Genomic DNA, 72,089 nt, shown 5'->3' with positions numbered 1-72,089 from the left:
ATTTCAAAATTTAATTTAAACTCTTCAGCTGTTTTTTTTTCGTGATACTAGTACAAACGACATGTAAGTTCATTTGTAATGTGGCAAAAACTATATAAAATTAGAATTTTGGAAACGCTGGGTCCCTACTAAGTTCAATTTTAACGAGCAATTTATATATGAGGATTCAAATTCCAAATTTGACGATCTTATGAAACATTCATATTTTCCAGAAATATTACTGAACGGCAAATCATTTGTATATGTATTACAGAAGTTGAATTTATATTCTTCGCATGAAGAGAATATATTTAAGGGAATGTTGGAACTCCTTTTTCTTTTTAGAAAAGGCAATGTGATAATAGTGGAGGAATCACAACTCAGGAGATAGTTTATTTCTAGCAGCAAAGTTCAATTCATAAAAGATTCATCTTTACATCAAGAACAATTGATAAAACTCAGCTTGACATATGTTTAGAAATTCATATCAAACGCCTCAGCTGTACTTCCATGATGTAATCGAAACAACGGGCAACATTATTTCAACGAAACAAAGATAAAACTATTATACAGAGTGGCCCAAATGTAAATATACACCTTTTTATTGATCAAGTATAGCATTCTAGCCTATAGGTTTATTTCCTTCTGCTGTTCTGAGCTTAAGATATCAGTAAAAATACATTAAGAACAAATAATAAAGAAACTAAGTCTACCTGATAGATAACAATGCGAAATGGTAGAAAAATCAATGAGTGTATCACTACGGGACTGTATATCTACTTTTGGTCACCCTGTTCTATAACATTCCCTTATATTATAAAAGGAAAATTGTATCTTCCTTCTTTACCTTTGCTGTATATCCTAAAGCTGCAATTATGTATTCATGCTTCAGATATGTTTATCTCTGAATCATAAAATGTAAATCCAATTATCTTTAAGGGTAATAAAATTTGCATACCCTCTTGGAGTTTATGTATCTTGTAAAAAATGTTCGCACAAAATCCTATCGTGCGGGTATTCATTAAAGCAAAAAGTGTTATTAGATGTCGAACGTTAATTGTATGAAAGGCCCTATGTTTATGCATAAGTTATATTTTCGGTTTAAACCAAATGGAAATATTACTAAAACATTAAATTATAGATGATAATAATCATTTTTCCATGTAATATTCCTGGCAGTAAAAACATTTTTGTCAAAGTGTCATTAGTTTCGTAATAGTGTTATTTTAAATGGTTCATGGAAAAGATGGATCCACAACCTAATTTCCTGTTTAACTACATTGACAGAATCAAAGTAATGTATTGTTAGATTTCTTTAAGCTTTAGAGAAAGATAAAACATCGATGCACACAGGTATGGTCTTTATACTGTATAAACTATGTCAATGAAAAATAAAACATACCGATTCTTTTCCGTTGTATACGACTAGTGCCAGGGAAAACTGAATGATTAGCTGAATTTTGGACAAAAACAACGAGTCCGTGCTTTTAGGTTTGTTAGAAGGTTACAGAATTAATAAGCATTGATGCTAGTGCTACTAGGCAGGAATTCAAAGAGTAGAATACGAAGAAGCTACCAAAAGACTATCAGCACGACTTGCCTGCGAATCGAACAATTTACAGAAATTAGTGCCTACTTGTAAGACTTCGTGGAGCTCCTATTATTTTCAGAGTTAAAATGGTATAGTGAACCTTCGTCACTTGTTGCAATGTTATTCAATGTTGACCAACTGTTCTTCATTTCATGGTGTTTCAATATCTCTCTGCTAATGCCTATTTCGTACAATTTCATTTCTGAAGAGTGTTTGCGGCATTAGTCATGCACAAACTTTCTGGTGTCCCACATCTGCAACTATAACTTGCACCCACTCCTTCTGTGTGGCACACTTAATAGCCAATTTTACCTGTGTGATGTACTGACTCTGTTGCACTCTTCATAAATAGAATTGCAATGTAGTTTCTTCTTTGTGGCACGTGGCTTTAAACCTCAATCTTTGTCTAGGAAGGCTAGGTCTAGGGGAATATCAAATATGCAATGTACACGGTGCATTCAATAAGTTACGGGTTATCCTCAAAACGACATACATCATAATGCCAGAAAAAATATCAGATTAGTTTTCTACATTCATTATTTCCTGCAACATACACTTCTTAGATAATCCATTAATGTTCCAGAAATACCTGGGAAAGTCGTCTGCTGAAATGCTGTTCCGCGCCGTTGTCACATTTGCTAGAATCAATGAAACGTTCTCAACAGGTTAATCATTGATGGCAAATTTGAGTTTAGAGAAGAGCATAAACTCCTCTAGGACAAACTAAGGCGAATACAGGAATGCCCAAGATCGGTTTCATTCTTTTGGATAAAAAGACTAGTATGACCAGCGCTAAATTATGACTAATACCTTTCTGCATCCTCGATCGACGTACCTATACGGTGGTAAAATCGTATTTATCATAAATCTTGATTACAATATGTCGCTATCTTCCCTCTAGAGTGATAACGAGTAACGAAACGTCGTTACCTCTTAAAGAGACAATAGTAACACGTAATGAGAGAGAGGTATTGAACATCATCCCAAATAACTACTCTTCTTCCAGACGACTCTAGGGCTGATTTCGCGAGCGCATTAAGGGATGTATGTAAAATACAAAAGTATTAATACATAATTTTGATATCTATATCTTACTTTGAGGTTATACCGTAAATTATTGATTGGACAATCTACCGTTGGAAAAGTGTTACTAATACAAGTCATTCTTACTCACAATCAGCTGTCTGTTTACATCCTAGACAAAGAATATGATATACTACCTTTAAGCATTACTTAAGAATGAATTGAAAAACAGTTCAACACATTCTTTTAAAAATCTTTTTAAGTTTATAATATTGAATTATAGTAGGTTCTATTGGAGAACCTACATGCAGAAACACATACACTGTGAACTTAAAAATATCTATCAACGATGCAGTGTTTAAACGCTATCCTAATTGGGAACAAAATGAATTTTAAACTTTCATGTCAAATTCTGAAATTAAATACTTCCTTCACATTTAACTTAGTTATTTTGTCTAAATTCTATTTTGACTCAAAATATTATTTTTCTTCTTTTCAAGATTATTTTTGCTCTCGTTGCTCTTGCATCATCTGCTTATGCAGTTGGAGTTCTTGGAGGAATTGGTGGAGGACTTGATTATTACGTAAGTATAATGAGAATTTGTTTTATAAATAGCTACTAGGCACTACAACTATTGCTAATATTGAACATTTTTGTGCGTGCATGATTTTCAATTTTTCTAAATCAATTATGCTAAGTTTACAGTGTATTCAAATGCTAATCAAATAGTAACAATATGCTTATATTAACGTTATTTCTTTTCCATTTTTTCACATACTTTATTATTTAAGCCTTTACTGTTTTTTTTTTTTTTTTTTTTTGGTTCTATGGCAATAAACAAGAATTTTAGGAAAACGAAGAATGAATGAAAAGATTGCGATCTTGGGCAATAATTGGTTTTTGTTCAAGACCCACAACACTTTTGAAAGACCTATAAATCGAGTTTCCGTATTTTTAATGGAATACGCATACCATACTGACAAGGGACATGTTTCGGTTCGAACGCGAGGATCAACATAAAATTTGGTAGACATATACAGGACTAAGTACTGACCACTGTAGGGGGAGTCATTCCCGTGTAAAATTCGTTTTCTGCCGACAGCGCCCCCTATGCTTCGAAACACTAGCAGTTAGATTCTGCGTTATAGGCGCTGAGTGAAGAGCAGTTAGATGTGTCAGTGTGTGGTAGTAAGCTCCAATTAGTATTAGGTGTGGTAGTCAGTATGGAAAAATGGGGTGGGCTGTTGACATTAACTCCTTTCCTGTAGTTAAACTATTAAAAAGGCAAACTAAGGCGCAACATTATGGGTCAAACGTCAGTTGGAGCGGATGATGAGTCATTTGAGACATTTTGTGCACTTTAAGTGTCAGTGAGTACGAAAATGTATTAGAAATGATACACAAATCGACACACTAGAGATATTATGAAGAAAATGGCAGGGCACAGCAAGACATCTATGATAACAGTTTAGAACGGGAATAAGACAGTATTCCATATCGGGAACAAGATAGTAGTCAAACCGAATACGACGTATCTACAGCACGAAAACTGAAAAGTACAGATGTTTTTCGCAGTTTATGGAAGAGAGAAAATCCGGAGTATCTACAAAGATTATCACGAAGGAGGATACACTCGTATAGGAAGCTTCTGGAACGACATAAGAAACTTATTTAGTTAAACAACTGAAAACATATTTGGATAATGGATATGCGCTGTCTACGAACTTTGCTTCATTCAAAGGGAATCGGGAAATGAAACTCCAAACAGTGAAATGTGAAGTCATCAGAGAGCATGGTGTATCAGTACATAACTGTCTTTTACAGTGCTGGGCTTTCCAAGCGGCAAAAGAAGTTGGCTTATCGGAGTTCAAAATGTTACCGACTTTCATTGAAAATCTTTAGAAACAAGCAAGAATTACATCACGAACAATTCATAATATCTGTAGAGTGTCGATGTGTGTATCATTTCTAATTCATTTTCGTACTCACTGATAAATACATTGCACAAGAATGTCGCAAATGACTCATCTTCCACTCCAATTGACGTCTGAAACTTAAATTTGCGCGTTAGTTTGCCTTTTAACAGTTTGACTACATGAAGGCGGTTAATGCCAACAGTCCGTCCCATTTTTGCACACAGTCTACAACACCTAACACTAATTGGAGCTTGCTACCACACACTAACGCACATAACTGATCTTCACACAGTGCCTACAACGCGGAATCTAACTGTTAGTGTTTCAAGGGATAGGTGGTGCTGGCGGCGGAAAACGAATTTTACACGGGAACGACTCCCCTACAGTAGTCAGTAATCCTGTATATGTCTACCAAGTTTTATGTTGATCTTCGCGTTCGAACCGAAACATGTCCCTTGTGAATTACGTGATGGTTTGGGTTTGGTTACACTGTATGTAATTCTCCAGATGTAACGCATATAAAAATTTGTTTAGTGAAATTTATTAGATCTTTCGATCCAATGATGCAAAAAAGATATTTATTTCAACCACTTCCAATTTGAGTGGAGTTAAGAAAGAAAGAAAGAAGACCATATTTATCTTAACTGTAATTCTAAAATCAGTGGTACCAGTAAGTTCAAGCACTTCCGATTTATATATAGTTTACGGTTTGTGATCGTATATATACTTGAGACGCCGTATCGATTGAAAGAATAATTTGCTTCTATGTAATGCCATTTCTTACCTATGTCGATAAATTTTGAAACTGGAAATTGTTAATCAGATCCAATTCTAACGAAATCAGTATTAAAACTGACGTGGTAGTGAATTCGAATTCCTTCCGGTTTTGTAAGAGTGCTGTTGGTTGTGATAATATGTTATCTTGAGAACCTGAATCTATTGCAGAATTCTTTTACACTACCCATTGTTTTCTTTTGTCATCCTTTCTTTTTCTTTTTTGGTGTATAGCGATAAATGTTGAAACCAAAAATTGTTACTTCAACCAAGTCTAGATTGAGTAGAGGCTTTATGAAAATGAAAGGTATCCTTAGGACACTGAAACAATTGGAAAACTCTGATTCTTGATATCGTTTATTGTAATTGCTTTATTCAAATCAATATTGAAACCGAAATAAATAGTAAATGTAATTCAGTCTTGTTAGAGAGTTGGGTATAGTCGGTATATGTTGTACGAGGGAACGTTCGTTTCAAAGGCTATGACATAAGGTCAGTAGGATAAGTGTGAATTGAGTAATTTAATTAAGCTTTCTATTTAAAAGTATAAAAATGTATTATTGTTCGGAGTAATTAATATTACATTAAGTACATTAAAAATATAATTTGCGGGCAATTGCTCTCAGTTTAGTTATTCATATATCAAGTGGCAACAATCAGTACCATACTAGCATAATTTCGTTATACCATACTATCATTAGAATAACCACTTTAAATTCGCACCTTCTTCTTAAACATATAAACTTTGTTTTCATTATTAAAATTCCATATATCATATATCAATGCCATGATAACTCAACCTTGCAACTCGTCGACGGATTGAATATTATAAGGAACTAGATTAGATCTACATTTGAATCGTCCAAACCTTTCTGGAAATGTTTTTACTGTATTGTATTAGTTCTATTTTATGTGGACGCACTATTGAAAATGAAATTAATGAAAGTACAAAATTGGTTTTCAATAACAAAATGTAAATTCGTTGGTTCCATCTCTGTAACACAAAACATAACATTTTAGATAATTGGTTTAAATTACATACTCTAATTAAAATACTTTCTCTATTCAAGAAGTTACAAATAAGTATACACATAAGTAAAGATCTTTAAATGCTACAGGTCTTGACAGTATGTAATAATTTAAGAAAATAAAGTCATTTGTTTTTATTTAAGGCCTACCCACGATACCAATTTGGCTACGCAGTGAGTGATCACCTCACAGGAGACAACAAACAACAGACTGAAGTTCGTGATGGTCCAATTGTAAAAGGGCAATACAGCCTTATTGAACCAGATGGCAGTCGTAGAATTGTTACATACGGAGCTGATGACATCAATGGATTTAATGCCATTGTGAGAAGAGTTGGTGGCAATCTTCACGCTGGAGTTGGAGGTTATGGATACCTGGGTTAATTGTCATAAACATAATTAAATGTATACTTCAATGAAATAAATATATAGTTGAACATTATAGATATTAGTTATATATCTAGAAGTTAGATATCGCAGGGATATCTCGCAGAAATTATCCCCAACGACAGACATCTAGCGACTGAGACTGAAACTGAAATTGTGCGCCTTTTGCTTTACGTTATTAATTGTCATGTGAACCTTTTCATGATATGAATGTTTAAACCTTTACAAATAATTATCGCTATGACTAGAATCAACCATAAATACTGGCCTGCTTTTTCCATAAGTAATCCAACCTTTGATCTTTATCTCTGACACAAACGTGTTTCTTTTCTTTAGGAGCTTCACGGAAAAATATATTAGTAGTGAAACATATGTTTCTAACAAGTTTATAAACATATCTCTATCTGGCGTTGTTGTAAGACTTTAAGATTTGGTTCTCAATAAAGGAAAAAGAATGCAACTAATACTGAAAGCATTTCAGTGAAATAAGTGAAATCATAATTCTAAATTTTAACTAACAGAGAGGAATAAAGCTGTTTATTTCCTATATCTAGTTTTTTTCTTTTTTGAGAAAATTGTTTCATAGGCAAGTTTACACGTTAAGAAAATTAAGATTGATTAAGTATGTAAAATGTATTGGCACTGGAATTTTATTAAGTTTGATAAAATTAGTGAGGTTTTGTTAAATAGAAATTTTGGAACTTCACAAATTACAGGTAATAAAATACAAAAGAAACATTCATTAGATAGCCAGCAAGTACTTCGTCAAATCGAATCTTCTTGTATCTTTTGTTGACCCCATCAAACATGATGCCTTTACTTTGAGTTAATTTGAATTAACACGTTGGCTGCCATGTGAATGAATTTCCATACACACGGCTCCTCATGCAGCGCCTCGTGTATGGTTTTCCATACACACAAATATATATTGCACTTTTCCACGTTCGCTTTATAGGTGTGTATGCTATTACATACATATGGCGTGGAAGTCAAAAATTAATATCTACGCCCCGTGTGTGCAAAGCCATACACAAAGAAAATTATACATTTATGGTGTTAAAAGAAAGGCGAAAACAAAGTATTAGTCGCGCACAGATGAGAAAGGTCAAAATATATAGTGGTGGTAATTAACACACAAGCTACAATTTTCTTGGATTAGTTTCAAATCCAAATTTAACGTGAACTTAATTTCCTTCCCAACACTTGGTTCATTTTAATTTCTTTCTTTATTTCCCATTGTTCACTTCAGGTTTTCCAACAATGAGTGATTTGTCTTTAAAGGGCAAATGTCAAGCTTACAAAGAATAAGGCCCAATTGACATTGGACTTACTGAGGCAGGCCTGAAACTACACTAGTTGACACTTCAACAGACAATTGTGTAATAAGATTACTTTTCACAAAAGAAGAAAGAAACGTCACTTACTATTATTGAGACTTCAAGGCAGCTGGCAACTAGGAAAATACCGAAGTCTTAGCATGAAAATTTACTGCACTTATTTTCCTACATCTAGTATAACCAAAGAGATAATAGGATTCTATTAGTTACATTGCTATTATATCCTTATTTTCTTTTACAGTATATCTGCTAATAGATCTTAGACTCTTGTTTCAATTTACGAAAACTAATTAACAAAACTCTTCATTATTATTTCTTTGTAATATACCCTGTTTTAAAGTCCGAAACGGATTTTGGACTTACTTTCCAAATAGGAGTAAAAAATAAAAAAAAGTAATTTTTAAAAATGCGTTTATTTTTTATTTTACTATTCATTTAAGTTGAATTTCAAAACCTTAACCAAGATAACCGATTCCATGGAGCCCTTGTGCACCATAACCCCAGGCTTCGTATCCACCACGTCCATAAGCTCCAAGACCGTATCCACCAAGGCCGTATCCTGCCAGACCATATCCGCCACTAAGTCCATATCCACCAAGACCGTATCCGCCACCAAGTCCATAGCCATCATAAGCTCCGATTACGGGAATTGTAGCGAGTGAGATACGGTTATTATTCTGGCTGCTGACTCCAGTGCTCAGGTGAACGGCTACAGAAATTACAAATATTAGACTTTTATCAACGTACAAATAACATACAAAGTAAAGTAATTCCTACTATCAAAACAAATTTATAGTGATAAGTTAATGCTAATGAGTCCCTAAATTGTCGAAGTTCTCTAAAAAATTCATTCATTCTAGATACCATACGAACTCATAACAGTCGTATACTTTGTCGCTTTTTCCGAGATATGTTTTCTAGTTATTGGAGTAAGCTAATTCTGAAATAAATCACAGGCATATCCTCCAAAAATGCTCTGATTTAAGTTTGCTAAAAATTTGACTATGTGGCCTTCTACTTTTTTATTTCCCTTTAATTATATTTAAATAATAGAAGAAATAGTTAGATGATTTTCTGTTTCTCTCTATAAAATTTATTTGCTTCATATATACTATTCCTTGCAAGGCTCATGAGCTTGTGTTATTATCAGAAACAAATTAATATTCCATAATTAGCAAGAAACTACGAAATCAAAACAATCACATATGGGATAGAAATAAATAGGATAAGGTAACAATGAAAGAAAGTTGGTTGCGTTCTCCAAACTAAATTGAAGTAAACTATCTATTTACTTATCTATACATTTTGCATTATGTTGGGAATAAATCATTTTTATTGTTTGTAAGTAACACCTGAACAAGTCAGCAAACCAACTACTTACAAATACAAAATAACTGCGTTGTTTAATGTAATAATAGCGTAAGTTAGTTTACGCAGTTTTTGCATCAAACGCATTTGTGGTTTTTAGCATGCTTGTTTAGCCTCCTGGTAACATTTCAATTCAATATCGGAATAAAATGCAGCATATTACATTGTTTGATGTAAGAAAAAATATTACTTACATTTTTAACATCGTTTTTCTCCAATTGCATGTTTCAAACTAACGCCCTTATTTCATCAAACTCCTCAATTAACGTATGCAAACTTAGAAACGAATTATCATGATGACAATGAGATTGAATTAATACATATATAAAAATTATGTATGTAAGCCATTGTTAACAAATTGAATTAATGCATACCGTAAGAATTTCCGAAGAACAAAGCAAGGCACAACAAGAGAGTAGAAGACATCTGTGGATAACATATGTAAATTAGTAACATTTAAAGCAATATTAAAAGTACACATATATTATTAAAAGCAGACAAACAGAAAAGAGAACAAACCCCAGCATTTTGTATTGATGAGTTTTTTTTATCTTTATTCACACTTTCTGAGAATAGCAAAACTACAAAATTAATTATGTCAAAAATAGATACATGCATTTCAAAATCTTGTCATGTGAGGCTTATGTAAACTATCACTTCCTTGGTTAACAAGGAATCGTACAAAGTTAGAAAGTTATATTAAACATTATGTACGGATTAGCCTCGTATAAATAAAAATGTAATAGAAATGTTTTATATGTGTTTTGTTCTGAAATGATTTAACTGGAAATATCTAACTAAAATTAGTTTTATAAAGGACAAACACACTTTAAAATGTTATGCGTAATTCCTTTATAATTAACCAAATATGTTGCAAAGTGTAGAAGCGAAGGTTATTGTTATTATTATTATTAAAAATGGTAATGTTACTGCATTACCAACCAGAACGAATATGTAGAAAAATTGAAAGAAAAACTCCTATCACAACCCTTAGTTTAAACTCTCTTATCGTGGACAAATTGTATACTGTTGGTAGTTTGAAATATAGTGTTGTTATTGTATATAATCATGAGAAGTAGCAACATAGTTCTCTGTTAGAATATTCTTTGGTAGAAATAGTGAAAAGTCACGAAAAGAGGTAACTTCTGTTCACAGCTGGACACATCAATGTTAAGAAGCTATATATAAGGAAATATGTCTTCACAATTAAATACATAGATTGTGATTGTATATAAATTACCATTATGTTAAAGTTTTGTTTTTCTTTTGTAGCTGAAACTGAACTGTAGAAGGTATTTACTTTGCTCTCTTTATATACCACTGACTGTGGAAATGGCGAAAGGAAGTCCTTATATATTAGATCTATATAAAATATATAGGAAATCATTTTCATTCATCATCATTTTCTCCTATATAACAGCAAATAGGATAACAATATCTTCAACTCGTTAGGCTTGTTTCTATTTTTTTTATATTTCCTCTATATTATTTTAAATGTCGTTATATGATGAAAATTCGTTATGTTATAATTTTATTACTATTACTCTTAAGTGAAAATATTTTAAATATTAGACACTATTGAAATTAAACATATCTGAAAGCCAATTAGTGGACTTCCTTTAAAAACGGCGCTTAGTAAACTTTCTTTCCGTTCGTTATTGAATAAAGCAGGTGGAGTTTTTTCACTTAATCACAGTTGGAGATAGTCTTGTCTGATCAACAGTAGAAATGAATACATTTACTGTAAGTCTTCTGATTTTCTTACTGATTTTCTTTTAACTTATATCATATCGTTACATATACACTGAGTATAAGCTTATGAACTCGTGTGTAGAAGAAAGTTATAATGTAACAAGTAGAGTATGTTTTGATCAACCAAAGATAACCTAAAATTAGTATAATAATGTGTGAAGTAATTCTATTTCATCACTTTTCGTCATCAATTAATTACAATTAGTCGGTTTTATTAATTGTGGCTTTTCCTGGCATTAAAATAATAATATAAAACACTTCTAGTATGAGTTACATTTAAACTTTAGTGTTAAGTGGCTAAAATGTCCACATTGTTTACAAGGGAAATACATGCTTATGCAAAATAAATATAGTCCCTCCCATCCCTTAGTACACGTAATTTTACGACAGAGTAGTTAAGAAACATTCATATGGTACTGTGTTTTACTAGAAATTTAAACACCCAGCTTCAATTATTATGCATGATTTTAATCTAAAGCACTGGATAAAATCCCAATGAAAAGTATTCCTTCTGCTTTGAGAAATTGAATCAACGGACATTGCTGCAGAGACAAAATATTGACTTATATCACAGTGTTTCTTCTTTAAGTTCTTGAGTTTAAGTGGTGACCGGTCTGAAATCTGCAACATATAGTGTGAACTCGGTAAATTCATGATTAACTTTGTAATAAAATATGTTGATGCTAGAAAAAAAAATACATTATCAATTACAATTATGTGATTTCCTGTACCATTCTCTCGCTGGTATGGCCGTAGAGATGCTGGAAGGATCTAAGAAATAAGCCTACTATATTACAGGTCACCAACGCTATCACATTCTCTATAACAAGTGAAACATCCTCAACACGATCTTCCTTATAGGTAGATTTGAGCTTAGCAGATATCAAAAAATACTCTTGTAACAAATGGGGTATTTTCAAGATCTTATAATTTATCTTTGAATAAATAGATAGATAGATGTACTTGCGTTGCTAGCGCTAAATTATTGTTGGGAGTGAAAAGTGCTAAAGGTTAGTATATAGATAGTGTAAACAAAAGAAGAACGTAATTAGTTTAGAAAATAAAAAGAGTAACTAGGTGATTGTTTATATGGGCATTTAGTTGATGACTGCAATGAGCCAGATGTGGCTGAAGTTGTTTGTATGTTCAAGAGGTATTATAGCCTAGTGTGGCTATTGATATTTTAAGTGTATTGTATAGCCAGGTGTGGCTTACATTACTGAAATGGTTTTCAGAATACAGGAAGGTTCCTGTTTAGTGGATGTAGTGATATAAGTGAAGTAAAGATAGATCGGGAAAGAAAGTTGTATAGTCATTCATTTGTAAAGCCTATTAGTTTAAGAAGTTAATTAAAGTAAATACCTTTGCACTAACTAATTGTAGACGACCTAACAAATGGCGCAGTCGAACGGCAAAGAATCTACGGCTAAAGATATGTTACAGCAAATGAAAAGTCGAAGTCAAAAAGAGCTTTATGTATGGCTGCTGAACGAGTTCAGGAAACGGGACCTAATAATTTGTCAATTACAGTCAGAAATTAAGTAGTTGAAAGCTAATCAAAATCAACTTAGCTACACATTGAGAGGCCTAGGTAAGCCAAGAGGGTTGAATCAACGTACTAAAGATTCGTCGTCGTTTCGCTCTCCTAGTCAGACAAACGAAGGTCCAATTAGGTGCAAAAAGATGTAGGAAATCACATATAACAGGACAGTGTCCAGCTTATGGAAAGCGTTGTTTCAGCTGCACTGGGTTACACCATTTTGCAACAGCTTGCATATTAAGATCTGGACGGACAGAAAAGAAATATTTGAAAGTGGAAGACTTCCTAGAAAGTAACAGCAAGTCAAGAAGTGAAAATACTAAAACAGCTGATGTTAGAACAGAAGGTTTAGAATTAAAATGAGTGGATGACGCTAATCAGGTTTTAAATATAGGGACAATGTTTCTGCAATCGGCTGAAGACAGTCAAGAATGTAGTCAAACAAGAGAAAATGGTTCACAAAATTCAAACATAGCAGCAGACCATGCCGTAGGAAGGTTTATTAGGGCAGAAAATGGAGGAGTCAGTAGCAGAAACTTAAATAAGGCTGACAGATCTAGAATATATAGACAAACGGAAGGAGGACAAAAAGCTCAAAATACCAGACAGTGTAAACCAAACGAGAAGAAAGAGATGGAAAGCTTGAACCCAAAGCAGGAAGTGTTACAGTGTATGTTTATGGAGTTCATGTCTAGGGATCAGGAAATGCAGGCGGTGAGTAACAAGATTTTGGAAATGGAACAACGGTTGAGAAGATTGGAGAGAAAAAGAAGAAGAAAGAAATCTAATGAGGGATAGTAACACAAAATCTTGTTTGTGATCTTGGTTATCATCTTTTGTTATGATTAAATAAGACTTTATTTTTTTCGGTAATGCACGGAAGGATGTTAGGTTAGGCTTTTTCAGTCGGCGCAATTCATTTTTATGTGTACCCGGGAGGATGTTGGGAGTCTGGTGGCGCAGTTCGTTTTTAGGTGATACCAAGGAAGATGTTGGGAGTGAAAAGTGCTAAAGGTTAGTATATAGATAGTGTAAACAAAAGAAGAACGTAATTAGTTTAGAAAATAAAAAGAGTAACTAGGTGATTGTTTATATGGGCATTTAGTTGATGACTGCAATGAGCCAGACGTGGCTGAAGTTGTTTGTATGTTCAAGAGGTATTATAACCTAGTGTGGCTATTGATATTTTAAGTGTATTGTATAGCCAGGTGTGGCTTACATTACTGAAATGGTTTTCAGAATACAGGAAGGTTCCTGTTTAGTGGATGTAGTGATATAAGTGAAGTAAAGATAGATCGGGAAAGAAAGTGGTATAGTCATTCATTTGTAAAGCCTATTAGTTTAAGAAGTTAATTAAAGTAAATACCTTTGCACTAACTAATTGTAGACGACCTAACAATTATGAATATATGTTTTGTGCTTCGACGACAGGCATGTCTATATGCAGTTTTAACGTATTTAACATATCGCTTTATTGCAGCACGTTGATCTGTTTCTTAACACTGACAACTAATATATAAATACTGCTAACGTATAAAGAAATAGAACAAATGCTTAATTAGACGAAGACCCTGAACAGCATTCCAGTGAATGAGTTTTGTCAGAGATTTCAGACGCCTCTACGACTGATGTCGCGAAAGCATGGCATAGGAATGAATATATGTAATAAATATTGCGATTTTGTTTCAAGGTTATCGCGAAAATTATTTATTGTATTGTGTATTAGAAGGAAAGTATTTTTATTTCAATGTTATCCACAATCTTTTTTTAGTTTTTGTTTAATCACAAATAACAACCTAGGAGTATTAGAATTCAATCTGAAAATTTAAAACTACTCAGCATATTCTTTAAAATACATTAGCTCTTTTAGGAAAGATTATTTCCGAAATACATACACTATGAATTTAAAGTTGCCTAGCAACTATGCAGTGTTCATACTCCATGCTAATCGTAAGCAACAATGACTTTACAATAAAATGTAGAATTCTTTAGTGACTATCTACTTCTTTCACATGTTATTTAATTATGTTTTCTAAATTCAATTTCAACTTAAAATTATATTTTTCTATTTTCAAGATTGTCTTCGCTCTTATTGCTCTTGCATCCTCTGCTTATGCAGTAGGTGTTCTTGGCGGAATTGGTGGAGGTCTTGATTATTATGTAAGTAATATGAGAAATTATGTTATTAATATTTATTAGAAACTATAAAAATTGTTGGCATTACGCAATGATATACGTTCTGATTTAAATTGAATTAAGATAACACTTTCCCTACGTCATTCTTACATATATTTTATTATTTCAAGCATATTAAAAGTTTATATACTTTACGTAATAGCACTAGTAGTATCTACGAAATTATATTTTAAGAGCAAATGAGTTCCGTCTCACAGAGTGAAACTAAGACTTCCAATACTCAAACTTCAATTAGCGTATTTATAACTTCTGGTTGCAATACATCAAATATAGATGTTGAAACCAAAGATGATCAATATAAACTATTTTCCGTTTAGATACAAGCTTTAGGCAGGAGACGAAATATTTCTTGGGACACTGAATCGATAGCAAATATCCACTTCTTGAACCATTTTACTGTTTCTGCTTTCTGCAAATCTGTATTCAAACTGGAAGTAATAGTAAATTTGAACTATTTCCTGTTTTGGTAGAAACATATGAATAATCATGAAATGTTATATTAAGACGCTGAACCACTTTCAAGAAAATGGTCCTTCTATCGGTTACCGTTTTCGCCTTGAGAAAGATAGTATTTAAACCGTAAGTAAGCTAAATTTTAACCAATTCAGTTCTTGTTATACCGTTGTGAGTGGTCATGACTTATATGATTGAGTGTTCTTTGCCAAAGGGATAGCATTAGGCCAAGAGGATAAGTGTGAAAAAGGAATTTAGTTCAGCTCCTGCTATATTTCAAAGTACGTACAAGAAGTATGATACCACTAACGATAAATTGAAAGTATTAAAAGATTAAATTGTGGACAACCGTCACAAGAAATGGGAAATGATAGTTTAATTATTCACACATCAACCTACGGTAATCAGTACTCTATTACTATCACTTCGTTATAAAGCTTTGATAAGTTTCTTATTGCAGAAGCTAAGTCCAATGAACTTATTTTATACGCAATGCTCACTCTAACACATGGAGAATCTTTTTTTTTCAAAATAATGGTTTTATTTATAACGATAATGATCGGTTTAAGTATTCGTGCTTTCTGTTTTAATAAGTGAGCTCTGTTTTCTTTATTAAATTACGATCCATTTCAAAAGTACGGGGTACAACATTGAAATTCGTTGACAGATTGAATTGAAATACTATACGAACAAAGATCAGATCTGGAATTGAGTCTCTCAAACCACTTCCGAACATATTATACAGTACTTTACTAGTATTATACAAGGGCAAAAGTGATTCTGAAAAGGTAGGGGGACGGTAGGTAGCGGACAACGTCCCTCTGCCTATCTTTCCCTATTGTATTTTTATGAATTGGAGGAACGCCATACGTTTTTTTTTTGGAGATGAGGGAACGGCGTCCTCCCGCGTTCTTCCTTACTTTTACCCCTGATTCTATGTGGATGCAATAAAGGAAATAAAAATAATGTAACTTCAAAATTCGATTTTAGCATAATTTAAATCCGTTGACTAGATCTTTGAAACACAGAACAGAATTTTTGGTAGGTCTCATAGATTGCATTCAAAATCATACAAATATATACTTGCTCTATACAATATTTAATAAGTAACATAATCATAAGTAGGAAAATTTCTGTTACTAATATAGAAAGCAACTAATAATTTCAGAATCTAATAAAGTCAATTGTTTCCTTGAAGGCCTACCCACGATACCAGTTTGGTTATGCAGTGAGTGATCACCTCACAGGAGACAACAAACAACAAACTGAAATTCGTGATGGTCCAGTTGTAAAAGGACAATACAGCCTTATTGAACCTGATGGCAGTCGTAGAATTGTTACATATGGAGCCGATGACATCAATGGTTTCAATGCCATTGTGAGAAGAGTTGGTGGTAACCTTCACGCTGGAGTCGGTGGTTATGGATACCTTGGTTGATTCTCATAGTGTCAACAAATACGTTTCTAAGAAAATAAAATAAAAACAGTGTTGTACATTATGGCTATCAATTTTGTGTTCCCAAAGATATTCAGATTTGGCAGAACAGAAATAATAACGTAAGTGCCGTTGACATACTTTTTAATATTGTTGTCCGATGTATGAAGTAGTTGTCCTGAATTTTAGCAGTATTCTTGATATTTTCCTCCTGTTTATCTCGTCACTCTACTATAGTTATTTGTCAGCCAACTTAGTATAGTTACTGACAATACAGGTTATTCTACCTTCGAAAATATGAAAACATGCTAGTATTACGCTCTACATTCTGAATATGATAAGAGGTTTTGTGCAGCGTTATCTATAAAATCGTGATATATATATATATATATATATATATATATATATATATATATATATATATATATATGATCCTACCATGTTGAAGATAAGGTCTTTGGTGATCTGTATTTGGCTCGTTGCTACTTTTCAAAAATATAGTTTCTACGATGTTCTTTCATAATATTAATTAACATCAGTAATGAGCGAAATAAAAAACATTTAAATAAATTAAAGATATAAATAACTTAAAATTTACAAAACGGCTATTTAATTAGAGGTGCAGTCTCTACAAGACGAGTGTAAACTGTAAAGAGCCTTCGTCATATCTTCCAGTTTAAATCGTCGTTCTGATTTCGATATAATCTCGATTTACAAATAATAACCTTTATCTTTTCTTTCTCGAGTCTCGAAACTCTATAACTGGGTTTGGGAGTCGTTTTGACATGCAGATGCTTACCTTGGACTCATCTCGATAGTCTTCAATCTGTTTCATAGTTTAAAATGCATAAATCTAATAACCTTACATCGTGACGTTTTCAAAATTATTCATGAAGAATTACACATATGTAAGGTGTCAGTTTTTTTTAGTTCCCTCGTTCGCTGACTACTCTTGAGAGACAAACACGTCATGGAATGTGGAGGTACTTGAGTCTTTTAGAGGAAGAAGAAAATTTCTTTGGTCCATTTGAAACCTTTCAACGAATGTTGGATTTATCCTTATTATTTTGAGGGAAAAGATAAGATCAATTACTCGAAGTGCGAGCGAAGTAGTTGACGTTCACTGAAATAACCAAAAATGTAAAATTTTGCCAAGAACTTCACGGTTTCGGAAGCAATCATTCCACTATCCTACACATAACTTCAACAATCAACAGATTTCGACCAAAATTAATTTCAGTAATTTTTTTTATTGCTACTACTTGAAACATGACCTAGACTTTTCAGACTAAGGTTTTCTTCGTGTCGCTTTTGTTTCGAGCTACAAGTTTCTCTTCGGGTGTTGATTTCAACTTAAAAAGGTATCAGTGTTGCTTCGGATCATAAACGACAACAAACGAGGACATTTCTCAAAATTGATGGAACGAGATAGGTGTTGTTTTGTGCTGTGAATGGGAAGAAGAATAGAAATGAAATGAAAAATTGAAATCCTTCAGTTTAATGTTTTACGATTTTGTCGTTTAGGTTAAGGGAGACGATAATTAAGGCAATCGAAAGATGATGAAAGAATTGGTGAAATGAGAATCTGGGAGGAAACGAGAGGAGAACGAGAAACGCACAGGCACGATGTTGTTTACTACAACATTACTGGGACGGGAATTGAAGAAGAATCGAGAGGATTAGCTTCCTCTAAAGGAAATTTCCTTTCAGTAGGCCATATAATATTTCCTAATTAACAACTATTAAGAATCGTTTAAAGTGTGGAGTCGATTTTGAGTTTAACGTCTCTTCCAGCAAGCGAGCATTTATGAGAGGAGACCTACTGATTAACGTTGAATCGGAACCACACGATCTCCATCCTGTAAACCACGTTAAAGGTGAGTACGATAACCGCATAGCCATGAAGAATCTCTCGTTTGAAGTGAATGCAAGTATTAGAACAATATGTAGTTGTTTATAATTACCAACAACTTATTGAACAACTAATTGAAAAATGCAATCCTAAAGTAAACTGTCTAATACTTAATTATAGTTCAATATTGAATTAGACGCTTGGCAGGACCTAAATGAGCAGACATTTAGAAATATTTCAAGAGACAGTAGGGGCAATCGACCAACGATGGTTACTGAAAAATATTAGAGTTTTTTGTTAATTTTTAACCGAAGTGCTACATTCAGGGAGTTGAAAACGGGTATTCATTTATTATTTTTTTTTAGCCGCGCAGGTTTCGTAATAGCGGCCATTTTATATAGGCGCCTGAGCTTATTTTGAACTGTTTAGTGCATTCCATTAAACGCTGTAAATTTTTAGGTTTTAAGGATGATGAGCTCAAACCAAACCATATAAAAGATAATGGAATGGCCAATATTCTGTGTTCTGTTCGCATTCATACAAATGTCAGAACATTGAGAAAAGAAGCTCTGAAAATTGAGATTGACTCACCTTCAAGTTTTTGTCTAAATAGAGACTAGATAACAGACAACTTTCCAAACAAGTTTCTAATCTGGGAGCTTGCTTTTTGGGAATTTTTAAACATTTCAAATTTTCAAAAAAAAAAAATCGAGTATTTTTATCATCAAGTATCTCAGGAAGGTCACAAGTGAAAAATCTCAAGTTTGCACAAAATAGACAATAGTAAGGGGTAGGTAAAATTGCATTACTGAATCTCGAGTAGTTTCTGAGTTACAAGGTTTTCTTCACTGGGACTTTATATTATGAAGCGCCATGAGGAGTGGATATAAACCTTGTAGCAAAAGTCGAAATAAGACGACAATGATACTAAATGAGTAAAGTTCGCATAATTTATGAATCATATCTCGTACAAAAAAAAAAAAAAAAAAAAGATCAAAAAGTGTCCGTTATTTCTTCTTTGCTTATAACAGTGCTGTTAAGACATGAGCGAGGTAAATAGTTGACTAATTTGTGTACAGAGTTTGACACTGGTATTGAAAGTTACGAACTGTAGGAATTGTGTTGTGTGCTCTGTGGGTGTTAGTTTCCGGCAAACCTTAATGATTGGCACCCTCAGTTTGCCATTCGTTCATAGTTTAAAAGAGGTTCTTGGACCATGCAGATGGAAAAAGTGATAAAAAAGATCGTTATTTTCCTTACCAACATCTCCAGTTCCCCATATCCACCATTTCTCGTCATAAATACAGGCTTAGGTACAAATGACAACATGCTATGTTCTGGAAGTACTAAAGTACTGAATGAGTACGTTCATCTGATTTGAGTATTCATAACATCTGATTTGTGTTTTAGTCAGAGGTACAAATCTATGATAGGCCTATGACCTGGTATTGATAATTCTTTTACAAGTAGCAAATCATAAATTTCTTTCTGTTTGACTGCACCTCTTCTGATGAAACATAGATAAATTGTATGAATGAGATACTATATCAACAAAACGGAACATTTGTTGAGCTCTTAAAATCGCGAATTTGACATCCATACAGCAATTTGTAGCTCAGGAACTACTCAAATCTCAGCAATGCAACTTTACTTACTTGTTACTGCACAACAATAATCTATTTTGTGTAAATTTGAGATTTTTCACTTGTGACCTTCCTGAGATATTTGGTGGTGAAAATACAAGATTTTACAAACTTCGCAATGTTTAAAATTTTCCAAAAATCAACTATATGATTCTCAGATCTGAAACTTGCTTGGAACGTTGTTTACTATCTAGTTTCTATGTAGACAAAGAATTAAAGGTGAGTCTTTTTTTGTTTCGTTTCAAAATGCACATTCCAAAATGGGAATTTTAGGTTTCCGACGTCAATGTTCAGTGCTTCTTTTCCCGACGTACTAAAGTACAACTCAATGTACACAGGACACAGAGTTTTCCCCATTCCATTTCCTTTCATATAGCTTTGGTTTGAACTCATTACCTTTAAAGCCTAAAAAGTTACAGAGCTTAACAGAATCCTCTGAAATGTACCAAATACGTACACGCGCCTATACAAAATGGCCGCTACTACGAAACCTGTGCGGCTAAAAAATAAATGAATACGTGTTTTCAACTCCCTGAATATGTACAATCTTAGGTTTAAAAAAATAATAAATAAATAATTTTTGTCAGCAAACTTTGATCTGGAATTGGTCGATTTGTTTTCTATTGCCCCAGTACAATGTTCATGCAAATGCTAATTAAATTAAAATAATTTTAAAAATATAATACCAACTTGTATTTTATTGTAAAGAATCCTTTCTGTTTCCCCTATGTAAGTCGAGATAAATTTCGTGTTTAATATTTAAAATACGTTTTTTTTTTCTTTGAAATTATATCGATTATTCCAAGCAACTGAATAATGTAAGTGCTCGGATAATAGAGGTTTCGGATAACTGATTATTTACGAAGAAAAGAAAAGAGTTGCAGTAGGGGCAATATTGAAAAGAAACATTGGTAATATAATACAATCGCTCGAGCTTAATAAATTTGTTATTCGCATTGTGTTATTATCAAGCTCATGAATATCCTGTACCGTAGTCATTATTGTCAATAATTCTTAGTAGTTGTCAGTAGTTTATTATCAGTCTTAGAAAATTTAGAAAATTGATTACAGACAAGAGTTTCTCAACCTATTTATCGCGACCTCTACCGGGGTCGTGAAGATAAGCTGAAGAAAAAAAATATAATTAGAATCTCACACAGGGAAATATTTTAAAATATTATTTTGAATTTTGTTCAGATAGGCTCATTTTTATGTTTATACATACTGTTAAGAACACCAAAAAATAGATCTACTAAACATTTTCAAGAGATGTAAAGTTATTTAAGGATCAATAGCCTATAAATTAAAGAGGTATGATATGAAATTAATGAGAACTACATATTGAAATACCAGAAAAACACAAATGCAACAAAACCTGCATATTGAAATACAATTAAAATTGAAAACACTAATCCGCAATAGCTGTGTTGCGTTTGTTGATGAATAAAAATAGACAAATTATTCTGTCTTCAGTAAAAGGGATTTCTGTTTAGAATCTTTTGTTGTTCTTTGCAGACTTCTACATCTATGTGTGTAAGCAAATCACTGGTCGGCAAAATGAAACATTTTTCCGCTTGCACGAACGAAAATAGGTGATTCCTATAGGTTTCAAGCTCCTGAGTTCTACTTCGTAACTAGTTTTTCTCCAGGACGTACCAGTTTTCAGGAAGTAGGGGGGTGTTTCAATATCCGACCAAAGATGCTATTCTCTACCCATAATAATTTGCACGTTATAAATTAAATATCAATATAAATTATGCATATAAAATCGCATAAAAAGTTAAAGTTTAACACTTACGTGTCTATTGGTTTTTCTACTCCTCTTGTAATCACTACAAGGTGTCTCGCGTGTCACAATCCAACAGAAGTCTGCCAACATATTCACACTCCATTTAGCACTGTAGCGCCTCTCCATGGTAGCTATTTGCTGGTGAAACCTTTCCCCGTGTTCGTCAGAAGCTGTACATTTCAGGGAAGAAGTCCAGGTGGCAATGCAAGAAGTGTAACTTTAGGGACATATTACCTCCCATGTTAAAATGAAGTAATTAACCTGCCCAAAACGTCTTTGTAATCAGGTGTCTTATGATTACCTGTACAAAGTTACTGCACACTTCTTGAAAGACCTCCCAAGCCTCATTTTTCACTTCATTAAGCTTAGAAGAAACTGAAATGAAAGTTTTGAGTTTAACGTCCCACGGTTATGCCGGTTAGGTTAAAGGAGACGGTGATGATGAGAGATGAATGAAATGGTGGAATGAAGAAAGTGGGAGGAAACGGGAGAACCCCGAGAAAACCCGCGCACATGGAGTTTGTCCACCACAAAGTTCACTTGGCGGGAGCAGTGTTTGAACCCGAGACCCCAAGCACCATTGGGTGAGTTAGGTGGAATGGTAGCTGTGATAGAGCGCTTAGCTTTGGTCCGTGAGATCCTTCGTTCGGCTCTTTGTGATTTTTTGGTGGCCAACATTATGTCTTCCCGGTCCGTATGCTCTCCGGTCCGTATCTGACAGGATTGTCTTTCAACCATTGTTGTGCTTTATAGACGTCGTTTCCCCATGAATTGCGTATGTCCTCGTGACATTGGACAAAGTGCTTTTAGATACTCGCACAATTTTCGCCACTGTTGCCATTGAAGTTCCAAGCAGACGATCACCAACGATCGTGCCTCTTTGGAAGTTTGTCAGGTCACCCATTTTACCCCGCACCACATTCACACCACGACGCTCGCAGGTGAACTGGTTACTGCTGACGGAAGAGGAAGGTTCACATAACATATTAAAAAAAAAAGATCGGCAAACGCGACACCTGTTGTACAGTGGAGAGCCAACCTTACGTGTCCTGTATAAAGTATTTTTAGATTTTCTCTGTCTCTCTCTCTCTCTCTCTCTCTCTCTCTCTCTCTCTCTCTCTATATATATATATATATATATATATATATATATATATATATATATATATATATATATATATACAGGGTATTCCATAAGTCCCCTACCACCCCTTGTAAAATCCGTGTTCGTGGAAGATTGTGAACAACAACCATGTAGTAACACAGTAGGCAGAGGGTTAAGTCGGATTGTGATGGTTACCAAGATGGCAGCCATCTTCAATGCAGCCATCTTGGATTCACGTCATGAATTGTAAATGAGAATACGGCCATCCTACACATCATTTTAGGCTAGAATTTAAAGGCAAAGAAAACTGTGAAATCTATTTGTTGATATATTAATATGTTAAAACTTACAGGCATTTCAAATTGCTAATTTTACGGTACTGTTTCTGTTGTTGCAGGTGAATAATTATGCCGCTAACGACAGCAGAGAAGAAGGAGTTGATCAGGTCATGGGGAGGAAGGAGTGCAAGGGCTGTAGCAGCTGAATTCAATGCCAGGCACCGAGATCGATATCCTGTGTCCCATGTTAGTGTCACGCAACTATTCCAGAAGTTCATGGATACTGGTTCCATAGCAGATAAACCCAGGTGTGGAAGACCCACGACCGAAACTGATGAAGCCACATCAGCAGCAGTGCTTGCATCATTTGCTACATCACCACACCGCATTACCCGTTGTCTGTTCATGGAATGTGTTGGCAGCCGTATATCCATCAGACGTATCTTACAGAAAAGCAAGTGGCATCCGTTGAAATTGCAACCTCAACATCATCTATCTGAAGACGACCCTGATCGTCGTATGGAATTTTGCGACTGGACCCTTGCACAGTTGCAAACGGATCCCACATTTCAGACGCAAGTTTCATTTTCCGATTAGGCCAATTTTTCTGTCACTGGGGAATTGAATAAGCAAATCTGTGGCTATGTCCCCGACAAATCCTCAGTGGGTTGACCCTTGCAAAATGGTAGGTACAGGCAAATTAATGGTGTGGTGTTTTCTATGGGGGTGTGGTGTTTTCTACCAAGTTAATTGGTCCATTCATCATTCCTGGTACCCTCACTGCTGAACGGTATTTGGATATATTGCGGGATCTCATCCTCCCTTCCATATTGTCCGAGGACGGCAAATTTCCACTCTTTTCCCAGCAGGATTGTGCCCCTCGGCACTACGCATTGCAGGTCCGTACCTATCTGGATTAACAATTTCCTAGACGTTGGATTGTGCGCCGTGGTCTCATTGAATGGCCAGCAATATCACCAGATCTGACGTCCTTGGATTTTTATCAGTGGGGACAAAAGAATGCAAAGAGTGCCGGACTTAGGCAGCTGGCAACTAAGAAAATATCACATTTCCGACATAAAAATTTTCGCAAGAGCAAAAATCTGTGACGTTCTGCATGAAATAAGGTATTAGAATTCTAGGAATATACAAAAAAATATTAGTTTAACTATATAATATTATTTCTTTGTAATTAACAGTATTTTAAAGCAATTTCTAAAACCAATTACGGATTTAGTTTCCAAAACGGAATAAAGAAAACTGAAAAGGCCTATTTTCTGAATTGCGTTTATTTTGGATTTTATTATTCACATAACATGAACTTCAAATTGTTAACCAAGATAACCGATTCCACGGAGACCTTGTGCACCATATCCCCAGGCGCCGTATCCACCACGTCCATAAACTCCAAGACCATATCCACCAAGGCCGTATCCTCCAACACCATATCCGCCAGCAAGTCCATATCCACCAAGACCGTATCCGGCACCAAGTCCGTAGCCACCATAAGCACCGACTACGGGAATTGTGGCGAGGGAAAGTCGGTTATTATTCTGGCTGCTGATTCCAGTGCTGAGGAGAACGGCTGCAGAAGTTACAAACATGACAATTTTATCAAAGTACTAAATAATATACAAACTTAAGTTTTCTTACTGTTGAACAAATTTATAATGATAGGTTAATTAATACGTACGTTTTCAAAGTTAATTTATAAATGCATTGATTTTAGATCTCTCACTAATTTTAATTGCAGAATAGTTTGTCGTTTTTTCCCAGATATACTTTTGATGTGTTGACGTAAAGGAACTCACAAACGAATCACAGAACTATCCTCCAACAATTGCTTAGATATAGTTTTGATCCGAATTCTATTATTTTTAAATTTATACTATAACTTTTCATTGGTTAAATTAAATCATAGAAAAATAGAGAGTTGTTCTTGTATCTCTTTCTAATTAAATTTCTTTGTTTTCTATTTATATCCTTTGCTATTCATGAATTCGGGTTATTTCGAAGAAGCGATTAATCAATCGACAATCGCAACCTATGGAATCACAATAGATACACTCTATGTAAGATACCAATAAGGAAATTACGGTAATAAACAGGTAAGTTTGTCGTTCTAGTTGATGGCTCAATTACGACATCCAAAACAAATTAACCCTTATCCGGGCAACCGGGGCCTTCCAGGCCCAGTAGCTTCATTTTCCTAAAATTTCTCAATAACCATACATATTTCGAAGAGATAAAATACTGAATTCTTCTATCTTTCGTCGAAGTTAAAATCATGAACATATAGAGTTGGTAAAGCTAATGTTTTTTTTTTTTAATTTGAAAATCTTTTCCTGACGTAACTGGGCAACCGGGGCCTAGGGGGCCCCGTATAACTTTAGTGTAATTCCTGTCAAATATTAGATCAAATTGTCACATAACTATATATATTGAATACGTGACTATTGTAACCTTTACTCGGAACAGTATGCGGCAACAAACATTGAATTTTGAGTGTTCTGCACTTAAAATATATACTGAGCCTAACAGGCCCCGGTTGCCCGTTTACGTTACAAAAATGTCTAGACCGAATTTGCTATTTTGCTTGACTTACAAAAGCGTGACACGAAGTTTCGCTACTTGACAAAAATATATACCGGTACATTCTAGACTACATTCTAGACTAGTCTAAACAGTAAGTGACAATAGGCATTGCTTTTGTGTATTCTGCACTTAAAATATATACTGGGCCTCACAGGCCCCGCTTGCCCGTTTACGTTACAAAAATGTCTTGCGCGGATAAGGGTTAAAGTAAAATATTTTTCAGTTATTTATATCTTTGCATTGTTATACTGAAAAAGTAATCCATCTTATTTAAATTATTAAGTAACACCCCAGCAACGCAACGTACTAACCAGTTACAAATTTCACATAGTTTTAATATGAGAAGTTTAGTCAAAATCTAATGAGCACATTAATAAAACTAGAGCATGACGTACCATTATTTCCCTCTAATTGCGCTAAACGTCGGTAGTACCTATACTGAATATGAAACTAATACATACGTAAATTTGTTGGTAGTCTGTTGTTAATCAATTGAATTAATACATACCGTAAGATGTTCCGAAGAACAAGGCGAGGCACAAAACTAGAGTAGAAGACATCTGTGGACGATAAAAGTAAATTATTAATCTTTAAAGTTACGTTAAGAGTTTACATTTTTTAATAAAAGTGAACAGATATAAAACGAAACAAATCTTGAAATTTTGTATTGATCACTTTTTCATACATATACAACTTTCTGATAATGACAAATTTTCATGATTTCTAAAAAAATGGTTACATCAACTTCAAAATGTTGCACGTGGCTGATGCAAATTAACAGATATGTCATTGGTGAAATAGCATATAAAGTTAGAAAATTGTGTTACGCATTCTATAATTATCATCCTCGTAGCAAATATGGGTCTAAGAGAAAAATACGAAAGTGTGTTTTGTCCTGAATCGATTTAACTAGAAGTGTTTGACAGAGAGTTAGTTATACAAGAAACAGACATACTTGAAGATGATGTTGGTAATTCACTATAATTAACTAGATATAATGTAGACTGTGGAATCTAGGAAAGAATTACATATTATTATTATTATTATTATTATTATTATTATTATTATTATTATTATTATTATTATTATTATTATTATTATTATTATTATTGTTGTTATTATTATTATTATTATTATTATTATTATTATTATTATTATTATTATTATTATTATTATTATTATTATTATTATTGTTGTTGTTGTTGTTGCTGCTGATGAAGATCTTGGAGTCGATGTTACTGCTTCAAAACAAATCATGAGAATGTAAAGAAATTAGAATGAACAATTATCTCTTTTTGTTAAAAAAAACTTTTTCATATCTTCCTTATGATGGACAAATTATCAGTTATTGGTCATTTGAGGAAACACTTTTATTTTTCTAGAATGTACTGAGGAAAAACAATAGTATTTTCTATTAAATAATTGTTTCGTAAAGCTAGTGAAAATTCAATAAAAAATACAACCTGGAATCATAAATAATGACATGGAGAACAAAAGAAAATTTAAAAGAACAAAATGGGAATTCTAGTGTTAAGTATCTATGTAAGAAAATAAATGTTTTACAGCTATGTGCTTCGACTGTTATCTGCCATATACATTACCATTTTGTTAATGTTAAATTTTCCTTTTGTAGCTCAAACTGAACTGTAAATTGTAATTATTTTGCTCCCTTTATATACCAGTGAGTAAGGAAATTACAAAAGGAAATCCTTTATTTAGTAAATCTATACAAAACATATGAAAATCAGTTTCCTACATCAATATTTTCTCTTATATTGCAACAAATAGGATTACGATATTTTCAACCGTCAAGTTTGTTTTAATTATTTTTAAAATTATTTCTTATTTATTAATTTAAATACCTTCATACGATTACAATTTTTAAGGTTATGCTCTCACTTTCATTATTATTATTAAGTGAAAGTCTTTTAAATATTAGACGTTCTTGAGATCAAACAAAAATATTTTTAAGTCAATTAGCAAACTTCCTCTAAAAGAAACGCTTATTACAACTTTCTTTTCGTTCGTTACTATATAAAATGGGTAGAATTGCTTCATTTAGTTATAGTTCGAGACAATCTTGTCTAATCAAAAACGAAAATGAACACATTTACTATAAGTCTCTTAATATGTGTAAATATTAACATTATATTATATATTTGCACGTAAATCATTTTACACAGATTATATCTAAACTCAAATATAGAAGTACGTTATGGAGTATCAGTATGGCAAGTTTTCACCAACCAAACACATACTGGAAGATATAAATCAATATGAGAAGTACTTCCTTCCTATAGATTTTTATTTTTCGTCAGCATTTTGTTCCAATTTAGATTTTCTAATTTTCTCATTTCCAGTCATTAAAACTCAGCATCCGTTACGAAAATATATTTTTAGGAAGTATTTTCAGTCATGTAATTTCCATAGCAATAGAGTAATTAATAAGAATCTATCCAATACTATTTGTTAGCAAAAAGTTAAATTTGCAACTTTCCGTTAGTATAGGTACTTTTAATATAAATGGCGTTACAAAATCCTGGAATAGTTTTCACAAGTAATGTAGATTATATTTTTCCAAGTAATATTCAATATAAAAAGAAAATCCACCAATATCAATCCAATGATATTAGTTTTCAGAAACGTTACTACACGTTTGAAATTGCCTTCAATTAGGCGTTCTTGTTCTATATATATATATATATATATATATATATATATATATATATATATATATATATATATATACTACTTCAGACAGTTTAGCAGCACTACCGTAATGCAATAGAAAACAACAGACAACGTGGTTTCAACACTTTCTTCGTTTTAAAAGGAAATCTTTTATCCATCTTTGCTTTCACTTTAAATATTAAGGCTAGAATATGTGTCTTTATGCTTCAGATAAGCTTATATCTCGTTCATAGAATTCAATTATAACAAGCCACAATATCATGTAAGAAATTAATTTTAAGGATAATAATACTTCCATAATTTGGTTCCTCTCTTGTAGCATATATACTTTGTATTAACATATTCCCACTAAAGCGTAACGAATAAGTATATGTTAAAGCCATCATATTTTTTGTCTGAAAAATTATTATATTAAAGACACTATATTTATGTAAAAACCCATTTGATTTTCGATACAGAGCAAATTCATGTATTACTGAAACTTTTGATTACATAGCATAATAATTATTCTCAAGTATAACAGCATTGTTATTCAACGCACTTCTGCCATGTTTCATGAATTCCATAATACATCCTTCTTCGTGGCGAGAAAAATACAGAATAACTTCCTGTTTGACTGCCTTGTTAGACACCAAACAATGCCCTTTTACATTTCCTTAAGATTCAGACAAAGATAGAGATCTCATGGAGCCTCTTCTAGACTCTAATCTGAATAAAGTATGAAGGTGAAAACAGGACACTTTTTCTGCACTGTTGTCATTCCATCAATGTAACGGAAACTTGAATGAGAAACTCAATTTTAGACAAACACAACTAATCTATGTTTCCAGTTTCGTAGGAAGGTTCCAGAATTAATAAGAATTGATGATTGTGCTTCTACGCAGGAATTCCAAGGACAGTATACCATGAACATATCATAACGCTATCAGTATAATTTGTCTATAATAGGAACTTTGTGGTCCACGCATTATTTAGTTTCTACTCATCCTCCGTAGAGAGATTTTGCGCATATCACTTGCCGCAATGTTGTGCAAAACTCGCCACCCTCACGTACATTGTACTTACGTGCCTCTCTGCAAATGTAAATTTGTTTCCATTTCATGTTTGAAGTAATTATGCTGCTATATCGATAAAACACTTTCAGGTATCCCGTGGTATGCCTTTTTTTTATTTACAGCAGTTTCTATCTGTGCGATGTACCTATTAGCTCGAATTGTTCGTCAGCATAATTAAAAGATATTGCATCCGTTGTTGTACTTGGTCTTATACCTAATTGTTTGCTTAGCAATGTTAGGTTAGCTCCAGTGTTGTTTCCTGTACGAACATAACCAGTAGCACGACTGTGAGAGTCTACAGAGTTCATTTCGTAAATCGTAATGGTTTGTTGCATACCAACTGAAGGTATAAAATTTCCTGTAAGAAATTAAATCATTGGACAAAATATGGTTATGGGTTGCTATGTTTCTTGCTATAGCTCTTGGCTCCAGTGGTGACAAGTTTAAAATCTGCAACATATACGGTGAACTCAATAAGTTACAGAGAATATCGAACTAATATGCATCATCAAGCTAGAGAAAAATACTACGAGATTAATTTTCTGATTATTTCCTTTCTTGTATGGCCTTTATACTGTGAAACTCTCCTACTGGTATGGTCTAGGAAATTCGTTCACTGTATTACCTTATACCATCGCCGCCACATTTCCTAGATCAATGAGATATTCGCAACACTCTCATCTTTAAAGATTAGTTTGACATTACGAGAGAGCATAAAGTCCTATGCGACCAAATCAGGTGAATACAAGAATGTTCAACATCCAGTTCTATCTTTTCCCAAAAACAGACCTACAAAAGATAAACAACTCTTGCGGGCTGGGCTAAATTCTTTCATTACGTGTTCTGCCTCGGAGATATGTAGTGTATATGCGGTTTTACTGTATCTAACGTAAACAAGTTGCTCCATTCCCTTAACACTGACAACGTATAAAGAAGCACTACTAAATCATAAAGCGGTAAAGCATGCATACAATGAGAAGAAGATGTAGAAAAGCATTGCAATGAACAACTTTTCCCTTGGAGCTAAAGACGCCTCTATGACTAATTTTATAAATATGTGACACAGAAAGGGATGTATATAGAAAATAATGTAATAATAAATATTTGTAGTATAAACATTTGAAGTATGGTACTTTATTTCCGTGTTATCTCGGGTATGTTCAAATGTGTTGTGCATTAGTGCATTATTTTTTACAGAAGTGTTACCATTACAAAGAGGTATTACTCAAAATTAAATTTTATTTACATTCTAGATAACAAATTGGAGACATTACAATTGAAGGAAGAAATTAACCAACAAATCAACATATTCTTTTTTTAATACTCGTCTAATATAATTTTAATAGTGTCTAATATTGAGTATATTAGGTTTTTGGAAACGCTCTTCCTAGAAATACATATATAGTGAACTTAAAATTACCTACAACCATCTATTATTCATCAACATACTAATTGTTAAAAACAATGAATTTTAAAATTAAATGTTAAATTTTACATTGACTGTCTATTTCTTTCGTACGTAATTAAATTATCTTGTCTATATTCCATTTCGTCTCATAATATTATATTTCTTCTTTTCAAGATTGTTTTCGCTCTCATTGCTCTTGCATCCTCTGCTTTTGCAGTTGGTGTTCTTGGAGGAATTGGTGGAAGTTTTGATTATTATGTAAGTAGAATGAGAGTTTATTTTTTAAATATATAATAGATAACATATTATTGTTGATATTCCCATTGATGTAAGTGTATGATTTTAAATTATCCATCTTGTATATTAAGTTTACAGTGTTTTGCAACCTCAATCGAAAGGAAACAATATGTTGAAGTTTATCCTGTTCCTTTCTCATTCTTCCACATATTTTATTATTTTAGGCACACTTCAAAGTTTTAATTTATACGCTTTTCTTAATAGCTGTAACGTATGAAATTATGCTTTTAGAACAATGAATTTCGTTTTATAGTGTGGAACTAAGGCTTATAAACTATACCAATTTAATACTTAAACTTCAGGTAGTACATCTAGATAACTTATATCTGCAACTAAGGAATAGGATCAAAGATAAAAACTGGACCATAGCAAGATGCTATAACCACTATCATTTAGTGTTTCTCTTCTATGAGAATTGGGATTAAAACATTTTTTATTTCAATCACGTCCGGATTGAATAGAGGGTTAAAATATACATTTTACCTGTTCTTGCAACGGTGAGTCAGCTTTAGGGAAAGGCTTCTTAACTTATCTTACATTATATTTGTTTATCAACATTTGAAGCCGGAAAAACTAGTAATTAAACCACTTCCGGTTATGATATAGGGTTGCATTGTACGATGATATATATACTCTTAAAATATTGTTTTATTTACAAGAATCGTTTGCTGCCATCTGTTGTTGTTTCTGTTCTATGTCGATGTTCAAACATTTTTTAGTTTGAAACACTTTCGGTTGTAGAAAATGGATAATTAAAAAGACGGAACCTAGTTTTAGCAAGCTAAATTAGTGCATGTAATCGCATCTCAATATCTCTTACAATTTTTGCTTTCTAGAAATCTATATTGAAACAGGAAGATTTTCGGGTCTAGTAGAAATCGGTGGGTTGTAAGGATATTTTCCCTTCAAACGCTGAACCAACTGCAGTAAACTGTTTGTCGTGATGAAAATCTATTTTTGTTGAATGATGATTTGAACTGAAACCAGAAATTGTTAGTATGAATCATTTATGGTTGAAGTTAAGCTTTCATGGAATACAGAAAACATTCTTGGAACGCTGAATCGATTGCAAAAAGCCAATTCCTGATTTATTCAACAGTTCTTGCTGTACAGATAAAAGTATTGAAATAGGAAGTAACACTAAATTTGAAGCATCTTTCGTTTCGGTAGGGTGTTGTGGATAGTCAGTATATGTTTAATGTTGATATGCTATTTTCGAAGGCGATGGTATTAGGCCAGTAAAATAAGTGTAAATTGAGCATTTCAGTTAAGCTCTCTTTTTGTTTAAGTGTTTGAAAGTGATAAATTGAACGCATCGTACTGATAACGTGGGCAACTGTTCTCAGGAAATGAGTAATGATATTTTAATTATTCATACAATAAGTTATAGTAATCAGTCCTGTATTACTATTATTTGATAGGAAGTTTTGCTATATGTCTTACTCGGGAAGCAAGTAGAATTACACTTCTCTTGTAGATAATCTTTAATCTTAAATAGCAAAACCTTTCATCAGAATAGATGTTGTTCATGAAAAGAATAAAAAGTATACATCAGTGCCTTCTATTTAAACTATTTTGCTTTGTTCTCATTGTGAAATTATCAGATATATCAAAGCTACTGTGGCAAAACTTAGAACTTCGTCGACAGATTAACTAGATACATTATAAGAATAAAGCTTAGATCTACACATAATTTTTTCAATCCAGACATGAAAATATTTCTAGCTGAATTTTATAAGTATTGTTCTACGTGGATGCAATATTAAAAATGAAATTAATGCAGCTATAAAAGTCGTAATTAATGAAAATGGGTAATTCCACGGGAATGTACACCAAAAGTGTATTTTCTAAACTTATGTGTTTCGCTTGTTTTTGTCACCCATATCTTCGATTGAGGTCTAAAATTATGAATGCTATATAATTTGCTGCAGTTTGTAAAGTGCTGAACTGACAACAGTGCTGATTCAATATGGCCGCTCTGTGGGACAAGCTGAAAGGCATATCGAGTGACATTTAATTGTCGATCATTCATTTTATTGTGAAGAGGGGAAAAAGGTGTTTACAATTTTGAGTGCAGAGTACCATATTGTGTATCATTACATATGCTAATGTTGTCTACTTTCAGCTGTTTAAGTGATATTTCATACTAGAAAACTGGTCTTGTGCTGTAGTGTGCGTCACGTAAAAAACACATTTTTTCCTGCTGAAAGTTAGTTATTGCATGTAACGGTTTAATACTTTCAATTTTCCTTCTTGATAGATAGAGCAACTATTTGCCGTGATATTGATTTGGAAACTCAAATAAACGCAGACTTACAATTACTGAAGTGTATGTAGTGTGCGTCACGGGTAGTGTGTGTCACGTTCAAGCATAGCGAAAACTGCTGCACAACGTAAAGCAGAGCACGGACAGGCTCCGTACGTCCGGAAATAATGCCGAATTTCGAAGAAAAGAGACTCAAAAACAGAGAATTGGACGTGAAAGGAAAAAGAAAAATATTACGATTGAAGAGAAGGAGCATATGCGAAAGAAGAAGAGGGAAGAAATGAGACGATATAAGGAATTAAGCACAGCTATTAATGCTATGTTAAATAAACAAGTACTAGTACATCTTCACCTAACAAAGTGTTTTCATCTCGGTGTTCATATGGGAAAGCTATGGCTAAAGTTAAAAGAAGCGTACCTCATAGTTCGAATAAGCGTAAGGTTGCTTTTAAACAATTGTTCGAACAGTTTGCACCCGACAATAAAAAGCCAGCCAAGACATTAGATCAAAGTTCATCAAAAACGGCAACTGAAGAAGCAGTTATTCAATTTTATTTAAGCGATGCAATATCTTACCAGGCATCAGGACTTCGAGATTGTTTAATCATCAGAGATTCATTCGGCAAACTAAAAGTTCAAAAACGGTACTCGTTCCTAACACTCGGTGAAACAGTTCAAGAAACAGAATCCTGATACAGAGATTGGAATATGTAAATTCTGTGAACTTCGGCCGAAACACGTCTGCTGAACGCAAACACCACCAAATCTTTCTCTGTATCAATCACGATAATGTTATATTACTGTTAAATTCATGTTCATTTCTGTCAAACAGCACGAATGATCTGATTTCGTCTCGTAGTGTGCGACGATGAATCTGATACCTGTATGTTTCATACTTGACAAGAATGTAGTGAATTACCAAAGTTCGTTTCGCTTCTCAACTCTACTCAACCAATGGACACGAATATGGAAATCACCTATCAACAATAGACTACTGATGAGACTGGCAAAGTACCGAAAGAGAAAATGTCAGGAACATTAAAGGAAGTGATGAAAAAACTATATACTAAACTACCCGTTTTTTATGGCATGCATTTATACTGCGTCACCAGGCAAATTATTTTAAAATCTTGAAAAAATGGGTTGATTTAGTTTAACGTCCCACGGTTATGCCTGCTAGGCTGAAAACGACGTGGACCTACTGATTATAGTGGAATTCTAACCACTTTAATCCTTTAACTGTACTCCCACCGGGAATCGAACCCGGGACCACGCTATCCGAAATCAAGCGTACTAGCCACTACGCCAAGCAGGGTTTCCCTGTAAGAAAATGTACCGGAAAACACAATAATCATGCAATTAAATTTTAGTGAAAACTACACATTTCCGAAACATGCTAAATCCTTTTTCGGTCGCTCAATAAGTATATTTGAGTTTGCTCTTTCAATTCTCGAATACCTTTCGACATATACCTCAGTTTCCTATTTTTTTTAAAGTGCGTTTTAGTTTCTAACAAACATTATTGAAACGAAACTACTGCAGGTATCGCTAGGCATTTGAAAAAATAAAAGAAACAATATGCTTATTGAATCACCAAAATTCCTTTATTTATTTAACGAACACCAGATACGGCTCAGAGGCCATTTTACACAAAGGAAAGGATTTGGGAAAGTGTCAGCCAGAGTGGATTTGCTAGGTACCATCCCGGCATTTGCCTGGTAGGACAGAGAAAAGCAGAAAAACCCGTCAGAATGGTCGGCAGCGGTATCGAACCCACAACCTCCCGACTGCGGACCAACGCTGTACCAACAGAGCTACCTCAGTAGCATGTTTTGGAAATACATTCCACAGTTGTACGAGGTACGATGAATAACAAATTCAAACAATCAATAAGATTCCAAACAATAGGAAAATTTAAGTGTTGTCATTGAAGGAAATGTAGTGTGCGTCACAAGTGAACTGTAGTGTGCGTCACAGAGAAATTCAATTGTCATATGTTTACTACAGTGAAGTGCGAATGAAACGGTGGTTGTGAGAACACTGCATTCCTTCTGGAAAATGTTTATGTACAAAATACATTTTGTAAAGTCATACGGAGGAAGATTTCCTAAATTCAAAATATGAGTAAAATTTTACTTCCCTTTCTGTAGTGTGAGTCACGTTTTAGTGTATATATATAACCTGGTATTTTAATAATTAAATAGAAAAATACCAATACGTGGAAATTATAATATGTCCTTTCTATAATCATATGTAGTGGTTTGAATTTAAAAATCGTTACATTCATTACCATAGTTAAGGTTTAAAATATACGAGCATGTTCCCTTGTAGAGTGCGTCACGCGTGGAAATAGCCAAATACAATTCTGTTTATTCAATGTTGGAACTCAATATAGAATTTTGTATACATTCCACAGATTACTTATAAACTCTCAATATAAGTACTTTTTATATACTTTCACAATATTTAATAAGTAACATACGAATAAGTAGATAATTTTTACTATGACTAATATTTCCAGTATATCATTATATTATAATATAATAAAGTTAACTGTTTCAATTTAAGGCCTACCCACGATACCAGTTTGGTTATGCAGTGAGTGATCACCTCACAGGAGACAACAAACAACAGACTGAAGTTCGTGATGGTCCAGTTGTAAGAGGACAATACAGTCTTATTGAACCTGATGGCAGCAGAAGAATTGTTACATATGGAGCGGATGATATCAATGGTTTTAACGCCATTGTGAGTAGAGTTGGTGGCAATCTTCACGCTGGAGTTGGAGGTTATGGATACCTTGGTTAGTCACCAAAAAATATTTTCTAAGGAAATAAAATAAAAACCAATATTGTACATTATAGCTGCTGTTCTTATTTTCCAAAATAGAATCAAATAATATTGTACTTGTTAGAGTTCAAATAATTACATTACTGCGATTTCCAAAGTATGAAGCAGGTCCTCATGCTCGTAACGTCAACAATATACGGCATATTTTCGACATATGAATTTCATATCATCTTATTATAATAACTTGTTATCCGATTTCTTACAGTTACTGAAAATATTGTTATTTTATCTTCCAAAGTTGAAAACGTACTAGCAGTAATCTTAAAAGTCTTGATATGATAATATTTCTTCTCAGTAGTTTTCTATCTATCGATACTAAATATATAATTATTTTCTTCTCCTACGATGTTTAAAATAAGATCTGCGTGATTCATATTTGACTCGGTAGTAGTTTTCAACACTGTATATCTAGGTTGTTTATTAGCAATATAATTAACAACAATCATGGGTGATGTAATTATAAAGATAATTAAATGTGTTTCATTAGAGGTGAAGTCAATACAGGACGATGGTAAAGTGTTTACTACCTTTTACTCGTCTCGAACTGCAAATCATCCTTTCTGATCTCAGCATCATCTGGACCCATAAATAACTATCTAAATCTTTTCTCGACACGAGTCTTAAATTTCTTTATCCTACCTTTGGTCTCGTCTGGATTTGCAGGTACTTATATTGGTCATATCTCGATAACCTAGAAAGAAATTGTAAAATTGATATGCATTAGTTTAACAAGGTACATTCGCGAAGTGTCCCCTCGGTATTCGTCAAAAATCGATTTAAATGCAAAGCTCGCCGCGCACCAAAGTTTATTTTACTAATTTTAGCAGCCCATACGGGTAATTTGGATATTTATAGGCTTTCTTATATCCGGAAGTCATGCTCTACTATAACGCTTGTTCACAAAATTGCTTTTAGTTTCTTTAGAGGTAACTGAATATGAATGTGGGCATATGGAAAACAAATTGCATGAAGTACTGCTTCTCTGAAACGTATTACTAAGACTAGCCGCCAGCTTGGATCCACCATATTGGATTCAACTTTCGGTTTTCCAGATAGAAATAGGTGCATGTGATAGATCATGTTCATACAAAATTTTATTGGAAATCCATTGGTGAAGTTAGTTTTACGGTAGCTTGCACCATTTGCAAGGTATTGCATATTAAATGTGAGGTATTTCACAAATTCAAACATTAAAAATGTATCTAATGTTTGAATGCTACGTAATGTATACTACGTATCTAGATATACATTAGGCATTTTGTTCATAATACAATACTCCCTTGTTGTACGTAGCATAACATGGAAGTAATAACAATCACTCACCGAAATGTTGTATGATTATGACACCAATGTTGTAGGGAGTTTGTTTATACCTACAGTGCTTTTCCAATTAGAAATAGTTTGATTTGTCAACATCAGAAACGTAAGCGCAACTGATATTAGTCTGCAATGTCTATTCACGAAGTGCCTAGAGGGATTTAACATGTAATATCTCGCAAATGGTATATCTCGCAAACGGTATAAGCTACCGTAAAACTCACTACACCAATGAATTTCCGAGAATGTGTAATATGAAATTGATGTATCACAAGCACCTATTCCATTTGAAAAAACGAAAGTTGAATCCAATATGGTGGATCCAAGATGTCGGCCAGTGTGGATAACACATGTGAGAGAAGCAGTACTTGATCCAATTTATTTTGCATATTCCCACATTCATGTTCAGTTACATCTCAAGAAACTAAAAGCAATTTTGTGTCCGAGGGTTATAGTAGTGTATGATTGAATTCCGGGTATATGAAGGATTATAATTATGCAAATTACCCACATGGGCCAATAAAATTAGTACAATACACATTGATCCATGGAAAACTTTGCATTTAAATCAGTTTTACATGAATCCCGAAGGGACACTTCGCGAATGTACCTTGTAAGGATCTTACTATCTTACGTTTGGAAAGTTATTCGTGAGGAATTACACATTTCTAAATTGTCGGTTTGTTATTTTCTTCTCTTGCTGACTCTTTGCAGAGACATGTACAGCATGGCATGTTGAATTACAGTACTTGTTGAATCTTTTAGAGCAGGATCAGGGGAATCTATTTAATCCATTTGAGTACTTTTATCGAGTATTGGGTATAGCTGTATGACTGTGATACAAAATAGATTAGCATGGACTCTGAGACAAAATGGACATGATCCTACTCACTTTCAATAAAATAATCGAGGACAAAAAATATGCTGATAAAATCATGCTCTCGTTTTTTTGATATTGTTGTGCAGTCTACCTCTCAAATACTTTTAGAAGGATTATACTATTACTGGCACTTACTAGTGCTAACTTCTGAGGAAAATATGCTATGCTGTTAATCAAAACCATCATGGCATCGGTTCCGACTATTTTTGGAAAATGCAATAGCCTTGTGCATCAGAAGTTGCGTATGCGGAAACTACTTGAAACTAGCTTAGAAATTTATGCCTCATCCGCCTATTTTTCTGATATGGCAACTTTTAGACTTCTTATTCCAGGAGGTTAAGAACCAACTTGTATATATGAAGAATGTTTGTTAAAATGAATACATTTTGCAAACTCAGGTTTCACAGATGTCCCTTCCTTCCTCAAATAACGCCACTAGAAAACACGCGTGTTCATCTTCTGAACAGTTATTTGTAAATTACTACTAGAATATATATATATATATATATATATATATATATATATATATATATATATATATATATATATATATGATAATATTTCGCTCGTGGTTCTATTTATAAACATCAACATATGTATGCACTTGTGAGCAACACCAGGTGCATTTTTGCTAAAATCTACTGTAAGAAGCAAAGGATGAGAAGCACTTTCACCACTGTATCACGTGATGGAAGAAGGACATCAACACCACTGCTAAGCAGGAGAAAAAATAACTCTCCGAGGATCATCACAACCGACATCAATCTTGGCTGTAAACTCATAATCTCCTGGCTTGCTCTGGAACTCCAAGTGGTCGTAGCATAACATAAGCATTCTAGGTTCTCTTCAAATTTAAGATATCCTACCCACCTACCTAGTCTGCAGCTTTGTAAGAATCCAACTCTTTATTAGCTTGCAAAGGAGAATATTAACCACATACCACCCAGCTTGCGTGGACCTTCATGGTAGTTCTTCAGGTTTAGCTTGGTTTGGAGCTCTGCGGGACTAAACTCACATTGGAATACTAATAATCCTAGCCAACTTCACTCAGTTTGCAGGAGTTTTGTGAAATTCCTTTCCTTGATTGCCTGTTCCTTTTGACAGTGACTCCCTAATATTTTAGTGAACTTTATAAAATATTTAGTAAAATTTTATTGCATTGTTTTATAATATTAAGTTTCATAATAAAAATAGTTGTGCAAGAAAGCGAATCAAATATCATTTAGTCTCTAACAAGTCTTTACAAGAAATTTTACATGTTAATTGAATCGGACTCAATCCGAAGACATTGAACTTAAAACTATCCTATGGTGTACTATTTTAATTAACGGGAATATTGGCTTAAATCTTTTTAGGTACGTATAATAACATGTATTGGTATTAACATATGAATTAAATTAACTGTACCATCTTTATGCCACGAACCATGTTAGGCCGAAATGCTTTTATGTACTATATATTCAATGCGGCTGAACTAGGTTCCGTACCGTCTTTCAACATTCCACACTTAACAAAATACTCACGATAGTCCTCAAACAAAAATAAATAACGGAAAAATAAAACTAGAAACGGAATATATATGAATCCCAATAAGAATTCGAATAAATATTACAAAATTAACAATTCTAAACCCGAAAAAGCATCACTATGTGTCACATGTTTCAATAAATGAAACGAATAAAGAACCTGTTTTCAAGATTATAAATAAGGACAGGAGCAACCGGACAAAATTGCAAACCAACTGTTGTAGGTACCACTACGCCGACAAAAGTAAACAATTTAAAATAGTATTATTAGTTAATGGAAGAAATAAGCCATAATATTTTCCTCAGGGAGGTAACTACCAGTGACCAAAAGGAATATCTAAATGTAAATACAAAAGAAAATAAGATCCATATTAATGCACGAGTGAATACAAACTTTTTTCACAAATATTAGATACAGGTCGTCTCTTTCTTTATGGAAAAAACAAGACTTACCACCGAATACTAAATTGATAACATTCTCCACCAATATCCTAGGAACTGAAAATAAAGTAGTTAAGTTTACGCATATAGCTTTAATCAAATTTATGATTGGAAATATTACATTTTTTTAAATATTTTAGAATTTGAAACCAGATGACTTTTTGTAATTATTCGGAGATTATTTCCTCAAACGCCTTCAGACCAAAATTAACATAGAAAGATACATTACCTGTATGCCGAAAGCCGCGGAAACCATTTTTTCCTGCTGAAGACCCTAAAGTGAAATAATTATCACAAAATGCCATTTATTCCATACATCAACTTACATACCGGACGTATTCGCGATCCCTACAACAAGGATTTTTTTTTCTTCAAGTAAATATCAAGAAGCAAAACATAGACGACGATTTCTTTATTGTTTTTCCATTTCAATATTTGTTTGGAAGATATGGTTTAGAAGCAATGACTGTCAATATCCCAAAAAGTAACCCCGCTTTATTAGTTTAAAGTACCACAACACGTCCTATGACATTATGTAGAAGTACACCACTAGCTACAAGATAATCTACAAAAGGTCAATATCTAACAGGAGCTGGAACAAATGACAAAATAGACGATCACTTAAAACCATTTAAGACATTAAAGAAATTTAGGAGAGATTAATGAAGACAGTCTTACTATTTGATATTGAAGATTTTGACATTCATCAGAACTTAATAGAATATCAGGAAACTGCAGTTCTTAACTTGTTGTATAACTATAGGGAAGTATTCTCCTATTCACTGAGGACATTGGCTATTTTAGAGGTTATACACATAAAATAAACATTGACAAGGCGACTAATTTCCACCAATGGTCAACATCTATATATCTACTGTCGCGCAGTGGCTCAGTGGTGGAGCGTTCACCTCCGGTGCTTGGGGTTCCTGGTTTGATCCCAATTGACGCTGTGTGTACTTTATGGTGGACAAATACCGTGTTCGTGGGTTTTCTCCGGGTTCTCCCGTTTCCTCCCACTTTTTTCATTACAACATTTCATTCATTATTCATCATCACCGTCTCCTTTAGCCTGACCAGCATAACCGTGGGATGTAGAACTCAATATTTCATTTTTTTGTACCGGTTTATAAAGGATCCCACACCTTGATATTTCACAAAATCGATGGAAAAAGATAAGTTTGCCTTGTAATGTGAATGTGAGAAAGAGTCCAGGGAATTACTTTCCTCGAGCGGAAAATGCCACTTATATTTAATACTTTTTCGTGAAGTAATAAATGTGAATAGCCATTTAAAGTGTAAATAAGTATTTAAACACGCGTATGTATTAATAACTTTAGAACAAAGTGAAGCCATTTTAACAAACGCAAGGAACATGCTTTGTAGAAAATATAATTATTCTCATCCTCAAGAATCAAACGTTGCACCAAGTCCACAAAAATCATGAACGTTAACCGCAAAAGAATATAGTTAGTTCATACAGCCAAGTTGAAACTTTATTCACAAAAACATGGTCATGAATAACAAAAGTTTAGAGGAACTACGTAAGTGAGTCTAACAGTTTCATTTAGACAGAATCGTAACAAGTAGAAAGAAATTATTATAGTGGCATTACAACCTCATTCAAAGTTAATTATGAACATCGTAGTACTAAGCGTTATAAGGTTCTAAAAGTTAAATGCCCATTCGTTACTACACACAATAACATTAGAGTCTGAAAACGTTTAATTATGTCTTCTTTCCACTTTTGAATAAACAATTCAGTAATTATCTCTGATAAGTGTATTAACGGAGTCAATATGATAGCATCATGGTTTTTTGAGGGTTTTAATGAGTTTGCCCACATTGCATTATTTACTGTTCGAGTAAAGCTGCATAACTGTAGAATGGTAGAAATATATATAGTAAAATTTGGTGGCAGCAAGTATCTGCAGCCGCTGATACATACGAGATGAAATTGAAACATCTAGACATGAAACTTTGCACCCTTTACTGCATGTAACAGGATTTAGTTACAATAAAAACTTAAAAGTTATTAATTATCATGCCAATCAATCCAGTTGCATGAATATTTGAACTGTGACAAACAACTACCAGTGTTACTAGAAACAACAATAAATAGTGAACTGCTCTTGCCTTAGGTGATTCAACCTTAGATCTTTAACTGTGAGACCTAGAAAAGTGTTTCGTCTCTTTATGAGCTATACCAAGCACGGTATTAGTGAGGAGAGGGAATGTAGCACACTGGTTTATTAAAATAGCTCTTAGGGCCTACAACTTTAAGATTTCATGTCATTTTGAAGAGAAATAATATTGCAGCTAGTATTGAAATAATTATAAGAAAATAAATGAGATGATAATACTGAATTGCTTATAGCAAAGCGTAATAAAGCTATTTATTTTCAAAGTTTACTTTTTTCCCACTTTATGATAAAATTGTTTCTTATTCAAATTTCGGAAATACACATTAAGGAAATTAACGTTGAGAATATATGTAAAATATGTAATGCACTCAAATTCTGTGTAAGTGTGAAAGAATTAGCGAGGTTATGGTAAATAGAAATTTTAAAACTTCAGAAAATACAGATGATATAACCTAAAAGAAATCTCTATTAGATGAGTATCAACTACTACGTTAAATTAATTCACTTTTTATCTTCTGTTGACTAGTGTTTAGCGCGACAGACATCACGCTTTTGTTTTTGCTAATTTTGAATTAAGTTAACATATACGTTATCATTTCCGTTCACTAATTTCAAATCAAAAATTTAATGTGAATCTATATGACAACCCTCAACAATTTGACCTAATCAAAATTTCTTCTTTTAGGTTCATTACTGATTTCAATTTTTCAAACAATGACTGATTTCCCTCTTAAGGACAAACTGAGGTTTGTGAAGAATAATAGTGAATTGAGATTCGTCTTACGGTGGCAGGACTGAGACTACTGCATTTGACACTCAAAAGAGTACATTCTAATAAATTATTACTTTCACAGAACTAGGATGACACGACGCACACTGGTATCTAGTCTCTGTAAGGAGCATAATCATTTCTCCAATTTACGAAACAACATTTACTAAATTATTTCATATTATTTCCTATTAATAAACATTATTTTAAGTCTGAAACGTATCACGGACTTAGCTTTCATATCGAGGTTTAAAAAACAAAAAAAAATCATTTCTAAATGCTTTTATTTGGTATTTTATGACTCACATCACATGATTTTCAAACCTTTAACCAAAATAACTGATTCCACGGAGACCTTGTGCACCATATCCCCAGGCTCCGTATCCACCAAGTCCATAAGTTCCAAGACCGTATCTCCCAAGACCATATCCGCCAGCAAGTCCATATCCACCAAGACCGTATCCGGCACCAAGTCCGAAGCCACCATAAGCACCGACTACGGGATTTGTGCCGAGGGAGATGCGGTTATTGTTCTGGCTGCTGACCCCAGTGCTGAGGAGAACGGCTAAATAAATTACAAATATGAGATTTTCATCAACGTACTAAGTAACATAGAAAGTAAAGGAATTCGTACTCTTAAACAAATTTATAGTGATAAGTTAGAAAAAAACTGAGATGAAATTTTTGAGTTTTACGTCCCAGTTTTATGTCGGCTAGGCTAAAGGAGACAGTGATGATGAGAAATAAATGAAATGGTGGAATGAAGAAAGTGGGAGGAAACGGGAGAACTCCGAGGAAACCAGCGCACACGGTGTTTTTCAACCACAAATTTCACTTCGCGAGCTGAGATCGAACCATTGCCGCCATGCGCCAGAGGTGAAAGCTCTACAACTGAGAAATCGCGGACCCCTAGTCATGAGCTAGAGTTAATGAAAATTTTATATCTAGATTTTCAAAGTTCACTAATATGTGTATTGACTTAAGATATCTAACTGATTAAAAATAGTATACTTTGTCATTTATTCCCAGATCTACATTTCAAGTATTGTCGTAAATAAACTGAAAACTAAATCACAGGTGTGTCCTCCAATAAATTCTTCCATATATTTTTGTATTAAATTCAATTTTGTTGAAATTTATTTTTTATTCCTTATTGATTATATTTACATCATAGAAAAAAAATAGTTGTTCTTATGTACCGTCCTAATTAAAATTCTTTGCTTTCTGTTTATCTTCTTTGCTATACATGCATTTTTATTATTACTAAAAACCAATTAATCTTCCGCCAGTAGCAGCAACTTATGAAATCACAATAGGTACATCATGAAAATATCGCTAAAGAAATTAGTGTAATATTAAGGAATATTGGTCGTAGTTGAAGGCTCAATTACGATGTCCAAAATAAACTAAAGTAAAATATTATTCAGTTAAACATATATTTTTTCATTGTTATACAGAGGAAGTAACCGCTTTGATATTACTTTTTAACTTACATTCGAGGAAAACAGAAAACTTACCACTTACAAATATAACACATAATATATGCTAAAGTTATTCAAAATCTAATGAATACATTAAAACCTTTCGTACATGAAGTGAATCTAGTCTCACATGATTGTGCTAGACTTCGTTTGTAACTGTACTGAAGAACAGAATATTTGAATTAATATATAAGTAAACATTGACTAAATAACCCATTATTAAGCAATTGAATTAATGCTTACCGTAAGAAGTTCCGAAGAACAAGGCGAGGCACAAAACTAGACCACAAGATATCTGTGGAAGATATAAGCAAATCTGCATTAATAGTGCACATTTTTTTTATTGAAAGTAGACACAAAACAGAATAAAACTTAATGTTTAATATTTGATAATATTTTCATACATCTGCTAATGCCAATAATTAATGATTTCTAAACACATTATACATATCTACTTCATTATTTTGTTATGTAGTTGATGAAAATTAACACATGTTAGATTAATGAATTTGAATACAAAGCTAGAAAATTGTGTTGAGAACTCTATGTAGATCATTCTCTAGCGAATATGGGTACTAAAAAAATTAAAGTGTGTTTTGTACTGAATTGATTTAACTAAAACTGTTTTAATTAGCTTTATTAGTAAGAAGCATATTTGAAAAAGTAACTGGTAATGTCTCTATAATTAACTAGTTATGATGTAGATTGTTGAATAGAGGAAAAGTATTATTATTATTATTATTATTATTATTATTATTATTATTATTATTATTATTATTATTATTATTATTATTATTTAGATTATATTGGTATTGAATTTACACAAACGATGAAATTAAGAAAAAATTGAATAAAAAACTCCCTGTTATAACACTTAATCAAAACTTCCTTATAGGGGACAATTTATCCATAATACCGCGTTTGAAGAAAACTGTGATTTTTCTAGAATATGCTTAGGAATGACAACTTAAATTTCTATAAGATAATTGTTTGGTAAAATAATGAAAATCCAATAAAGTAATACAAACCGGAAACGAGAATAATTATATGAAGAACAAAAAAATGTAAAAGTACAAATTGTACAGCACAGTGAGTCCTAGTGTTGAGATGCTATGTAAGAGAATTTGTTTTCACAACTAAGGGCTTAGGCTATGATTATATATACATTACCATTTTGTTAATGTTATATTTTCTTTTGTAGCTCAAATTGAACTGTAAGTAGTGATTTTTTTCGCTCTGTTTATATACTAGTAACTAAGGAAATTGCAAAAGCAAATCTTTTTGTGTTAAATCCATACAAAACATGTGGAAATCAGTTTCATACATCAACACTTTCTCTTATATTGCAGCAAATAGTATTACGATATTTTCAATCGTTAGATTTGTTTCAATTATTTTCCTAAATATTTCTTCTATGATAATTCGAATGCCTTTATATGGTTACAATTCTTAACATTATATTTTTTTATTATTAGTTGAAAATATTTCAAATGTAAAATGTTATTGACATTGAAGAAAAATATTTGGATATAAATTAGCAAACTTCCTTGTTACAACTTTCTTTCCGTTCATTGCTGTATAAAACAGGTTAGATGTGTTTCATTTAAGTACAGTTCGAGATAATATTTGATAATCAACAACAAGAATGAACGCATTTACTGTGAGTCACTTTACTTTTTTTAAATAGTAACATTATATTACATCACTACATATAAATCATCAAACTCTCACTATACACTTGTGAATTCACCTGTAGAAGTAAGTTATGGTCTAACAAGTATCGCAAGTGTTGACTAAAGAAACATAAACTGAAAAACATATAATAATGTGTGAAGTAATTATATTTTACCACTTTCCATTTTTTCTTTAGCAATTAATTACAGTTTTTCAATTTTCTTAATTATAGCATTTATAGTCGTTACAATTGAAAGTCTGTTTTATGTATGAGCTACTTTAAACTTTAGAAACAAGTGACTAAAATGTACACATTTCACAGAAAGGAAATATATTTATGGGAAATATAAAGTCTTTTCTAAACATAGTATATGCAATTTAATGAAAGAGTAATTGACCATAATCCACACTATACTCAGTTTTAACATGTTTTTGACTTAATGTGATCACAAGTAATATAGAACATATAATGAAAATCCATTAGTGTCCTTCTTAAGATATTAGTTTTCTAAAACCCGTTCATCATTTTAAAATGTCTTCAATCACGCTTTTATATTCGAAAGTTTGTATTTCGAACTTGAAGAACTAGTGAGAAACTGTAATTTCTACATTCATATTCAACACATCATTGAAATAACATTTTCTTTAAAAAAGAGGGAAGCAGTAAATGGATTATATGGCTCTTAACTAAAGTCGAGAATTTAGTTTAAATTATATAGGTGTTAATCTGTGATACAATCATAAACAACGTATCATTTCTCACTGTGAATTAAATGTGAAGAAAATGCTAATGTAAAGAAACATATAGGAAATGCATAATTATCTTCTTAAAATTTTAATTATAAGACCACTGGCACCCTATTACGAATTTTTTATAAGAATATACTTTACGTTGCTGATGAGTATGAGAATTGACTATCTCGTGGAACGCACAACTTTTCAGCTGCATGTCTTGTTGTAATGCTGTCTACATAGTCCATCTCATAAGCACTGGTAATTCCTTGTTTCTGGTCAATAGAACATCTGCTGTGACAAATTGAATCTTTGGATGAAATATCATTATGTATCACCATGTTTTTTGCTATAGCTCGTAGACTCCAATGGTAACAAGTTTAAAATATGTAACATATACTGTGCACTCGAAAAGTTACGAGTTAACCTCGAAATGATATACATCACGATGCTGGAAGAAATTAGAGATTCATTTCCTGATTATTTCCTTTCCCGTGGTATACGCTCACAGGAACGTTCGTTCTGGAATGACCTAGGAAAGTGGTGCACTGCATTACACATCAGCACCGCAGTCATATTTGCTAGAAGCAAAGAAACAACCTCAAACCGCTCTTCTTTGAAGGTTAACTTGATCTTCGGAATGGCCATAAAGTCACTTGTGACCAAATCAAGTGAATACTCGGGTATTCGAGATGTTTCTTCCTTTTATCTAAAACTTACCTATAGAAGAGAACAATTCGTGTGGCGGTCCTAAACCATCACCATACTCTGTGTATCGGCGATATCTATGCCCATATGTGGTTTTACAAGGACGTTGCTCCATTCCCTTAACTTTAGCAACAGATAAGAAAAAACTGCTAATGCATAAAAAGACAAGAAATAATGAATGAAACGTGTGCTGAACAAAATTGTAGTGAACAAATTTCCTTGGGGGTTCCAGACACTCCTATGACTCATTCTACAAGCTTGTGGGTAAGGAAGAGATATATGTAGAGAACTAACATACTAACATATATTTGTACATTGTATTGTAATTCAAAGCTGCCTCGGAAATTAGAGAATGTATTTTGTATCAGTAGAAACGTGTTATTATTAAACTGAATTGTTATTCAGAATCAAATTTTTGTTTACATAATAGATAACAAATTAGAGGAATTACAGTAGGGGAAATAAATAGAAGAGCAGTTTCATGTTTTAATTGTTTAAATCAATGATTTTTAAATAGTGTACTATATTGAATTACATTTGACTCTATTAGAGAAGCTGTACCAAAAATACATACACTTGAACTGGTAATTGCCTAGCATGCATGCAGTGTTCATATGCCATAATAATTGTAAACTACAATACATTTTAAATTTAAATGCTACTTTTTTCACTTCCAATTTGCTTATCTTCTCTAAATTCATTTCCACTCAAAGTATCATTTTTTTCTTGTTTCAAGATTGTCTCTGCTCTCATTGCTCTTGCAACCTCTGCTTACGCAGTTGGTGTTCTTGGAGGAATTGGCGGAGGACTTGATTATTACGTAAGTAGAATGAGAATGTATGTTATAGATATTTACTAGAAACTATAAGTATTATTAACATTAACATTGATGTACGAGCATAATTTTAAATTCTCCAACCTCATTTATGTTAATTTTACAGGTATTGGAAGTTCAATAAAAGCGGGACGGTATGTTCAAGTTAATATTGTTTGTTCCTTATTCTTATACACCTGGTATTTTTTTAGTGTATTCGAAAGCTTAAATTTATAAACTTTTCTTAATAGTCAGACGCTTAATTTACAGTAAAACACCATTAGCAGCTACTCCTTAGTGGTTTTGTTCTACGGTGATGTTGGAAAAAAAATCTGTCATTTCCGGTTTGAATAGTAAGCTGAGAAATTATTACCTACTCCTGGGGTGCTGAATCGATTGCGAAGAATACAATTGTGGTCTTTAATGACATTATTTTCTCTATACAAATAGTAGTAAATTGAAGCACTTCCTATTAAATATAGCATTAATGGATTTTGATTACGTATATGATGATCACGCTTGAGAAGCTGATCCATTTACGAGAACCGTTTTCTGCTCTCAATTGCAATTTTTGTTCTATGGCGAGTATTTTGAAACCAAAATGATTATCAATTTGAAACATATCCGGTTATAACAAAGAGGTATTTAAATGGATGCAACGTATTCTTAGCATCTTGAATCGAGTATAATAATCTCATCTCGATAATTCTTACCATTTTTGATGTACAGAAACCAGTATTAAAACCAAATGAATTCCAATTTTAGTAGTTCTGCTGGTAGTAAAAAAATATGCTCTCTTGAGACCTTGAAACGATTGCAGAAAACAGTATTTCACTATAGACGACTATGTTCGTTCAGTGATGATTCAAGCTGAAATTGTAAACGTTTAACATGAAACGCTTTCGCCTTAAGTAGTTGTTTCGTGATGATACAAAACAATCTTCAGACGCTGAACCCATTGCAAAAATCCTCTTGTTGATATATTCCACTGTGCTTACTCTATAGAAATTAGTACTGAAATTTGAAGTAATAGTAAATTTTAACCATTTCCCCTTTTAGTGGAGTGTTGACGATAGTCATAATATGTTGAACGAGTGAATATTCTTTGCGTAGGCCATGCCGCTAGGCAGTAGAGTAAGTATAAATAGTGCATTTTTATTAAGCTCCCTTTTTATATGAAATTAAAAAGTGTGCTTAGGATCAATTAAAAGTATTAAAAGTTTAATTTGAGAGCCACTGTTGTCAAGAAATAAGCAACGATAGTTCAATTATTCACATATTAACTTGCAGTAATCAGTTCTGTACTACTAGTTTCTTTGTCGAAAGCCAGTTCCATTACACTTATTTTGTACACAATATTCAATCTTGGGCATCAAAGCCTTTCTTCAGAAGTGATGTTTATAACGAGAATAATCAGTACAAATTCTTGTACTTTGGTATAACAAGTGAGCCTTGTTTTCATTATGAAATTACCAAAAATTCAAAACTGCGGTCACACTATTTTGAAATTCGTTGACAGATTGAATAGAGACACTATGAGAAAGAAGGTAAGATCTACAACTGAATATTTCAACCAACTCCTTTAAATGTTTATAGCTGTATTATGTAAGTCTTGTTTTATCTCGATGCAATATTGAAAGTTAAAATAATGTCACTACAAAATTCGTTTTTAATAAAAATATAATTTTGTTGATTCCATTTTTTTAAATGCAATATAGAATTTTCCATACATTCTTTTAAGCTCTCAATAAAAATTAATTCCTATACATTCAGATAAGTAACATACGAATAAGTAGACAATTTTTACTATTACTAATATTGGCATTATTTAATAATTGAATAATTTAATATAGTCAATTGTTTTCATTTAAGGCTTACCCACGATACCAGTTTGGCTACGCAGTGAGTGACCATCTCACAGGAGACAACAAGCAACAAACTGAAGTTCGTGATGGTCCAGTTGTAAAAGGACAATACAGTCTTACTGAACCTGATGGCAGTCGAAGAATTGTTACATATGGAGCCGATGACATAAATGGATTTAATGCTATTGTGAGAAGAGTTGGTGCTAATCTTCATGGTGGAGTCGGAAGTTATGGATACTTGGGTTAATTGTCCCAATATATATATATATATAAAAAATTGTTTCCTAAGGAAATAAAATAAAAGCTACATTATACATAATAACTACTATTCTTTTCCCCAAGATGTATTCAAATACAAGTACATTTGGTAGAGTTGAAGTAATTACATCTCTTCAGTTGGCAAGCTCTAGATTAATGTGGTCCGAAATATAAAATAGGTAATTAGGCTCACAATTGTGAAAATATGTGGTGTTCTCCTTATGCCTATTTCGCCACTTTGCTATAGCTATTTAGCAGCCAATTTCTTATAGTTACTGATAATACCGATAATTTTATCTTCGAAATTAAAACAAGATAGACTAATATTTAGCTTAAAACTCTGAATATGATCACAGCTTGTTGCGAGGCGTTATCTATCTATCAGCGCCTAAATTAAAATTGTGGTCCTGGGACGTTCCTTCAATCCATATTTGGTTGATTAACAGTTCTCAACAGTGTAATGCACACGATATTTTTAAATAATACTAATTAGCATCAACAATGAGAGAATTAAAAAATAATTAATAAATTACATAACTACACATAACACTTACAATATGATTACTTAATTTTGAATGTAGTCAACAGAAGACCAAGATAAACTGCACAGAATATTAGTCTCGTCTTTAATTGCAAATTGTCGTCTTACCTCGATATCCTCTCGACTTACAAATAGCAGTCTAGGCTCGCTTCGACTCTTGAAACTCTTCGTCTAGGTTTTGGTCTCGTGTCAATGATTAGGTGCTTACCATAGTCTTGTGTCTATAGTTTTGAAATAAATTGTGTGAAACTAAGGAAAGTATAGTCTAATGGTCTTACAACTTGACGTTTCGAGAATTTCCATCAAGAATCACATGCATCTAAGGTATCAGCTTCTTAGTTTGCTGAGTCTTCTTCAAAGACGAGGACTGTATGATATGTCGAGTAGCCTGTTGGATCATTTAGAGGAAGAAGATGAGGACCTTTTTGGTCCATTTGAAATATTTTAGCAAACATCAAGAATACTTTATGATTCTGAAATAAAAGAGATAAAGGTCGAATTGAAGTGCTCGTATTTATCTTCGTCCAAGAAGCTAAGATGAAAAAGTGTGCAGATAAGATTATGCACTCGTCGTTTTTTTTTTTTTTGGACTGTCGTATCGTCATCATGTCAGACTACCTTTATATGGGTGGCACTATCACTGGCAGGTACTATTGCCCACTTCTGAGAAGCTTGCGTGATGGTTTTAAGAAAAAAATGTCACGATATGCTCACTAACGGAGCCGTCTACTCCTGGAAAATGCACCTGCTCATGCATCATAAGTAGCGTAAGTACAAGTTGCTAGATGTAGCTTTGAAATGTTTCTCTCGCCTATTACCCTGATCTTGCACCTTATCGACTTATCTCGACTCTAAAACTTTTAAAATTCACTTCCAATTCGTCAATTTAATTGTACAAATTGTCTTATAGTAAAGTTTGAAACAATTCAGTTCTGCAAAATTTACTGAGTTCTATAATAACTGTCTTCGAGAACAAACTTTAAAATTCTAATGGAAATTCCCTATTTTTATTACAGATTCGGATTCGAGCGAAAATATGTAATTTTACTTGAAGGACTATCTCGTTATCTTAATATATGGCTCAGTAATGGCAAAAATTATCATATGCCACTTGATGTAGATAGTAAACAAAGCACCTTGAGAGATACACTTGTAATTTAATACAACACAAATGTTTTGAAAATAACTATTCAACTACAATTAAATGAAACACAGTGATAAACATACCTTGTGAAAACCAAAGTTATTGTGCTTTTTTCTAATCTTCCCCAGAAATGTAAAGGTCAAATAGACCAATATGCTCGTTAAAATACTAGCACAAATATGTTTGTAAATAAAAATTATTATTTGGCAACAATACGTCAAAGTATAAATTAATATATGATATGCTACAGGACAACAATTTTTCAAAACGTAGATAAGCACAAAGAAATTTAATTGATATGCAGTACTATTGTAAATTATCTTCCTCGTTTCAGAATTTAATAACTCACTTTTATTTAGTCAGAAGTACGTGTTTCTTGTGCTAAATCATACATTGACAAACTGTTATTGTTTTTAAATACATACAGGTAATGTTCCAATTAAAAAATACTCGATATAATTGTATTTTTTATTCAGCACACATAATCAGATAACCTAATTCATGGTGCGGTCTTTCCAACACCCCAGAGTCAATGGATCTAATTGCAAATTGAATGCGTTCTCACAATTAGGGCATATTGTTTGGTAGGGATGTTGATACACTGGGTTATCAACAATCTCAAAATTAGGGCATATTGTGAGATAGGGATGACTGGGTTTATAACATAAATCGACTTCATTGAATGCTAACACGACAGTTTTACACGAAACTCGAGAACACAAAACGCTGCCCTGCCTTAGCGTCCTACAATCTTCATTTACTGTCGAACAATTGGCAGAATGCACAATTAAGAGTTAAAAATGACAGCCACGTACTGTCTTCCTATTTTGGTGGAGGTACTTGGTAAACGTGACTCTCCTTGCCGCTCAAGATCTCGTTGTCTTTAACATTTGAAAATTAACAAAGCTTAAGTGATGTTTCACAGCATGTGCTCTAACTAAGAGACTTCTCCATCTTACAGTTACCAATTTGATGGTATAAAAAGCAACTATAGGATTCCGAGACGTAGGGTTCAATACATTCTACTTCACTAATAACTCTTTAAAGAAAATCATCCAAAGTGGTTGGCATTATTTGGTAGACATGAGTTTGCAGATAACCCCAGAAAAATGTCCAATTGTGTAAATCAGGGAAACGAGTAGGCCACTCAATCTTGCCTCTTCTGTCAATCTATTCTTGAAGATATTCTGTGTTAAGAATTTACCACACCGTAGTGTGGTTTAGCACCATTTTGCTGCAACAATATGTGGGCGGAATTGTCTTCTACAGTATTTATCATTGCTGGATCTAATTCATTTAGAAGCATATCGTAATTCAGTGCAGAAGTCAAATTGCCATTAATCTAAAAGCAATCAATTATTGTATTGTTTAGTACTATCACCGATATATTTAACTTTTCAGGATGTTGAGTGTATGTTTCAAGAGATCAACGGAGGTTGCTGCCAGACAAAATCTTTGCGGTAGTAATGTTGATACCACTTGAAATTCAACATCCTTCATAATATATTTGAAAATGCAAAGTACATTTGAAAACGAACTTGAAAACGTTATGAAACAGATATGCTAGAAAATAGCTAAAATATTTTACAATACACATTTTTACTATGTTTTGAACTTTATAAATAACAAGACTTTTACCACTTCTGTATATTGGCCTGAGGTTATAAATGAAGCATGAAAAGTCACGTATAACGACATTAACATTTTATGTTTGCAAAATTAGGATTTCCAAATTTCGCCTCAGGAAAGTCATTTAGAAGAAGCAGATTGCCTCTTGGGCTAGTAATATGGGCCTCAAGTATGACTATATCAAACCAAAACAACAAAATGCAATATTTTATATATAGACTTTTAAACAGGCAATCCTATTGGGATTGCCCCACCGGACATCCCATGGATACGCCAATATTTTTTAACACAAATTAAATAATTTCACTTCAAAAACTCCTATAACGTGTCAAAAATGTGTCCATGTTGAGACAAAGTTTAGTTATTTAACACCTTTATCGATTATAGAAAAAAATAGCACTAAAATCAAATTGTTACATATTTTTAATATAACGTGATATTTTTCTGTGATAAACACATTGTGATGATTTCTAGTTTCCATAAATGAGCTAGGATTATTCTTGAAATAAAAGTTCTGAAAAGTAATCATGTTGGCGTGTGGTGAGCCTAAAGAGGTGATCTTTCAGGGAGAGACTGTATTTCTGATTATATAGTATTCAATATTTCTTTTGAATTTTCAAGATTTCTTGGATACGTTCGGAATATACTGTATCTTTGATGTTTTCTCGCTTATGAGTTATCAGCATTAACGAAATATAAGTGTTCTGGGACGTCCTTTGAAACAATTAATAAGTATTAAAAGCACACAAAGTATGTAAAGAGAAGAATGTTTGTTCAGTTTGAAGATGGAATTGCGAGTCTTAACATAAATGCCATTAAAAGGCTTATTCAAGTGAAATTATTTTCTGACATTATTATACTGAAAAAGAAGTGAATCTAGCAGAGACATTTAGAATTACAAATATAAATATCCCGACCGTTGGAGATCCCGTCTAGTGTTCGAACGGGAGCACACAAGGTGTCTAGAAAGTAATGAGACTCACAACACTGCCGGCGATCTAGCGACGTTGTGTCTACCGGTCTGTGCAAGACCGGATTATTTATCCCTTCTCACTGCCTCAGTCCGACTAACAACTCCGTACATGTGACACATTATTTTTGACAGCGCCAACAGTGAAGTTGTGTTCTTGTTGTTTGTTACAGAAATGGAGCATCGAGTTTAAAGCAACGTTGTGCTATAAAGTTTTGTGTTAAACTTTGTGAATCTGCTAGTGTGACTGTTTGAAAAGTGGCAACAGGCCTATGGAGAACATTGTTTATCCAGATGTCAAGTTTTCCGCTGACACAAATCATTTTTGGAAGGGCGAGAACACGTTGATGATGAGCCTCGCTCAGGGAGACCTTCAACTTCAAAAACTGATGAAACCTTGAACGTGTGAGGGCTCTTGTGAGACCAGACCGTCATTTAATAACAAGGATGATGAGTGAAGAGTTAAATATAAACACTTGCATCTTACATTGAATTTTGACAGACGATTTGAACTTGCAAAAGATTTGTGCCAAAATGGTGCCGAGAAACCTCACAACTGAACACAAGGACAATTGAGAAAACGTGTACGTTGATCTTCTTGAGAGGATTGCCAGTGACCAAGAATTTTTCAATTGTGTGATCACATGTGACGAATCCTGTATATTTGAGTACGATCCTGTAACAAAGCGGCAAAGCAAAGAGTGGCACACTCCGTCATCTCCATGGTCGAAGAAATCTCGAATGAGCAAACCAATGATCAAGACGTTGTTGAATTTTTTTTACAGTAAGGGTATCGTGCACAAAGAATTTGTTCCACCATGACAAACTGTCAACCAATGCGTTTTATCAAAGTGTCCTTAAATAATCATGAAAAGAGGGATTCGTGTGAGACCAGACATTGCAAACAAGTGGATGCTTCATCATGACAATGCCCCGTGTCACAAGGCCATTTCCAGCAGTGATTGTTTTCCTCAAAACACGTTACTGTTGTTTGTCAGCCCCCTATTCACCTGATTTGAGTACTTGCGACTTTTTCCTTTTCCCGAAATTGAAACATATTCTAAAACGACGTCATTTTGGAACTTTGGAGAACATTCAAAAGACTGTGATCGACCAATTAAAAGCCATACCAGTTGAAGACTTTCAGCGCTGCTACCAAGAGTGGGAACAACGAATCCGCTTGTGTATATATGCCCAACTGAACTGAACGGGAACTACTTTGAAGGGGATAGCATTCTTGTTCGAAAAACAAAAACTTTAGTTAGTAAAAAATCAGTCTCATTACTTTTCTAACACACCTCGTATTCGAACTGCTTGTCGAATTATGTTCTGTGATCCTTGTGGACACCAACGAGCATTATTTTTGAATATACTGTGGAATCAAAACCGCAGAAAATCATTCACGTCATTTCAGAAAAATGAGGCATACCGCATACTACGGCCGTAAAGAGGCTCCCATGCCATCAGTAAGGCAAAACACTGCCGTATGAATTGACACAGGCTAACAAGCTTCGTAGTCAAAAAGTATGCAGTTCCATGTATGTGTGAAAACAATACCGAGTAAAGTATCCTGCATGGATTATGATTTCAGCTATAAACTTGAACCTCATATAACAATTTTAAGCACTCAGAATACTGATTGAATCGTGATCATCGTCCATGATAGATTCCTGAACACTAGGGCGTGTCATTTTTGTGGGTGAAATGTACGTTTTGCAATTGTTCATGATGAGGGGTCTTAAAAGTATGTTTTTAGGTATGAGAAATTCAAATCTGTACTTAGTTTTGTGATTAAATAAATTCTAGCTAGGTAAATCAAGATTTGAATATAGCACAAAAGCAGTTTTCGTAATTTCATACTGAAATACTTTCAAAAATGCCATCCAATGCTATAAAATAAATTATTTTTCCGTATGAAACATTTTATTAATCATAAAACATATTAATAAAGCTAGAGGTACAGTAAGAAACTGTGTATAACCAATACTTTGAGAAAACACTCAGTAAAATTTCTGCGTACATAGACGTACGTATTGAAATACTATATTTAAACTTTATATTATTGCATTGCAGTTACTAAGAACAGAAAGCTTTACTTTGATTACGTACTATTATACTTTATAATTGTTTTAGTAAAAACATATAACATTCTCCATGTTTGAAGTGTATAGCTTCTATTACAAATCTTGAGAAACACATTTTTCATTGATTTTAAAAATATCTTACTCAACCACATTGACAAACTACTAATTTTCATTATAATGAATTATTGTGTAAGTGCTGCATCATACAGTTCATATACTTCTTACTTACTACTATAGTATTACTATATATATGCTACATTTGTGTTACATTTTGTGATAAAGCTGTCCTTGTTTTACTTAATACAAATGTGTTCAAGAAACAGCAACAAGTAAGCAATACTATTAACGCACAAGTTATTCACAACACAAGTTTCATTATATCCTGTTTTGATTCATTTTTGGACATCATCTGTGCACTTGCTTCTTGAACTATCATGTACCCCTCACGTTTCTCATGCATATAGACTTTTGCTTTGCCTCTGTGACTTGTTTCATACACCTTTCTATAGATTGAGCGTGATTTGGCCACTGTGGTACTTTTATCGGAACGTCTACAAATTTCTTTACTACTATTGTTGAAAGTTTGCATATCAAGGGAGGTTCATAAACACCTTTAGACAAGTCGATCATCTTTAGCACGAACGAAGCATTGGGGTCGATAACAGATGTTTTCCTCAGACGTACAGAGAGATTTCCTTGTACTGACTCACTTTTCAAGTTCAGTATCTTTTGAAGTACAGCACCCACAACAATCTTCTTCTGCATATTAAGTCACTGCAGTTGAAACAATATGTGACGTGGCCCTTTTTCCCAGCAATGCTTGACTTTGATGTTGAACCAGCAGGGTAATAGACATTAACAATGTATTTCACTATCCGCCTAAGATTTATGAGATATTTGACGTTAAGTTCATGTTTAAAAACCCACAAACGACTCAGTCTATTTGCTGCAGTCAACCATCTTGAATAACTGACTGGACCAATTTCAAGAAGCGCCAGATCCCATGGAGGTTTTCCAGTGAGAATGGCCTGTGTGATGTGGTATCCGTGTGCTTGATCTGAAGATAAATCTTTTACGATATTTTCACTCAGCGCAATAAGAGGCTCTCTAATTGGGAGATTTTGCTATGAAGGATCAATTTCAAGTCCAGTAACTGCGTCTAGCATATCTCAAATAGTACCTTTCCACTGATTGCTAGACAAAATTATGTCATCCAGTGTTGTGAATAAGTGTCGCAAAGGTAACCCGCCGGTGTAAAGAGCACACACTAACCAATGTAGCTTATGATCGAGCTTGACTTCTACCCAATGCATAGTACGACATTCCCAACCACTGTTGACGTTGGTAGAATCACCTCCAATTGCTTGTAAGATTTTATCAGTGCCCTTCTAAAATCTTCAAGATTATCAGCAATAATTTCTGCTTGCTTTTTATAGTCACAATCTTTCTGAGGAGTGAAATGATAAAGATAGCGTTCACCTGGCTCGCTGTAAACAGAATAGTGTTGTTCTCATATAATCCCAGGGAACTGGTGATTTGAATTTTCTGCTACCAACATAACGTTCGTAATATCTTCACGGCCGCCAAAGAAGATGCAGTCGATTATACCTTGCTGATAGAACTCATCGAATTCTTGGTCCACGGATTTCATTACTTTTTTTGTGCTCTCTTCACTTTATTGTGATCAATCACAAGCCTTTGGTTGTTGTCGGTTATCAAGCCAACATCCATAAGGGCGGCAGTAGATATGGCAGCTGTGGCACGTAAGCCAACACCATACCAAATGCTCTGCATGACAACATAACTTAATGAGGGGAAGTTCTGAGAGCAACAATTCTCTGCCGCTTCAAATCAAATTACACCTATATGTAAATGTATTAAGTTTGGTTTTTGTCTTAGAAGTCATTGTAAACAAACATCAAATCACAATGTTAATATAAGGACTAGTTGAAAAAGTTCACACACTCAAATTTGAAGCTCTTAATCTTACACCCTTGGAGTTATTATATAATAAATGTGAAAACTTTAGCACCCGTTTAAAATTGAAAATGTATCTAATTTAATAATTGTAGAATATAAATTTGACATAATATTAAAACTGTAATTTAGCAATGCGCAAATAGATAAAACTAATCTTAACAAGCATGCGTTTCTGCTCAATAAATAAAATACAAGGCTGGCGCCATCTATGAACAACAAAAACAAATTTGTAAAAAAAGATCGAAAATGACAAAACTTTGGACTGATATTTACCTAGCAAAACAACATTATATCGAATTTGTAAATATATGCTTCGAAATAAAATGTCAGGTCTCAACTTTTTAGCACCCCTCATTTTAGGATTTTGAAAATTGAAAAAATCGACACGCCCTACTGAACACCTCCTATTCCGCAGAAAATGTTGTTGGTCCTACGATGGCCTATAGTGGGAATTATGCATCATATTCCTCTCCTGTGAGGTAAACCATCAATATAGATCGTTCTAGTGCTAAACTATAAAAGCAAACTGTAATCAGCTTGTAAGATAATACTATTTTCCAATGATTGGTGAAACATTCTTATGATGAAAAGAATCAAAACATCTGCATCACCATCCTGACATCGTTCACACTAGCTAGCACCTGATATGGAACTGCAACTTCGTCTTTTGAGATGAGACCTTCACTGATGTTTGAGCTCGACAAGGTGCGGTTTAAGCTTTCTCCGCACCGCACATTTCAGATTTATTTTTACCATGGAATCCGATAGTTTGCTGAACAATCACAAATGCATGTGGTCATATACCGCAACTATTAAGATTATTGTCATTTTGATTCATCTTGGCATTTGGAAATGACGCATCTGGGAGTACGTTTCACTCGCACTGACCTAATTTGTTCCAACTCTTGCCACCCAATATTATGGGGCATCTCACTGATGAAATTAAATTATCGTAAATTTTACGACTTTTCTTTAATATTTCAAAAATTAGTTAATTTGTTGGAGAAGAGGAAGCTAGGTCCGTACTCAAGCTAAGAAATACACATTTTTCCCGAAAGCATAATTAAGAAAATATACACATCCAACCGTATTCAGAGGGTGTATGACACATCTCGAATTGTGATTATTTCCCTTCAGGCGAACTACTCATGATCGACTAGATAAGAATCTCAGGTACCACTGAGAAGAAAGCAAGAAAGAAAAGATACATTTATATTACGGACAAAAAAGTAAAATTGTTTATTTATGTACTCCTTGGCAATAAGTGTTTGGAAATTTAAAGCTGTTCTTAATGCCCATTTCTCCTCTCCATAGAAGAATAAAAGGAGTTGTGAATTGTCATATAAGAAGAAAAAAAGAGCAATATATATAATACACTCTAGAAAGATAAGGAAAAATTGTAGCCTGTTTTTTCTACGACTTGGTTTTGAGTGTTCCAAAACTGAATAGAATGCCTTTCTTAGTTTGTAACTGCGCGGGAAAAACAGTGTAAGTCAGAAATTGCCCAAAATGAGCTAAATAAAATTGGAGATCTAAGTGTCATGCTCCTCCTCCAGTTAACTTGGTATAAGTCAATTCTAAATGAGTTGAGTAATCGCGTTTTGGAATGTTAGAATTGGATTTAATTCTGCTACGACTAGTTATTAATAGATTGTAGTCTTGATGTAGATTATTCCTACAAATGATTCATACTTGTAATTGGGAAAAGAAAAACACGCCTCCTCAAAACCTGTGTCTTTTGACTTATACTGTTTTCTTTCGCGCGGTCTAGAATTCTCATAGAAAGTAAATGTAAACATAAATATTAATTCCCAGAGGAAAAGAAAGAAAAATATAATTACACTTATTAACGTAAGGAAGTCAATTGTTAATTTTAGAAACTAAACGATTATGCAAAGTAAAAGTATTCCAGGAGGCAGTAAAGACTTATTTGTCGTCTTGATTTACAACTACGTGAAGCCTGCCGATGAATTAAATGTTTTAACTGCTAGGCTGACTTAAATTGACAAGGACACGGCACAGTCGACTTGAAGTTCTGTAGGGGTACATGGGAAACGGAACAAAACAATATACTGCATATTCACTGTAGTATATGGTAAACTATGAGCATTCCAAAGTTCTTACTGACATAATCAATCACATCATCATCGTGTAGTTCTTACTGAGCACTCTGGTCTCTCTACGTACCTTTTCTCTTGATCTCTTTGCTTCACATAGCTGGTTTTCCCCACTACAATACCTTGCTGGTCTTAACCCTTAGAATCCCGGAAAATAATACTGACCTTAAATACCGCTGGGATCCATTGGACCCCAAGACTAAAATTCATTATTTAAAAGAAATTTTCTTCTTTGAGGATGAGTAATGAAATAGTTAGCAACAAACTTTAGGTTTTATGCTCATCAGAGTATAACAATGGTTTAGTTCTAGTTCTTGTAATGTTCATATATTTCAAGTTTATCATTATACATCCAGATAAGATTATGATTTTTTTATTTCCAAAAGTGCTTTTACAATTAATTTTGTTATTTCACATACTTAAAATTTAATATTTGATTTAGGTTATTTAAAGTGTTTGTTTTCATTTTATGACTTTTTAATTTTTTCTTGATTTTGTTTCTATTTTTCTGTTTACAAATACATATAGTTTTTGGAAACACAATAATTTCATTGTAATTCCTACTATATTATTTTGCATAATCATATAATTTTCACTCTATAACTCACAGCACATAAATTGTTAAACATATTGATGCAATATCTTCATCCAATAACGTAACGTTCAATACAAAGAGCTTAAGCACATGTCACCCGTCACTTTTCACTGCAAACGTAGTTTTTGCACCTTGTGCAAGTTTATTTATTTTTCTGTCCTTTCCACAGTCATATATAGTCTTTCGAGCTGGTTCACGATCATCCTTGGCTGTATTCCTGGGAGTAGTTGGAATGTAACAAATATCTTCATATTGAACGCCCTCTCTTTTTTAAGTTCTATTTTTTTCTTGAGTTGTTCTTTGCAGGCACGAAGGGAAGGAAAGTTCCTAATATATAAGCATTCAATGCTCTTACATCTACGATAGCGTAGAATATGGACATGGGCCATTATCTTGTCATTCACTTGAAGCTAAAATACTGAACCATTTTATCCATGGTATTCACTTCTCCTATGTTTGCGTTATAATATTCTGTGATTTGAGGTTTGGCAAAGTGAGAATCATTGTACTAAGGAGAGTTACAACTTTAGGTGGCTTAGGATATGGAGGTACTATCATTACATTGTATTGAAATCTAAACATGGTTTGCGAATTTTTTTTCTCTCCTTAGAAACCGTGAAATCTGATTGCAATTCTGGATTATTCCGTCGTATTGTACCAACTAATGTCAGGCGCCTTGAAGGCAAATCCTGTACACATTCTACACATATTGCGGTCACTGTTCTCAATTGCTTCCGTGAGATCCATGAACACTTTTTTATCTTGTTCAATTTCTCTGGAATCTTCTGAGCTTTTCCTCCTGTTAATTTGCATCTTCCAGACATAGTTTGTTGTTTTGCCCATCCGGGCGACTCCACAATTGACTGATATATTCTTTTTTGGACTTACACACAAATAAGTAACAACGTGCCTACAAATTTCTTCAGTTCAGTTGCATCCATTTCGTTCCACCAATCACGGAAAGTAACCGTTCCTCTGTGTTTGTTCATTTACATATCAATTTCAGCAGCGGAGACCGAAGAAAAGAGTAGAAATGCAGATGATTCTGAGTCACTTTCTCTAACTGTAAAGTGTTAAGATTCAGCCTTCTCACTGAAAATGCTTCTGCTTGGCATTCTACTTTGACTCTCAGTGCGTAGTGCAACATGCCAAATTTCGGGACTTGTTGAGACATAGAATCTCCCTTCACTACCTGATGTACTTGGTTGACCCATTGTTTCCTGCTGATTATAACTTACATCTGAATCACTATCACTGCCACTCCCTTCCAAGAAAACAATCTGGTTCATTCTTGTTATCTGAAGTTAAGTAGTCACTGTATTTTTCAGAATCCACACTTTCTTTCATACGAAGCAATTAAACAATTTATTCACAAGTAAAGTACTTTTGTCCTCTTCCACTCATTACTAATACATAAAACACTAACGAAATCACTAGAAACTTTCCGAATCGCACTTCTATTTTGGCGACTACATTGGTTTGGAAGATTATTTCAAATTAAGCCATAAAAGTAAAAAAGAAAGAAACTTGCAAAAATCACAAGCAATACATAGTGCTTTTTACAGTATTGATAATACCATAATTTGTACTTGAAAGATCTGAAATAAATAATTTTATAACTTACAGGAATAACAAATTCATGGCGCCATGTATTGGACACTTATGAAACGAGAGAGCGAAAATCCAAAATCACATCGTCCATTGGACCTCGTCTGGTAAACAACAATATATCATTATTTTTTTCGGAGAAAATAATAAGGAAACATAGTGATACTTACGTAACGAAAAGAGGAACCGAAAATAGGGAAAGTAACGGCATAATAATTCGAGTGAAACCAATACGAACTGCAAACTGACAAACATTGTGTTGGGGTCCATCGGACCCCGCTGGGAGTTCTAGGGTTAAAAAGGATTAGAAAGTGGCAGGGAGAAACATAAAATATTAATTTACTCTTGCCTTGAATAATGGCAAAATCAAATCTTGACGTACGATGAGAAAATGTTTCTTCTTTGTCCATGAGATAGAAAAAAAAAGAAGCCAACCGTTTCTTTTCAAAACAAATCTATATTTTTATCAGTATGGTAAAAAAAATAGAGAAAATATGTTCCATAATAATTTGGGATCGCTTACTGAATAGATAAACCAAGCTGAGAAATTATTTAAAGTAGCAGAATATTTCGTATTAGTATGGATTCAATAGAACTGGAATATATTAAAGCGCTACAGTCTCTACATGACATTTTCTTCAATTTATTGTCCTGTATCACACATGCAATCAAGTATTAGAACTTTTGAAATGGTACTAATGCTCTTTTCCTCCTATTGCTGTTTTTATTTGCTAATAGTTCTTTCTCAAATCACAAAACCGATTAAATATATTATTATTTTCTAGTATTTAACATTTTCCAAAATTTATATTTCAATTTTCGAAAAAGGATAAAGAGAATTTAAACGAATTTTAAATGCATTTATTTCCAATTTCATTATTCAAAACATGTTTCTCAAAATTTTAACCAAGATAACCAATCCCACGGAGACCTTGTGCACCATATCCCCAGGCTCCGTATCCTCCACGTCCGTAAGCTCCAAGACCGTACCCACCAAGGCCGTATGCGCCGAGACCATATCCGCCAACAAGACCATATCCGCGACCAAGACCATACCCACCACCAAGACCGTATCCAGCACCAAGTCCATAGCCACCATAAGAAACGACTACGGGGATTGTGGCGAGGGAGATACGGTTATTATTCTGGCTGCTGACTCCAGTGCTGAGGAGAACGGCTAAAGAGAAAGAAACATGAAATTATTATTAATGAACTAGGTACTAAATAAATCACTTAAAATTAATTTCTAATAATATTTTAAATTGAGTTTGTATATAAACCTTTGAAGATTAACATGCATGTATTGTTTTACCTAACTCACTAATTTGCCATAACATACTTTTCCAGACTTGTCTCAAAGAAATCGATAAATTAAACAAAGAGATATACTTCAAAAATGTTTAGATTCTATTTATGTAGTATATTCACTATGATACTTTGAAACGGATGCCAATTGTTATATTTCAAGCATCTAATTTAAAATAATGCTATACTTTAAATTGATTTGCCTTTTTTCTTATTACATTGTACTTGTAACTATGGCCTTGGAAAATATTCTGAACGTTTGTGTCTTTTTTAAAAGAAAAAAGATAATTAAATTTTGTTACTAACTAAATATAAGCGCTTTACTCTAAACTGCATGATACGTAGAAATCTAAACCAGTAAGTAGATAAATGAAATGTGAGTGATCTGAAGCAATAATGGAAGAGGTGTGATCCATTAAATAAGTGAGTCACAAAATTAATTCTGATCCACAAAATAAAAAAAAAAAAATAAATCGCTTATTCAATTTAGTGATTTTATGACATTCCTATTCTGTGAGAGTAGATCTATAGACATTCGCATGTAAGTAACACATGAATATAACAGCAAAGCAACCACTGACAAAAAGGTAGAGTGATCGTATATATTTGATAGTTATAGTACAAATATTACATATCTGTAGCACATCTACTGTATTATGTAATACCGAATATATAGAAATAACAAGTGTACGTAGCTTATACGTACTTAACTAATGAAATTAATACATACCATAAGAAGTTCCGAAGAACAAAGCAAGGCACAACACGAGGGCAGAAGACATCTTTGGACAAAAGAAAATATTTTTCCCTTAAATATGCATTAATATTATACGTTTTAGCCCTGAAACTAAACTGAAAAATTATAAATCTTCATATTTTGTATTCAACGCATGCATATATTAAATTTTCACATATAGTAAAATCAATTAACATTGTAATAAAATCACTGGACTCCTAGTTTAATTTTGAGAATATTTGAAGATTGCTGAAAATGGAATACATGCATTTCAAAGTCTCTTGAAGCATATCTGATGTGAATTAACGTAACCTGTGTTAGCAAATTAGCTGAAAATGTTTAAAAAATGCAAATATTTTTAGGATTCATCAGCGTATCAATTTGTAGTTGTTAAAAGAACTTCAGTTGTATCTTAGACCGAAATAATATAGCAGATTAAGAATTAGTAGGATATGAAAAAGTTGTTAGTTATGTGCATTTGATTAGCTGTCGGTGCTATAGATTAGAGCAAAGGCGTAAGTCTATTATTATTATTATTATTATTATTATTATTATTATTATTATTATTATTATTATTATTATTATTATTATTATTACTACTACTACTACTACTAGTAGTAGTAGTAGTATTGAATATTTTCGTCGTAGAAATTTTATTAAGCTTTATACAAATGGACACAGCACACATATTTCTGGGAATCAATTATGTAATCTAAGATAAAGGACTTTCCTTATCTTATTTTCCTGACATCTCTTTCAATAATACGTGTAAAGAAGCCTTTTGAAGATTCAGATCTACTCTATTTAAATTGAGAACCTTTTTACAAAAGTTATTCACGCCAAAATTAATAATGTATCGTAAACTTTAGTCATAATATCACTTTATTTTTCACTGATTTTGGATCCATATAGTAGAGATCATTGGGAGATTTTAAATGATATATCAACTATTGAAATTGAAACATATTAGTTGAAAATATAGGTATATCTAATGAGCGGAAGGTAAACTTCACCCTTTAATTTTCAGGGAATTTTAAGTGCTTATAATTGAAAAGCTTCAAAGAAATTTTACCTCATATACGTACGCAATAAGGACAATCACGATACCCTAAAGAATGCATAATACTATATCTTATAAAAGTCAAATATTATTATATATTTTTAACTGCAAAATTGTTCTATAAGCAAATAAAACAAGGCAGATTGAGCGTTTTATTCCGTTTATCCACTTTTTTTTATTTAACTCGTGATAATATGATATTTTAGTATCTTGAAGACAGGCAGTTTTATTTAAATCAGATAAATCTTGAAAAATTATATCGTAATACACATGCAAAAGACGATGTGTGAAATGGTAGACATTTAGGTTCACTTGCTTCAAAGAAATTGTATCATAATTTATGTACTATATACGAGAATAATAAGAAACTGCATATAGATAAAATATTTAAGACCTACTAATTAGCATTTAAAACGTCCTACTCCTTTAAAATAAAAAGTACACTGGATTTTTTAAATATTTTCTCATAGATTGTGCCATAGGAAACGGAAATGTAAACCAATCGTAATATAAAGTGAAAAAGAAATGATTAACGTAACTAATTAAGAAACTATATATAACTACACATTTTCACAATTAAACTATTAGATTACGATTGTATATATGTTACCATTTTGTTATGCTTAATTTTTCTTCAATGTAGAACTTGTATCTCAAACTGAACTGTAAAATTCAATAATTTTGCTCTTTTTATATAGCAGCGTCTAAGGAAATGACAACATAGATGTACTTATGTTAAATATGTGCAAAATATGTAGCCAGGAAATAACTTCCCTGCATCAACATTATCTTCTCATAATGCAGTATGTCTGATTGTGATAATTTCAATTATTTCCTTTCATTAATTAATTAACAAACTACTTTTTAATGTTATTTTAAATTTCCTAGTATGATTAAAAACTTCGTCTACAATCATTTAATTGGATTATTATTAACTGAAATATTTTAGATACTAGAAATTCTTGACAAAGATTTTTTAATAGTCGGAAACCAATTTTGTAACTTCCTTTTGAAAATACAATTTCTACAGCTTCTTTTCCGTTTATAACTAAATAAAACTGACAGAATTGATTTATTCCATTACAGTTCGAGTAAACTTGTCTGAACAACAAGAAAAATGAATGCATTCACTGTAAGTGTCTTTAAATTGTTTAATATTAGCATTATATTATTTCTTTCTTAAATCATCATTTCTACTAAATAAGAATTTCATTTATGAGGAATATATAATACATAATCATATAGGTTCATATACTATTGATGATTGTAAAGTATATGTTACTATACATTTTTCTTGTAAGATGAATACTTTGTAATAGGAAAAGGCGAATGTCGTATTACAATTCTGTCTACAGAGTTCCACCCATAGTCAACAGTCATTTACTGATACATCTCAAAGGAAAAGACTCTTCGTTCTGTGAGAAATTCGATCATTCCATACTGATTTACTAGTACAGATTTCATACTATTATATATCGCTATGCTCCTCGTTACAGCTTTTGTACCCAAGTCATAAATAGCTTGAAACCTGTGACATATCAAATCAAAAAATTACTACAATATATTATAAATCACAAACAAATTTATATTTATACCCTAAAATGGAAATAACAAGACATACTTATAGACATTTTTTTTGGGGAGACCACGTAATAACATGGAAACAAAAAAAAATAACAGCTTAACACTTTTTATTTACAAATACTCAAAAGATGTATGATATCGAAATTATATTAGTTCTCTTACTAAATCTGTTTTCAGGAGTGTATAAATTGTGAACTTTAAAATTCATAGCAAACGTGCCTTGTCTATACTTTATGCTAATTGTATACCAGAATAATTTTTAAGTTATCATTCCAACTATTATTGTGACTTAGTTATTTCATATTGAGTTTGGTTATGTTGTTGAAATTCCTCTTCGAGTCAAATATATTATTTTTCTTGTTTTCAAGATAATCTTTGCCCTCGTTGCATTTGCATCGTCTGCTTATGCCGTTGGTGTTCTTGGAGGAATTGGTGGAGGACTTGATTATTACGTAAGTACAACAATGATTTATATTACGAATACTCCTTTTCAAATCATGTGGATAGTTGCCATTAACAAGTGATGTACTTGCATGACTTTTGATCTACACTTATAAGTCTATGTAATGTGACGTCAATTAAACTAAAACAATATGCTTAAATTAGCTTGTTCATTCGTTATATTTAAATTCTTTTTATTATTTCACACATATTACAAGGGTGGTTATTTATTGTTTGTTTCTTTTTCTTAGTAGCATTTCCAGTATACGAAATAATTTTTAGTTTATAAAATATTCTGTGGTTTTCTGATACTTCCTAAGGTTAATTGATATTTCTCCTTATGTATTACTTAATAGTTTCTTGGTGGTAATTTAATAATAAAAGTCGCCACACTACCATTAACATTTACACTAGATGGCATTTATTGGACTCCCATTCGAATCAAATAACAACTAAAATGCCCGTAACTACGTATTTTTAATTGAAAAAGTATACAGATAATTACTATACATTATGGAGCTAAATTCGTTGAACAAAACCAGAGGAGTGATTCCTAGGAGTAAAACAAAGAAAAAAGTTCAAATAAACATAGGGCGAAAACCCCATCGTTTACGTGTTATAGGCTGCTGAAATAATGAAAAAAATGCATTTTAAGGTTCATAGCTCCAAAACAATGGGACTTACCTTGGTCGGGTCAAGACTTCACTTAGGAACTAGTATGTGTCCTATCCAAAAATGCGTTTCAGAATCCTGAGGCGGTTCCACAACTTTTTTTATATAGGGAGTTTGACTACGGGTATATGATATAAAGAATGATCCAAGTACCTCCATAAGAATTGTTGCGTGAGTACCTTAGGATTCTAAAACGAGTATTTTTGGGTATAGCACATACTAGTTTCTAAGTGGTCTCTAGTCCCTACGTTTTAGAGCTATGGATCTTTAGAATTAATGTTTTCATGTTTTCGGCAGCCTGTAACACGTAAACGAAAGGCTTTCGCCCTATGTTTATTGAAACATTTTTGTGTGTTTTACTCTCAGGAATCACTCCTTTGCTTTTGTACATCGAATTTAGCGCCATACACAATATGTAGTACATACAGCTGAACATGGATGAACGTTTTTTTCGATTCTGATGACATTATATTGTTAGAATAAATGTTGAGTAGGCAATTCAGTTTAGCTGTACCCTGATTTACAATCATAGAACAACGTGATATTTCTGGGGACGAGTTCAACATCTTAATAATTGAAATTATGGAAAACTGCTCGAAACAATGAACAAAATTGTTTGTTTTACCACTCATCCAATTACAGAAATTATTATTAAAGTCATTTAATTCCATTTCTCCGTGTTTCTTTGCAGAATATTATACATATTTCGTGAACAATTTTCTATGTCAACTATGTAAGAGTTTCAACAAAAGTATGCACTGTGTTTCTAAGAAGAATAATGTGTTTAGACCTATGCATGTGTCCTTTTGGTTCAAACAATAAATAAGTTTCATTTCACATTAAGTTTTCATTAAATACAAAATTAGAATAAATCAGTATTTAAATATACTGACGGATTCAACATTAGAAATAAGAACTAACATTAAACTTACAATTGATTTTTTTTTTAAAAAGCAAAGCGCGATTCTACTTATACCATATTAGTTTTCTCTTACGTGGAACCAATATTAAAAATGAAATGTACAGGTTGAAAATTAGTAATTACAGGACGGTAAATCAAACTATTGTGTCCTTGGAACACCAAAGACAGGTAAAATGAATATTATTTCTTATTAAATAATTTGTCTATACATTACGGAGGATAGTTTTAAATTTTAAGTCTAAAAATGACTGTTTTATGTACTCGTACTCAAATAATTTTTAATAAGAACCATACAACTAAGAATATAATTTCAGACCTCCTTCGTGGAAAAGCAATTAGCGTACGCGCCTCTGGCGTGGGAGACCCAGGTTCCATTCCCGGTGGGAGCTCATGTGGTTCAGTCCACGTTAATCAGTAAGTCCACGTCTCATATAGCCTCGCTGCTGAACGGGACGCTAAAGTAACATCAACTCAAGTCAAGAATATTATTTTAAATATTACTCATCTCAGTAGTATATAAAATAATTTCAAAAGTATACTAATTTTAAATTACCATCAGGACAGATTTAAATAAAATATTATGTACACAATAAAATGTTTGCTTTTAAGGCTTACCCACGATACCAGTTTGGTTACGCAGTGAGTGACGCCCTCACTGGAGACAACAAGCAACAGACTGAAGTTCGTGATGGTCCAGTTGTAAAAGGACAATACAGCCTTATTGAACCCGATGGCAGCAGAAGAATTGTTACATATGGAGCTGATGACATCAATGGTTTCAATGCCATTGTGAAAAGAGTTGGTGGTAACCTTCATGCTGGAGTTGGAGGTTACGGATATCTTGGTTAATTATCTTTATCATCATTAAATCTGTATTTTAAGGAAATAAAAGTAATATTGAATATCATTGCTCTTATTTTGGATTTTCAAAATGTACTCAAATGATAATAGGATTGAGAAATACTGATTATAATTGTTAGAAATATTCATGAGAACTCGAACAAAATTATCCTATTCTGCTGTAAACCATGCCTACTAAAATCTTCTGCTAGATTAAGTCAATAATATGTCCTTCTGAAATCTTAAGTTAATTTGCTCACTTGCACACTCAAATTTATTCTTTTATCTCTTACAAAGCTAGTTATCTCCATGTAAATTTGAGAACTTATTATTTTGTGTAAGTAAAAAGTCACTGTTTGTGTAATAAAATAAAGAATCCTTGTAAATAGTTAACAACTAAGTACAAAATATATTACAGTTTATTGTTAGAAAGATAATAATTTTCAAGATATCTGATTTGCTTTCTAGCAATATGGTTGGCAAAATAAAAGTGGTATTCATGCTGATAATTATTAAAACGTTTCGAACACGTGCCGTTTCTATAACACTAGTCAACAAATTTTAACTTTTTTGATGTATCATGAGAGAAAATATGCCATCTTAAACGAACTGTTTTGCTCTGAATTCGAATATGCATTCCAGTTTT

The sequence above is a fragment of the Thermobia domestica genome, chromosome 5, assembly GCF_964235325.1.
Source record: "Thermobia domestica chromosome 5, izTheDome1.hap1.1, whole genome shotgun sequence".
NCBI classification, from domain to species: domain Eukaryota; kingdom Metazoa; phylum Arthropoda; class Insecta; order Zygentoma; family Lepismatidae; genus Thermobia; species Thermobia domestica.
This window is presented reverse-complemented; position numbering follows the sequence as displayed.